The sequence below is a fragment of the Nicotiana tabacum genome, chromosome 18 (assembly GCF_000715075.1).
Source record: "Nicotiana tabacum cultivar K326 chromosome 18, ASM71507v2, whole genome shotgun sequence".
NCBI lineage: Eukaryota > Viridiplantae > Streptophyta > Magnoliopsida > Solanales > Solanaceae > Nicotiana > Nicotiana tabacum.
The window spans coordinates 89,842,935-89,915,023 of NC_134097.1; the positions used below are offsets into that span (position 1 = coordinate 89,842,935).

General features: G+C 38.4%; 1 protein-coding gene across 1 annotated transcript; it reads left to right on the plus strand.

Annotated features, from left to right (window-relative positions):
• Nucleotides 1-22,644: 22,644 nt before the first annotated feature.
• Nucleotides 22,645-24,070, plus strand: LOC107768792 (protein SLOW GREEN 1, chloroplastic-like). The gene has a single exon (XM_016587945.2). The coding sequence runs from the start codon at nucleotides 22,840-22,842 to the stop codon at nucleotides 23,791-23,793; it is 954 nt and encodes a 317-aa protein (XP_016443431.1). The 5' UTR covers nucleotides 22,645-22,839; the 3' UTR covers nucleotides 23,794-24,070.
• The last annotated feature ends 48,019 nt before the right edge of the window (nucleotides 24,071-72,089 follow it).

Sequence of the window (72,089 nt, forward strand, 5' to 3'; positions counted from 1 at the left end):
CAAGAGTGAAGGAAACTGAAACAACTAAAGAAACATGTTGTTGTTGATGCTTGAAGATTAACTAGGACATATTAGTAGAGAAGCAAAATGCAGAAATAAAGAAATAAGCAAGATTCCACAGTCTAGCTTTAGCTTTCAGCCGGCTAGACAAAGCAGCAACACAAGTAGTACTAGAGAAAAGAGAGAAAGTTTTAAGTGTAAATGTGTGTTCTTGAACTCAATTGTTCGTGTCTTTGAAAGAAGATGGGGTGAGTATTTATAGTTTTGAAAAGGAGTGACGAAGAGGTAAAGTCTTAAACACAAACATGGAAACAATCACAAGTCAGAGTCAATTAACACAAGTGATTCCCTTTAATTAAGGAATCAATGTTTAACAGGTAGTAGCAGATTTAATTAAGGAAAGAAATCAGTTTGGAGACAAATTGATTATTGCTATAATGGGGCAGTAAAAGCATGAAGTAAAACAAGATCAATCAAGGCAAAACATCAGAGTAAAGGAAAGGAATCAATTAATTTAAACAAGCGAGTGAAATTAGGGTTCATATAAGAAAAGCATTTGCAATCAGTCGCAAGATCAAGATCAATCAAGAAAGAAACATGATTCTGCACTTCAGTAAATAAATAGAGTGAACAGAAGCATCAGACATGCGAGGCCAAATACATTAGCAAAAGATATAACACAGGCATATAGTAGCAACATGGTAAGCTAGGATTCAGCAGTAAGAAAAATATTCACAGTACAGTAGTCATGTAGGTCAAGTAGTCACATAGAATCAACAGTGAAGAAACATAGCAACAGGTAAAGAGAATTAGAAACAAGTAAAGGTCTCACAGTAGTAATAAGTGAAAAGAAAACCCCTTTGAAGAAATTAGGGTTTCGACGGTAGTCGAGTTTAAGAGATGAAAAGAACTCAAATCAGACAAGTCAAAAAAAGAAAAGAGAGTCATAAACGAAGAACTTAAGATAAGCACACATTTAAACAAATAATTTCAGAACTCGGATAAGACTAAAAAGAACTAGGGTTTTATACATGTTGACTCAAGTAAAAGGAAAACATAAACATGTAACATAGCAAAGTCATGAAACAACACCAAAATCAATGAAGAGATCTTTAAAAGAGAGGTTAAGAGAAACCCTAATCAGAAAATGAAGAGTCATTTTGAAAGAAAAGTTTGAAGAACCTTCGAGAAAGAACTTAAGAAATTCATAGTAAGTACAGATCTAAGGTAGATCTGAAAGAAAATTGAAAGACCTTAAAGATTAGGGTTTCGAAAAACCTAGAAAAGGTGAGAAAGACCTTGAAAGTTACCGATCTAACCAGGAAAGTCAAGGACCTGCCTTGAAAGGCCATGAATGGTCGGAGAAAGGTTATACTAGATCCCTTCGAGGTCTGGCCATGAAACCACAGAAACAAACACCCAAGAGCCATAAGAGGCTGATACACATCTCCAATGGCCACGGGAGGCCATGGATTAGGTAGGTGTTAAGGCGGATTAGGGTGGGATGAGATGGAGGCAGTAGGGTTCATGTGAGGTTTCAGAGAGAATTGAGAGAATAGGGGATTCAGAGGCGGTGTTTAGTGAAGAATAAAGTAGGATAAGGGGTCTTTTGAGTTTAATTATGGAAGGGCGAATGATGGTCGTTGATATGAGTGATCAACGACCTAGATTCAAAACGGTAGGTGGGGAATCCGGGTTGGGTCGTTTAATTGGGTTAGGGGTTGGGTTTGAATGGGATTGGGCCGGGGAAATTGGGTTTAATTTGGGGTCAGATTTAGGCTAAAATTGAAATGTAACTGGGCTGTTATTTAAATAGCCAATTTTCCCTTTTAAAATGATAACAAATAGTAAATTAATTTCTAAAAATAAATTGAGAGAACTAAAATGATTTGTAACATATAATTAACAATTTAAAAATACAAGGCTCAATTTTATGAATAAAAATACAATTAAATCTTAAAATGGCCAATATTGCAATTATATGCAATTTAGCTTAAACATACTAAATAAATTTGTAAAAATATGCAAAAAATTTACCTTAGCTATATCTTAGCATAAATATAAAAGTCCAACAAATGAATTACCAAAATAATAATTTTTGAAATAATTATTGATTTTTTGTGAATAAAAGAGGGAAATAAATTAATTTTAAAACCTTTAAAAATTATGGAAAAGTAATAAAACACTTGGTTATGCTTACATATGTATATATATGCTATTTTGAAGTTATTTTGCATATTGAAAATATATAGGAAAAAATTGGGTATCAACAACTGCCCCTCTTTACCCGGCAAGGATGAAAGAGTTGTCGGGTAAAGATATGATGGCCAATTTTGACCGAGCAAAACAGTTCGAAGAGGTTTAGGCCATGCTCTGGCTTCTGAGCTGCCTACATATCCCTGGTTTTATAGGAATCAGGCCATATGTAGTTTAAAATCTATCGGCGGAGTATGCCGATGGAGGCTTTTCAAGAACGGACGCAATATCTTGGGTCGGGTGAATGAAAGGTTTATGGGAATGGTTAGGTTTGATGTGGCTGCGGGAACTGGAGCAGGGCCGCTCCTGCCGGGATGGCTGTTGCTTGCCGGTTTACCCGCAATTAGAAATAATACAAGCGTATATCGCGCATAAATTTAAACATGATGCAAATTCTTGTCGAACCATGAATGTTGTCTTCGGACAGTTAGGATGACATCCTGAGACCATGACGTCCTGGGCCATGAAGCATATAATAAAGGATTCGCAGGCCATGAAATGATGCTCTCAAGCTATGAGGATGGTGCCTCCGAACCATGATGCCTTTGATTAATGATATGCAAAAGATTAAAAGGGATCCTCAGGCCATGACATGGTGTTCTCGGGCTATAAAGATGATGCTTCCGAACGATGACGCCTTTGGATAATTTGGCGATCTTTCAGCCCATGAGATGCAGTATGAGGCGATCTTTCAGCCCATGAGATGCAGTATGAGGCGATCTTTCAGCCCATGAGATGCAGTATGAGGCGATCTTTCAGCCCATGAGATGTAGTATGAGGCAATCTTTCAGCCCATGAGATGCAGTATGAGGCGATCTTTTCAGCCCCTGAGATGCATTAGCATGATGCGGATAAGACAGAGCTTAGTCTTGTGAATTAAGGGGCAGAGCTTAGCCCGTAAGAGAAACAAAATAAACGATGCTTGAGATAGTGCTTAGTTTCGAAGAAAATTGGAGGCATAGCTTAGCCTCGGAAGGCAGAATGATAGCCTTATGCAAATATGCAAATGCGGAGAGAGGCAGAGCTTAGCCTCGGAAGGCAGGATGGTAGCCTTATGCAGGAGTGCAGATGGAGACAGTCTTTAGTCCCGGAAGGTAGAATGGTAGCCTTATGCAAGTTGGAAGGCAGAATAGTAGCCTTATGCAATTCAAATGCAGATGGAGGTAGAGCTTAACCTCGAAAGGCAGAATGGTAGCCTTATGCAAGAATGCAGATGGAAACAACGTTTAGTCTCGAAAGGCAGAATAGTAGCCTTATGCAAGTTGGAAGGTAGAATAGTAGCCTTATGCAATGAAAATGTAGATGGAGGTAGAGCTTAACCTCGGAAGGCAGAATGGTAGCCTTAGGCAAGAATGCAGATGGAGACAGCGTTTAGTCTCGGAAGGTAGAATAGTAGCCTTATGCAGATGGGAAGACAGAATAGTAGCCTTGTGCAAGAATGAAATAACGAATTATAGTAGAGTTTTCTTAGTTGATAGCAGATTGCGATATTATGATTACTGAGATCATTATGACAGACGGAACGTTATTGGTGTGTGTTGATAGCAGATGTTTGCAAGTGTAACAGGTCGGAGAGTCGTGTTCCTGAATAATGTTTGTCCATGAGTGTATAGTATGTTTAATGATTTTGCAATCCTGGTGTCTGCATCCAAAGAAAAATTGTGAGTTTTGTAGAGGGGGAGATTAGCTTGTATTCCGGCTGGCTTTGCTTGTCCTACTCGGCTTTTATCTGGTGATAATGTACGTATCATTGGGGTAGTGTTGCTGAACAAAGCAATTTCAGTAATAAACATGCATGGTTTTGTAAAGATATGACATGAGTGTATAATTAAGAAATAGCTTTTAGATTAACCGACGACTGTGACATGGCTCGGGACATTGCAACCTCTCTAGCTATGGAATTTTGAAGGTCCCCCTCAAAATTCTGCCCCAGTTTGATGAATTGACATTTTTGACTGCTGTTCGCGGCGATTGGCTGAAATTACTTCGGAATTTTGAGGGTCCTCCTCAAAATTCTGCCCCAGTTTCCAATTGTGGGGGAAATGAAAATTTTTATTGCATTGTGATCGAACCCACAAGGCTGCCTACGTATCCCCTCTTAAACGGGAATTAGGTTATACGTAGTTCAATTTGCATCATATAAGAGAAGCATAAAAATTACACATAGTAATGCTTGACTGCATCTGAGTTAATTGCCTTTGGCCAGGCTTCTCCGTCCATCTCTGCAAGTATGAGGGCTCCTCCTGTTAGAACCCGGTGAACCATGTATGGACCCTTCCAGTTGGGAGAGAATTTCCCCTTGGCTTCATCTTGATGGGAAAAAATTTTCTTTAACACCAGCTGTCGCGGTGTGAACTGTCTTGGCTTGACTCTTTTGTTGAAGGCTCTGGACATTCTATTCTGATAGAGTTGACCATGGCAAACTGCATTCATTCTCTTTCCGTCTATAAGGGCTAGTTGTTCATAACAACTTTTTACCAACTCTGCATCGTCGAGCCCAGCTTCTTGTATGATCCTTAGGGAAGAAATTTCTACCTCAGCGGGAATAACAGCCTCTGTACCGTAAACCAGCATATAGGGGGTTGCTCCGGTTGATGTGCGGACTGTAGTACGATACCCCAATAATGACAAGGTAGCCAACGTATCGACAAACTCATTATGGATTTTGGGAACATGTTGGAACTCCGTCTTCGTGAACCTTTTCCTTAGTTCCTGTACATGATGCAGATACAAGAGTATCTTGGAGTTATTTGTTGCCTATTCTTCTCGCACCTGATGTATAAGTAGGTATGAATCCCCAATCACTAGAAACTCTTGAATGTTTATGTCAATGGCCATTTTAAGCCCTAAGATGCAGGCTTCATACTCGATCATGTTGTTGGTGCATAGGAACATGAGTTTGGCGGACACCAGATAATGCTGACCAATTTCTGATACTAGGAATGCTCCTATGCCAATTCCTTTGAAATTTGTTGCTCCATCCAAAAACATTCTCCAACCGTCATAGGGTTCTGCAATGTCTTCTCCTATGAATGATACCTTTTCATAAGGAAAATACATTTTCAGGGGTTCATATTCTCCATCCATGGGATTCTCAGCAAGGTGGTCTGCCAGTACTTGTCCCTTGGCTGCTTTCTGAGTTACGTAAATAATGTCGAACTCACTTAATAGGATTTTCCATTTGGATAGCTTGCCAGTGGGCATGAGCTTCTAAAAGATGTACTTCAAGGGATCCATTCTCTATATGAGATATGTAGTATAGGCACAGAAGTAATGCCTTAGCTTCTGAGCTACCCAGGTCAAAGCACAACAGGTGCACTCCAATAGAGAATACCGGGCCTCATACGGGGTAAACTTGTTACTGAGGTAATAGATGGTCTGCTCTTTCCTCCCCGTTTCATCATGCTGCCCCAGAACGCAATCGAAAGCTCCATCAAATACTGCAAGGTAGAGTAATAGGGGTCTACCCGGCTCGGCCGGGATCAAGACTAGTGATGTTGACAAGTATTCCTTGATACTGTCGAAGTCTTTTTGGCAGTCATCAGTCCATTTGGTAGTGGCGTCCTTCTTCAACATCTTAAAGATTGTCTCACAAATAACCGTAGACTGCGCTATGAATCAGCTGATGTAGTTAAGCCTTCCCAAGAAACTCATCACATCCTTGTTGTTCTTGGAGGTGGTAGTTCTTGAATGGCTTTGACTTTTGATGGATCCAGTTCTATTCCTCGACGACTCACAATAAACCCAAGCAATTTCCCAGCAGGAACCCTAAATGCGCACTTTGCGAGGTTTAGTTTCAGGTTGTACCTTGTCGCGCCCCCTTTTTCTCACGAAATTAGGTTTATGACATTTGGTATGGGACAACTCATTCCTTTTGAGAACTGGGTTTTGCAATTTGAAGAGTCGCCACCTAATGATTTAGGGTGCATTAGGACACCAATAAGGTTTAATTCTAAGTTCGTCTGAATGACCAGAGATAGGGTAAGAGCCTGAAATTATTCTAAGGGGAAGGTGTTAGGCACCCCTCAGGATCCACTAGTGTGGTTCCCGGCCAGACAGTTAATTGTGAATTTGTGCAATTAACAAGTAAAAAAACAAGACTCACATAAGAGGGGATTTTAAACACACAGGTGTTTAGAAATGATAAAATAAAGCAAAGTTTTGAAAGAGTTATAACTAAGCATGTTGATGAATGTAAAGGGGTCCTAGGTTTGTATTTAATATGGATCACATCACTGCGATACCTGGTATGACACTCTTCAAAAGAGGGAATACACATGGTATTAGCGCACCGGTCATCATATCCATATCTACCCTTCCCACCCCGTTAAGGTATTTAAAGAGCGGATTGGTCTCGATCACTATTGCATGCTATCACCCGTCCCATTTCTATCAGTCCCGGAGGAGCTTAGGACTACTATTCCTAAAAGGGAGGGATATCAGGCTGATTTTGATTTCAAAAGGTAAAAATCTAAGGCGACATACAAAACACATAATACTGCATGTTGGGGGGAAGCATATAAACAGATAAAGGTCCATGTATTCCTACTCAAACAAAAAAACACATAAATAGCATGACTTGCACATACTTTTTAGGTCTGATTAAAATACTAAAGATGAGGGGAGTTTAATTTTTGAGGCAGATCAATTTGTTACATAACTCAGATAAGAAGTCTGAATCAGGACCGCCTGCTGGTTGTAGCAACTAACAAAAGCGGATTCAAATTCTATTGTTGTTATTACCTAATTCTTGCCTAAGTGTTTGGGTGAGCTCTTAGGAACATGGTATCTATTTACTGATTCAAAGTGTGTCAAAGCAGTAACAACTTAAAATGAATAGTTTGGGATCCTATATGCATGCTTGCTAAACCTCATTAAATAAAGAAGGAAAGTTGTTTAAAACTGTTTTGGAATCGAACTGATTTGAAATTGAACTTGTTTCAGATTGTGTAGGTGATGGTATCTAATATTTGCTGATTTTAATCCATATAGGCATGATATCTAACCTTGAATGTTAACAGAAATGAACAGAATTTTCTTGGGAATCCCTATAGGCATGATATCTAACATTGAACGTTAACGGAAACGAACAGGATTTTCTTGGGAATCCCTATAGGCATGATTTCTATATATTATACTGATTTCAACCTTATGAACATGATACTTACTTATAGCCGTTTATAACCTAAAATATGATATCTAAGTGATAACAAATAGGCAGAATTATAAATAAGTCCTATAGGCAGGTTATCTAGATGTGAAATTGACCGTGAAGAAATTAAGATAAACCCTATAGACATTGTGTCTAAAATGTAGAATTAAACACGCAGAATAAAAAGAAAAGGTCTTATAGGCATGCTTTCTATCCTTGAGCATACATGATTACCTAATCCTTTTCACTAGCCAGCCTGAAGTGTTTAATACAAATTATTACAGACCAGAAATAATGAATTACACCAGAAAAGTTCAAAGAAAAGTTACAACCAGAGGAAGCCTGATTCTTAACTTCCTCTTTGAGTTATGGAATAAACCACCTCAAATGCCATTGATTCAAAGTCTTTCTCAGACTTGAGTGTGCCAAAGTTCCCTTAGGGTCTCAATAGGACCCCGGGCAGTGCTCACACCCAAGTTACATAATCAGAATAGAGATGAGTGCAGTGTGGAAGTGCCAGCCCTTATGTGTCCAAGTTTAGAGGGAGCTCATGGGTCCCAAGGCAAGGCTCACACAAGGAGGGTAGAACTTAAGTTTTAAGAGGATAGTAAAAGTGCAGGAACAGAGTTTAAAAACTGAGGGGATAAAAGAGGAGGGGGTAAAGGATGATAGGGAGACAACAATCAATAACACACAGAGTTAATAACTTCATACAAAGAGGGGGTCAAGGGTTGGGAATCCACTGCAAGGAGCCCATGCATTTAGGCATGGATCAGTTTTGGGCATGCACAACAATAGTAGGTGCTGACATGCTTATAAACCAATCAGAACACACAACATCTGGAAGAAACATGGAGGTTATGATCCTAGGGGAATTAGGTTTGGATCATGCATCGCAATGTCCAATGCTGTCATGCCCCAAACCAAACACAAGTATTAAACACATTGGGGGTGGGGATTTAGGATTCACAAGTTATAGTAAGTAGTGGACAAAACATTAATTCAGAACAGGAAAGGGCAGAGTAAAGCATGTTTAATAATGGTACTAGGTTAAATACAAGCATGGGACAAACAAGGATGAAAGAGACAGTAAAGAAACATATTGTTGTTGGTGCAAAAGCTTAATTAGAACATACCAGTAAAATGCAAATGCAGAGAAAAATAAGCAGGTTTCCCACAGCCTAGCCTTGGCTTTCAGCTGGCTAGATAAGGCAACAATACAAGTAGCAACAGAGAAAAGAGAGAGATTTTAGTGGAGTGTGTGTCTGAACTCAAGTATCTTTTGCCTTGTATTCGTGTCTTTGAAAGAAAAGAAGTACAAGATATTTATAGCTTTTTGAAAATGAGTGAAAGAGAAGTAATAAGCCACAAACATGAAAACAATCACTATTCAGAATCAATTACACAAGTGATTGCCTTTAATTAAGGGATCACTTACTTAACGAGCAGTGACAGGTTCAAAATAAGGAAAGAAATCAATTTATAGGCAGACTGATTATTGCCATAAAAGAAGTAGTAAAATAATTGAGTAAGTGATTAAGTCTAAGTACAGGAATATACTTGTTTTGGAAAAGATTCAGGAAGGCAAAACAAGGAAAGAAATCAATTAACCTTAACAGGCGAGTGAAATTAGATTTTCACAAAAGAAAAGTTTGAAATCAGTCACACAATTGAAGGTCAATCAAAGAAGGGAACTCATCATATAAATATAGTGCACAAACACTGGACATGCAAGGCCAAACTATTGGCAAAAGGAAACAACATGCAATAATAGCACAAAGTTAGTAGACATCAAACATTCGAAACATGATAGTCATGTAGGTCAAGTTTCATTGACTTAGTAGTAGAGAAAAGATAGAGTATCAGAAGCATGCAAACGGTCAAGTGAAAAACCCTTCTGAAAAGCATAGTCGAGTTTCAAAGATAGTAAGAACCCAGAACCAAAGGAATCACATAAAGAAAAGAGATGCTAAAACAAAGGAATTTCAAATCAAGTTTAGCAATTTCACACAAATGAATTGCACAAGCAGTTTCAGAAACTCGAATAGACCCCGCAGAAATTAGGGTTTTCGAAACCAATCGAGTTTAAAGATGATGAACAAATAGATTACAAAAATACTTAGCAGACTGATTTAAAGACTCGAATGAACCCAAAAGAAATTAGGGTTTTCAACACCAATCGAGTCTAGAGATGATAAACAAGTAAATCAAACAAATACTAGTAAATAGACTCAGAAACCCCAAAAGAAATCAGGACTTTAATATGCAAACTCAGATAGAAGGACAATACGAGCAAACATAGCAAAACATGTCAAAAATCAGAGAAAAGTTTTGAAATAACTTAATAAGAAAACCCTAATCGGAAAAGGTAAAGAGTTTTGAAAGCAAAGTTTTAAAAGAAACTTCGAGAAAAATGCTTAAAAATTCAAAAAAAACATATATATGAAGCAGATATGAAAGAAATCGAAAGAACCTTAGAGATTAGGGTTTCAGAAGAACCCCAAGTGACGAGAAAGGCCTTGAAAGCCATTGATCTAAGCAGGAGAGTCAAAGGTCTGACTCGAATGGCCATGGCTGGCCGAAGAAAGATCAGAGACGACCGGAGAACAGTCATCGAGAAAAGTCTGGACCAAACCCCATCATGATCTGGTCATGAGACCACAGAAACGAACACGTATAAGCCATGAGAGGCTGATACAGTTCTCCGATGACCTTGGAAGGCCATGGATTAGGGCAGATTAGGGTGGCGGCAGCTAGGGTTTGAGGGTGTTATAGAGAGGATTTGGGAGAGGAGGGGTTTCAGAGGCGGCGTGTTGTGAGGAATGAGTTAGGGTGAAAGGGTCGTTTGGGTTAAAAAAGGAAATGGTGATTATTGGCCGTTGATCTTGAAGGATCAACGGCCTGGATTAAAATGGGTAAGTGGTGCGGTTTAATGGGATAGGGTTTGGGTTGGTTCAGATTGCAATTCGGTCGGGGTAATTGGGTTCAAATCAGGCTATAATTGAAATAAAATGGGGCTAACATTTAAATAGCCAATTTTCCCTATTTGATTTATAAAAAGTAATAAAATAATTTCTGTAAATAAATTAAAGGTTCTAAAATGATTTATAGTACATAATTATCAAATTAAAAATACTGGACTTAATTTTTATAGATATAAACGCAATTAAATCTAAAAGAGGCTAATATTGCCATTATATGCAATTTAGCTTTAAAAATACTAAATCAATTTATAAAAATATGAAAAAATATCTTAGCTATATTTTAGTATAAATATGAGAATCCAATAAACGAATTACCAAAATGATAACTTTGGGAATTATTATTGATTTTTTATAAATAAAATAGGGGAATAAATTGGTTTAAAAATCTTTAAAAATTAAGGAAAAATGATAAAACATTTGAATATACTTACACATACATATATGCTATTTTGAAAGTATTTTGTATATTAAAAATATATAGGAAAAATTGGGTATCAACATACCTTCACAGTCTATTGAAGAAGATCTTCCATGTGGTCAGTGGCCTTCTTGGATCTGATAATAACATCATCTATATATACCTCTATCTCTTTGTGTATCATATCATGGAAAATGGTAGTCATGACCCTCATGTAGGCGGCCCCTGCATTCTTGAGGCCGAACGACATCATCTTGTAACAGTACATTCCCCACAGCATAATGAAAGCCGTTTTCTCAACATCTTTTTCATCCATCCAGATCTGATGATAACCAGCGAAGCAATCTACAAATGACTACAGCTCCTGCTTGGCGTATTTGTCAATCAGAATATGTATATTTGGCAAGGGGAAGTCGTCTTTCGGAATAGCCCGGTTGAGATCCCGGTAGTCGACACAGACTCTGACCTTCCCATCCTTCTTTGGCACTGGCATAATGTTGGCTAACCATGTCGGGTATTCTACTACCCTGAGAACCTTAGCTTTGACCTGCTTGGTGACTTCTTCCTTGATTTTCAGACTCATATCAGGTTTGAACTTTCTGAGCTTTTGCTTTACCGGTGGATACGTTGGATCGGTTGGCAGTTTGTGAGTCTCTACTGACGTACTCAGAACAGTTATGTCATCTTATGACCAAGCGAATATGTCCTCATATTCCTTTAGAAATTCTGTGTATTCTTTCTTTTCTGATGGCGATAGGTGAACGTTGATTCGTATTTCCTTGACGTTTTCTGCATCTCCCAAGTTGACAATTTCGGTCTCGTCCAGGTTGGACTTAGGTCTGTTCTCAAAGTTCTCAACTTCTTTGACAATCTCGTCAGGTATGTCATCTTCCTCTAAATCAATGTCCGTTTGTTGCGTTGTCTCATTGCATGTCACGGTCATTGGTTCATCAAGACAAGTAATAGTAATGCTGTATAAGTAAAGTAATGAGAGAAAACGATAGTAATAAGTGTTGATTCATAAGAAAAGTCAAAATGCTTTTGATAAATTGCATAACTGATTTGAACATTGAAGATCTTATTGCGGGAATGGAAAATGCGAAAAGAAAATCATTTAGTAAAAACAATGGATAATGCTTGTTTTAGCCTTGCTACCCCGAGGTATTTCGGGCTTTGATTGTCCTGATGGTCCAATTCTTGAGATGGGTCCCTCTGCTTACAGCCTGTATGGAAGGGCCTTGTAAAATAAGATGATGATACCGGAATGCACGAATTAACCTTTGGGGAGGGGAATAATAAAAAAAACAAAATAAAAACAAAAAGGTAATCAAGTCAGTGAGGATTATAAAAAGTATTGCTATATTTAAACACATAGTGCGGGAATGTAAAACGTGTCCTAATTTGGGAACCTCTTTGTGCTCGAGGTAGGCCTAATAACAAATAGATTTGGAAAACTTCAAATGCTAAATGCCTCATTTTATTGATAAAGATAGGCGAATCTCAAAATGATACTAAATAAACAAAAAGTCACTAATGGCCATTGGCCTTATTACATTCATAAAGCGAAAACGTAAATTCCTATCTATTTGGTCCAAGAAGGACCTTCCTCAGGTTGAATGCTCTCGTTGATCAGATCCTCCAGTTTGCGTAGGTTCGCCAGTAAAAATGCCTTTGCCAAGTGTTCTCCTTAGTTTCCCTTAGCGTTCTGGCAGTCGGTGACTCTCTTCCTTACTTTTCCTTCCAATTCCAGCAGACTGTATTCCAGATATTCCAACTTTTCGCTAGCTTTGGCGGACCTCTCTTTTCACTCATTGATTTGGTCATTTGATGGAAGACTCCTCCACCAGTCTAGCAAGAGTGGGCGCATGCTAATCATACCGAAACTGGGGACCTCGTGCCTCATGTTTCTGCAAGACAAATAAGGTTAGGCCTTTACCCCCACCAGACTCGACTATTAATATCAACAATTAGCATGAAGCATTTAGTTCTCCAAATAATTACACAGAACATGATTATGTCCGTTTGGGTTTAGGGAAACCCATTGGACTTTGGACAAGGCTATCTTAAAGGATCATTACGTGGACAACATAACTGACTCGGCTAGGTTTGACCATGATACATGCACAATTTAAACAGATTAAGGTTTCTATGGTGTTTTAGACTGGTACCCTTGAGCGGATAACTCAAGGGGGAAGACACGGAACCGTCGACTGCACTGCTGATCGACTGGTTTTACCGCAAATAAGCCTTTCCAAATTTAGGGGTAATGATATAGGAAGGGCGCAACCACTCATCAAGCATTGCTATAGTATTTGTTTGGCATGGGTGGAGTATGATGTTGAGCATGATTATACAATAATTAAAAGCATGTTGGAATGTATTTGCACGTTAAGAAAGTGATAAATACAACAGTTCCATAATTTAAAGCGGCAATAAAGGGAAAAAACAAAGAAGACATGTCAGTTTCGTAACTGAAGAAGGAATTAAAGGCTTAAGGAAAATTAAACAGTTAATTGCACATAAAGGGGGTACAAATTCACAAAATAATTTGAAATGGTAAAAGCCTAAAATCCCAGTAGAGTCGCCATGCTGTCGCGCCCTCCTTTTTCCCTCTTTGCATTGGAAAATTGGGTTTATGACATTTTTGGGGTAGGACAACTCATTCCTTTTGGGAACTGCGTTTGCATTTGGAGAGTCGTCACCTAATGATTTAAGGTGCATTAGGACACCTATAAGGTTCATTTCTAAGTTTGTTTGACAACCAGAGACAGGGTAAGGGCTTGAAATTATCCTAAGGGGAAGGTGTTAGGCACCCTTTAGGATCCACTAGTGTGATTTTCGGCCAGACAGTTTTTGTGAATTTTGTACAATTAGCAAATAGAAAAATATAGGCTCAAATAGTAGGAGATTTAAGTTTGAACACATAAGAGTTTGAAAAATAATTATTAAAAGGAAAATTTTGAAAAGGAGTTATAGCTCTACAAACACTTGAGAATATAAAAGGGAGGAGAGGGTCCTAGGTTTATTTACAATATGGATCACATCAATGCGATACCTGGTATGACACTCCTCAGAAAAGGGGACACACGTGGTATTAGCGCATCGGTCATCATATCCATATCTACCATTCCCACCCCGTTAAGGTATTAAAGCGCGGATTGGTCTCGACCTCTATTGCCTGCTATTACCTGTCCTATTCCTATCAATCCCGGAGGAATTTAGGACTACTATTCCTATAAGAGGGAGGTTTTTAGGCTGACTCTTGGGTTTTAAAGGTAAAAAAGGCTAAGGCGACATACAAAACACGTAGGACTGCATATTAGGGGAAACATATAAACAAATAAGGGGCCCATATATACCTTCGCAGATAATGCACATAAATGGCACGACTTAAACACAGTTAGGGTCAGAATTTAAAGTACCAAGGGAGGATGTTTTAATTGTTGAAGCAGACCATATTTATTACATAACTCAGAAAAGAAGTCCGAATCAGGTCTGCCTACTGGTTGTAGCAGTTACTAATTAAACAAAGGCGAATCCAATTTTATTAAGCAACTACCTAAGACTTGCCTAAATGTGTATTAGTGATGTCCTATAAGCATGATATCTATCACTGATTAAGAATGCAACAGAGTAGTGGTTAATTTAAACAGGTAATTCGGATCATATAGGCATGCTTTCTAGACCGTATTAATAAAAGAAGTAGGTTGCTTAAACTGATTCAAAACAGTACGAGTTAAACTGATTTTAACAATACTGGTTTTAGATCTTATAGGCATGATCTCTATTATAGCTGATTTTAATTCCTATAGGCATGGTATCTAAGTGTTAATGACTGATTTTGATCCTATAAGCATGGAACATGTAGTGAAGTAGGCAGGATTTATTTAATTAAAACGAAATTCCTATAGGCATGATCTCTATCTGCGTGAAAATAAAGCATGCAGAACTTGAATTAAAACAAAACAGATCCTATAGGCATGTTCTCTACCCTTCTAATAGCTAAAACATGCATAATTATCCCATCCCTTTTCACTAGCCAGTCCCAAATATTTGTTACAAATTATTACAGACCAAATACTGAATTACATAGGAAGCCTGATTCTAACTTCCTCTCTAAGTTATGGAATAAACCACCTCAAATGTCACTTGTTTCAAAGCCTTTCTCAGAGCTGGGTGTGTCAAAGTTCCCTAATGGTCTCAAGGGACCCCGGACAGTGCTTACACCTAGGTTTGCATAACCAGATAGAGATGAGTGTAGTGTGGAAGGGCCAGCCCTTATGCGTCCAAGTTTAGAGGGAGCTCAAGGATCCCAAGGCAAGGCCCACACAAGAGAGGAATAACCTAGGTTCTAAGAATATAGTGAAAGTGCAGAGTACAAAGATAATTTAAAACTGCATTGAAAATAGTAAGTGGTAAGGGTGATTTGAAAAAGGTAGTAATAAAACTCAAACTACACAGAATCATCAGTTACACAAAGGGATTAGGGATTTTGGGATTACAATGCATGAAGCATATGACCCCAGAAAGGGTCAGGTTTCGTCATGTACAGTAATAAAGCCGGCATGCCCACAAACCAGCCAGAGAACACAAACACATAGGGGGTTATGTGGATTTGGGATTCATAAGCCAGCAAATCACATAACAAGTGACTGACAGAGTACATACATAAGGGAAAACATTAATTTAGAAGGGGAGGGAGCAGATTACAGCATGCTTAGTAATGTAACTTGATTGCACAAACATAAACAGAAGCAGGCAAGTGTGAAGGAAATTGAAACAGCTAAAGAAACATGTTGTTGTTGATGCTTGAAGATTAACTAGGACATACCAGTAGAGAAGCAAAGTGCCAAAAGAAAGAAATAAGCAAGATTCCACAGTCTAGCTTTGGCTTTCAGCCGGCTAGACAAAGCAGTTACACAAGTAGTAGTAGAGAAAAAAAAAAAGAAAGTTTTGAGTGTAAGTGTGTGTTCTTGAACTCAATTGTTCGTGTCCTTGAAAGAAGAAGGGGTGGGTATTTATAATTTTGAAAACGAGTGAAGAAGAGCTAAAGTCTTAAACACAAACATGAAAACGATCACAAGTCAGAATCAATTAACACAAATGATTCCCTTTAATTAAGGAATCAATATTTAACAGGTAGTAGTAGGTTTAGTTAAGGAAAGAAATCAGTTTAGGGACAGATTGATTATTGCCATATAAGGAAGCAGTAAAAGCATGAAGTAAATAATCAAGTCTAAGTATAAAATAAGCTTATTTTGGGAAAGGGTTCAGCAAGGCAAAACATCAGAGTAAAGGAAAGGAATCAATTAATTTAAACAAGCGAGTGAAATTAGGGTTCATAAAAGAAAAACTTTTGCAATCAATCACAAGATCAAGATCAACCAAGGAAGAAAGATGATTCTGCACTTCAGTATATCAATAGAGTGAATAGAAGCATGAGACATGCGAGGCCAAACACATTAGCAAAAGATATAACACAGGCATACAGTAGCAACAGGGTAAGCTAGGATTTAGCAGTAAGAAAAATATTCGAAGCACAATAGTCGCGTAGGTCAAGTAATCACATAGAATCAACAGTGAAGAAACATAGCAACAGGTAAAGAGAATCAGAAACAAGTAAAGGTCTCACAGTAGTAATAAGTGAAAAGAAAACCCCCTTTAAGAAATTAGGGCTTCGGCGGTAGTCTAGTTAAAGAGATAAAAAGAACTCAAATCAGACAAGTTGAACAAAGAAAAGAGAGTCATAAACGAAGAACTTAAGATAAGCACACATTTAAAAAAATAATTTCAGAACTCGGATAAGACTAAAAGGAACTAGGGTTTTAAACATGCTGAAACAATTAGAAGGAAAGCATAAACAAGTAACATAGCAAAATCATGAAACAACACCAAAATCAGAGAAGAGATCTTTAAAAGAGAGGTTAAGAGAAACCCTAATCGAAAAATGAATAGTCATTTTGAAAGAAAAGTTTGAAGAACCTTCGAGAAAGCACTTAAGAAATTCATAGTAAATACAGATCTAAGGTAGATCTAAAGAAAATTGAAAGACCTTAAAGATTAGAATTTCGAAAAACCCAGAAAAGGTGAGAAGGACCTTGAAAGTTACCGATCTAACCAGGAAAGTCAAAGACCTGCCTTGAAAGGCCATGAATGGCCGGAGAAAGGTCATGGATGGCTGGAGAAAGGCCATGAACAGAAGTCGAGCAAGGACTGGACCAGATCCCTTCGAGGTCTGTCCATAAAACCACAGAAACAAACACCCAGGAGCCATGAGAAGCTGATACACATCTCCAATGGCCACGAGAGGCCATGGATTAGGCAGGGGTTAAGGTGGATTAGGGTGGGATGAGATGGCGGCGGCTAGAGTTCATGTGAGGTTTCAGAGAAAATTGAGAGAAGAGGGGATTCAGAGGTGGCGTTTGGTGAAGAATGAAGTTGGGTAAGGGGTCTTTTGGGTTTAATTATGGAAATCAACTGCCTGGATTCAAAAGGGTAGGTGGGGAATTCGGGTTGGGTCGTTTAATTAGGTTAGGGGTCGGGTTTGAATGGGATTTGGTTCGGGAAATTGAGTTTAATTTGGGGTCAGATTTAGGCTAAAATTGAAGTGTAAGTGGGCTATTATTTAAATAGCCAATTTTTCTCTTTTAAAATTATAAAAAATAGTAAATTAAATTCTGGAAATAAATTGAGATCACTAAAATGATTTGTAACATATAATTAACAATTTAAAAATATAGGGCTCAATTTTATTAATATAAAACACAATTGAATCTTAAAAGGGCCAATATTGTAATTATATGCAATTTAGCTTAAAAATACTAAATAAATTTGTAAAAATATGCAAAAATTACCTTAGCTATATCTTAGCATAAATATAAAAGTCCAACAAACGAATTACCAAAATAATATTTTTGGAAATAATTATTGGTTTTTTTGTGAATAAAAGAGGGAAATAAATTGATTTTAAAATCTTTAAAAATTATGGAAAAATAATAAAATACTTAGATATGCTTACATATGCGTATATATGCTATTTTGAAGTTATTTTGCATATTGAAAATATATAGAAAAAATTTGGGTATCAACAATGTCCTTAAAGGACATACATTTGGATATCTATTTGTAATCACTAAGTTTTTCAGTTATTTCTCTTTTTTTGTGCTTTAAGTGCTTCTAATTCTTCAGAATTATATCATTTAGAATTAGGACTAGAGTCAGATCCTAGATCACTTGTGCTACAATCAGTACCAAAATCATCCATAATTTTATTAGATTCTTCTTCATATTGTACAATATTGGGAATAGAGTAAATAGGGGACTCACATTCATCTACACTAAATAGGTTCACTACATTGAATTCATTGCATATTGACTTTTATAAATGTCTAATATCGTCATCCCCTTTAATCACATAAAACTTACCAGATGGGGCAACAATTGTAAGTTGTTGAACCCCTACAAATCCTAGCTTATTTGTGAATTCATTCACTATGTCTATGTGTGAAAGTAAGTCAGAGTCGTAACCTGTCCAAGTCTTCACCAATTTTCCTCTGTAGACAACTTTAGGCTCAGTAACTCAATCACCATCATAATTGAATATTAAATCGACTAGCACCATCTTGAATAACCTAGAAAACATAACAAAAATATACCACTTTGAAAATATTAAATAAACCATGTAAAAGTCAGAAGTGGGAAAAGGATAATTAAGGCAAAAAAACAAAATTTAATGACAAGAGGTCCCCCGTTAAAGAAGAATCCAAAATACCCGAATACTTTAATCAGATGGCCACACAATTAGGGACCATCGTTGTTAATAAACATTAAAAAAGTGCAGAATCTTCAGACAACACAACTATTTTATTGAAAAGATAAAAAACAAACCCCACATAATCCCACAAAATCCCACAAAATAGAAAAGCTTAGACATCATCATACCTAACAATAAATAAACAACAAAGGCCTAAACCATGCAGGCAAACACTAGAAACATACAAAAAATAAGAATATATAACTGAAATTGCAGAAACATAAGTTGGATGTAGATGAAATCGAAGAGATTGGAACCTTAGAATAAAAATCCTAGAAAGCGAATATAGACTAAAAAGATGAAATACTAATAGAAATAATATAGTATAAACAAACGAATTACTTTAATTAAGGAAGGTATTACCTTTGTAGCATTTGTTGTTCAGATCGACAGTTAACAGAGAAGAGAGAGCTTAGAGAGTTCTAGAGAGTGGAAGACAAAGAAGAGAAGGTGAATGAAATGGGTTTATTTTGACTTATATTTTACGGGTTAATTGCTTTGGTATAATATTTTACACTTCTACTTTTGTAACGATTTTCTCTTGTGTTAACTGTGAAGTGTCCCGTCTTGTTTTTCTTTTTATTATTGCAGTGCTTATACTTTTCTGAACCGATGGTCTATTGGAACTAGTATTTCTATCTCCACAGGTAGGGGTAAGGTCTGCGTACACACAACCCGCCCCAAACCCCACTATGTGGAATTATACTAGGTATGTTGTTGTTATTGTTGTGAGAGATCAAATATTTGTATTTCAGAGTAACCTAGAGGAACACCGAAGATTTGAGCAAATACTTGTTCATTTCTTCTAAAAAGCTTGCATATTATTTTGGACTCAACACTTACCTTGTAATTTGTTTGACAGGCATTCGCCCCAACCCAGTGGCGTACGCAGAATTTTACATAAGCGGTGTCACCATTTAAACAAATAAAAAATTACTGTAAATTTGTACAACATATAAAAATACAACCCAAAAAAACAAAAGGAAGCAGCAGAATCCTTTCACGTTTAAACTAATTTACTGTCGCTACTATCTGCAATTGTGACTTATGCCCCTTCAGTCACGTCTATTTTGTGCATGGGCACAAAAAAAATTTAAAAAATGCTGCTGCAGGTTCGAACACGCGACCTCAAGCACAATAGCTCAGTCTCTGACCGCATGAGCTACAAGGACCACAATAATAAGCTGTGTCACTTATATTATTTAAATTGTTTCATTTCTATATTTGAATCATATATACATAATTAGTAGAATAATTCGACGAAGCTGTGTCACGTGACACCGCTTAGGCTAAGGTAAATCCGCCCCTGCTCCAACCCATGTCAACTCGAAGCACAAAGCATAATTCTTTATATCATGAATCCTCTTTGGAATAAGGTCATCGACAAAAATGGATTTGCTAAGGAAGATATACAAGGTGAAATGAGATTGTCTATCGTTCATGTTTTTTTTTTTTCCAAAAGAGGCAACTTTGGGTCGGGTTATGTGTAGAGGCTAAACAAGGAGGATGAAAAAAAGGAGGTAGGTCATTTTAATCCTATGAGGGCACGTGTCAGTCTGTCCAATGGAGAGGTGTATTTGAATGATAGTATAATGGTAGGGGCTGAGATGACAAAAGAGTATAACAGAGGGTATTTTTAAACCTTTTTCGATAGTACAAAGATATATTTGACCTTTTTCATATTTGAGAAACTTTTTGTAAACAATTCTACTGAATTGCCTGGTTTACAAAACTAATTTTTAATAAATAACGGGAACATTAACAACCTAATTACGAACAACTCTTAGCACTGCTTATTTTATATTCCCGCCTTTTGAATTTTTGTGGTACACTTTCATTTTAGTTTATTTCAAAAAGAATATCATCTTTTTTATAATTCCTATTTTACCTTAATGAAATAAGTTTAAAAACACACAAATTTTCTGTTGACATATTTTAAACTACAATTATTAAAAAAAAAATTAAAATTTTTCGTACCGATCAATGGGACGAAGGAAATAATTTATTATCGGGATGACCTAAGAAGGTGGAGGAGTAAGAAGAAGCAAAGACATTTTTCCCTTCTCTGGCCAAAAATTTAAAAACATGATAAACTAGAAAATAGGGAATTATTAGTATTTAGCCACTTTTTTCACACAGAAAGTTATGGACAAAATACCTCCAAAATAAGACCCAGAATTAAGTGGAGCAATCGGTGCAGGAATTCGAAAAATTTACAAGTGGAACTCTATCCTACTGTATTGGAGTTCCAAATCCAACATTGATTTATGGGGTTCTAACCTTTAAAAAATTTAAAATCCAACAATATTCATGGGGTTCAAACATTTAATGATTCAAAAAATTGTATGTTGGATTTCAAAACATGTAACCCCTAGCACCACATTCGGCGACGAAGAAGTGGACGAAAATATGCCACTTTAAACTCGCAGATTTTAGATGCCAACTACAATGAAGATTAAAACTTTAACATCACCACGCTATTCTCCAAGATTAAAGCCGCTAGTTCTCCGCTTAATTGTATTATTACCGAAACTGGTACTTGGCAAAAGACTAGAAAAAAATTGTGCTTTTTTCATATATCAATTTTACCTTGGATTATGCCGGAGAAAGAGAAGTCACAGTGTGCTCAAACTAAATTAAAATTGAATTGTTGCATTGTCAACTTCCTCGCTAGAACTAAAATTTCATATTGAAAGCTAGAATTCCAGCATAATATGCTAATATTTTCAACTCCAGAACCGTGTTCTATGATTTCACCTATACGGGGATTTATGAACTCTAGAATAGCCCCCTGGAGTTTTACTTGTAAAAGCTTCGATCTACATCATACATGCTAGAGTTTTTCGTGGCTTTAGTAGGTTATTTTTATTCAAAATATTTTTTCCGCATTAAAGTGTAGTTATTTTCTCATTACATTTTAAATACGGGCTAAACTCTAATTGCCGTTTCAAAAACTGGTCACCGTAGTTAATTTTTTACTTAAACAGGCTCCACCTGATGCAAATCGTAGCTTAAGGTTGGATTGGATTAGCATTTTGTAGGCTCTTGAATATGAAGGGTTGCGCTGGGCTGGGCTATTAAATTATCCAATCCGTTAAGGCTGGACTGGATCGGTCCAAATTGACAGCACTATGGACGGATAGGTTGGTTCGGGGATAGCGACACACCTATAATTCATTGAAAAACTACCAGCTATATCCATTTATAAGTAGCTCATTATAAAAAATGATTAATTCATAAAATATTACTAATATTAGCCAATTAACTATTTGTAGCAAAAAAATATCAAATTTTTGCTTTCTTTTGAGTGGGTGTTATTAGAATAGATTAGGTACATCTTAAGGAGCTTGAATCTCAGTTTTGGGATGATTTGGTGAAGTTTTGAGGTGGTTTGAATTAAAAATTCGAAGTAAAAATTGAACATTGAAAAAAAGATATATGTATCACACTGTGTATCATTTGTGTATCACATATGTATCATATTTGTATCAAGTATGTATCACATGTATATCCATGTATTACATGCGTGATACATGTGTCGCAGAAAATTTTTTGAACTCGATTTAATTACGAATTTTGATACAAAACCAGTCCAAATCACCTTCAATCTTCCTCAAATTTTTATATTGATTTATATATATGTTTTCAATCAATTTCAACTATACTCATGGAAAAAGTTTCTTTTTTGCTTAGATTTTTGGAATATTGTATTTTTCTTTTTTTGTATTTCATCACTTTATTTGTTACCTCATCCATGAAATTTCCTTTCCGTCTTACATCTAATGTGCTAATCACGCTTACAAAAATGAAAGATGATTTTTGCATGTGATTATTTGAGAGAAAGAACCTTATTTATTTTATTTTTTAATTTTTACATGTACTTGACTAATTATTCTAAGTTTATAATTAATGACCAGAGGTAGGTAAATTGAAACCACATTTATGTATGTTTACTTAATTCATTTCATCTCTTTATTCCTTATTGCTACAAAGTCGCTCTCTTTTTCTCAAAATTGCAAAAGAGGACAAAATCAGACTCCACATTCCGTCAATTTCCTTCACGAGAATAATACAACAACTCTCACCTGCTCACCTAACCTCTTATCCTTTTCCTAATTTTGAAACTCTAAACCCTACAGCAGCACTAAAACCTACTCCCAACCCCCAAAACTCCGCCGGAGACCTTCCCATCCCCGCCGGAACCACCACCACCACCATGAACTCCACCTTGTCTCTTGGTTCATCCTTCTTCCCCTCCACAGCTAACCCCAATTTACCATCCCGTCCCTCCATTTTCCCTATCCCAACAACTGCTACTAAGACCCACAACAAAGGACTTATCCTAAAGGCATCCACCAATGCTAATTCAAACCCATTAATCTCTACCCTCAAAACCGCCAGCGTCGCCGCTGTTTTTGCCGCAGTGGCCTTGGGGAAATTCCCTGTAGCCACGCCATTGGCAAGAGCTGAAACCCCAACAGCTGTACTAGAAGAGCAACAACAGGAAGAGCAACAACAAGAAGAAGATTCTCCACTGACCCAGTTTTTAGAATCCAGTCCTGAAGCCATTGATACATTGAAAAATCTCCTCCAGGAAAAACTAGAGGCAGGGGAGGACGAGGAGAGCCTGAAAATACTGAAGAAATTATCCTCTGCCCAGCCGGAGAATACCGAATGGAAGTTCCTGACGGCAAGGTTGTTAAACGAAATGGGGAAGGTACAAGAAGCCAGGGAAGTTTTTGAAGAGATCTTATCGAAGAATCCACTCTCGTTCGAGGCATTGTTTGAGAATGCATTGCTGATGGACAGGAGTGGAGAAGGGGTGAAAGTGATTCAGAGGTTAGAGGAAGCATTAAAGATAGCTGAGGAAGAGAACAAAGTTAAGGAAGGTAGGGATGTTAGGTTTATAATGGCACAAGTACAGTTTTTGCAGAAGAATGTTGAGGATGCATTGAGGAGTTATGATGAGCTTGAAAAAGAGGATCCTAAAGATTTCAGGCCTTACTTTTGTAAAGGGATGATTTACAGTTTGCTTGATAGGAATAAAGAGGCTAGAGAGCAGTTCGCAAAGTATCGCGAGCTTTCTCCTAAAAAATTTGAAGTGGAAGGTTATCTGCAGACGCCTTTGTCGAGAATGAAGCTCTTTGGTACTGACGAGAAAGAGAGTTGAATTTAATTGAAATGGAGTTTATGGCGGTTCCAATACAGAGTTTTAAGCAACAAATGACTTTTTCGAGGAAGGTGGAAGCTATTAACTTTGGTATACATTACTTAATTTTGAATTATATGAAGAAAAGATGAAGAAGATAAATTAGGCAATGAAATAAAAGAATAATTGCTTGAGTCTAGTTATATTCTAGACGGATTCATATATGAACATCAGCAGGTGATTTCTGCTTAGACTCTTGACTTAAAGTTACAGTCAATTTACATTACTTTCCTTTGCATGTCCTGTTGTTTTGATTAGCTAGCTGAAGTTTATTTGTGTATCCTAGGTCGAGGTCTCTGTTTATCTGTATGGGCAAGAAAGTTCAGTAGGAAAAGTTATGCTCCATAGATGAATGTTGCTCTAATTGATTATGCTAATGTATATCAATCAAACTTTTAGACCAAGGGTGTGACCCAATAAACACCACGAGAAACAAGAGTTGGAATCACAGAGGTAAAAAGAATTATGCAATTTTTCCCCATATGGACAGAGTTGCTGGTACCTGTGTTAATGCGATGATGCAGGTATTAGATAGAATAGTAGATGTGTGCGCAAGGTGGTTTAGAAACCGTTGTTATCAGAAGAATAAAATGATTCAAACATTTTTAACATGCCATAACGTCATGTCTGATCTTTGTGAATGATGTGTTTTCTCAGTGGAATTTATTTTCTGTGATGGTGAATAGGAGAATAAGAGGGAAAACAGGATAGAGCCTGCACTGAAGGTAGTTGCTCTCGTATTTGGTTTGGGTGCTTTTCATATTCCATATTACGTAGCACCACACATTTGTTTTAGAGGATCAATTGAGTTATAGACTGTTAATGAATATAGCACCGCATAACTTTATAAACAATCTTTGTGTGTTCTACTTGTGGAACGTCTGGTTGCCATTGGTGAATAGAAGAAAGGATTAGCCTTCAACTGAAGTCCATCGCTATTCTTTATTTGTTTTGGAATTTTAGAACCACTGTACAAGTTTTATGAAATATTGTATTTGTTCCATATTTCCATCCTTAGGGTTACCAAAAGTCAGGTATTTTTCCAAAATATCCTGTTTTTATCAGTACGCGAAATATCAGTTGTCAGTTTGTCATTTGAGAAGAAGTTGCTATTCTTTCCGTTCCATATGCGTTATGCATGTTATTTTTATGTTTGCCAAAATACATATCCGAAGCACACACTCTAAATTTTAAGAAAGCATCTTGGATATGATTACTCCTAAATTACTTATCAGTAGAAGGAATGACTTTCTCCTAGACGTCTGTTGCTTGAATAACAGTCTATGGTGCCTGTTCTTGCAAAAAAGAACAAGTTGAGTTGCAGAGAAGCTAGAATTCCCAACTATCTCTCTGTTAACTATTCTGCAGATTGTTGTAAGTTTATTAACTTTGAAAAACTGCATTCTCCCCACATATCTTTTCTAGCTATGTAGTTGTGGTTTAAAAATTTCTGCCAGTGACGAAATATCTCCTCCTTGGTTTTAGATAATTGTCGCCAGTGTAAACTCACCACCTTGTCTCCTCGGTTCTGAGATTGTATGGATGCTTTAAGATTCAAGATTTAACAGAAGCTTGGTTGATTATATGAGAACCATGTACGTACGACCATGCAAGGCACATGCTTGTTTTTAAATGTAATGTATGATGTGTCATGTTTCACATTAAATTACAGCCTTATGGTATACAAAAAGCTCATTCTCTTAATTTCCTCGGTCGTCACTACTTGTGGGTTTGTAGTTTTAGGTATTTGCTAGTCATAAAGGATATCATCATCTTGACTTCCTGGAAATGTGATTCAGGCTCGGGTTGTATGATTTATTCTGTATAGCAAGGCCAAGGGATTATAAAGGAAACATGCTTCTATTTAGTTTTTTTAGTGTAGTAGAGAACACTGATGTGGCTGCACTGTCATGTCCTGTGACCTACATGTGTACTGTACTCCATCGTTTAACATGATTGATTGATGATCTGTTAGCTCTGTTTTTTATTCGCGCACAGTTTAGTGCATAGATAATCTCAACTTTTTTTAACACGCGGGATAGAATTCTCAGGAGAAGATAAAAACAAAAGCAGACTAACAGGAGAAAATTGAGAGCTATTATGGACGGAGAGCGGTAATGAACGAAAATTTCATGTTAAAAAAGAAGTTACAGGTGTTCCAACAATCTCTGTATGTTGCCAATTCATGTACTCAAAATGTGTTGGCTAAGCTAATGTTACTTTGGCTTTGCTTCATCATCCAAAAGAATAAAGCCAGGCCGGTGCACAAAGCATTCCGCGTTCACGCAGGGTCTGGCCTAAAGGGATAAGATGTAGGCCGCCAACCCTAAAGAATCTCTAGGGATATGATGTGATGTAGGCCGCCTACCCTAAAGCATCTCTAGGGATATGAGGGTTACCTTCATTCTTAACTAACATAAGGTCGAACCCTGAGTACATAGTTGCTTTGTTAGGGAGTATTTTATTCGGAACTTTTCAGTAAAAAAAAAAAGAAAAAAAGGGTTGATCTGCAAAACAGCCTGGCTACATTTGGTTGAACTACTAACCATTTAATGGTAGGAGTTGGAAGAGGAATTTTGAAGGTGCATTTCTGGTGAAGTTTTTCAACTCCTCGACTTGTACTCTCTATTTTTAACTTTCAAATGAAGAGTTCAAATACAATTTCAACTTTCACAAACTTTTTTTCAATTTCATCTTCAAATATTTTCTCTTTTAATTTCAACTTAAATATTATCCAAATGCATATTTAATTAGTGTCTGATGAAATGGAGGTTTGAGAAGAGATGAAAACCCTAATTAACGAGGGAGAAGAGAGAAGAGAAGAGGAGCATGAAGATGAATGTAACAGTAGTGAGAAATGAATGCTCTGTATTCATTACTTGTACAAGCTATGTATATATAAGGCTTTACTAACTACTCTAACCACCTCACTAACCAATCACATGTATTAACTAACTAACTAACTAACTAATACACTAATCTGCTAACACATAAATAAACTAAACTACCCCTGCATTCAAGTTACATCTTTTGTCTCAACACTCCCCCTCAGACTATGTGGTAGAAAGACATCAAGTACACCTAGCTTGGACAACAAATACTCGTGTTGCACTCGTGGTAGACCTTTGTTTAGAATTACTGCTAACTGTTCCTTTGTAGCTACATATTCTGTTTGTACCAGACCATTTTGTATCTTCTCCCTTATAAAAAAGGTCTATTTCAATGTGTTTGGTCGTTCGTGAAATACTGGGTTGACAACTATTTGAATTGCTGCTTTACTGTTAGTGTAGATGTTCACGGGGAGGCCAACTTCTATACCAATGTCTTTGAACAGACCAAGTATCCACACCAATTCAGCTACAGTTGATGCAATGCTTCTGTACTCATATTCTGCAGAGCTCCTAGAAATGGTGCTTTGTTTGTTTGACTTCCAGGATATTAGGGAATCACCATACTTGATGAATAAGCCTGTTACTGACTTCCTTGTGATAGGGCAAGTTGCCTAGTCTGCATCACAATATGCAGTGATAGTGTTTCTCTATTTGCTAGACAATGGTATGCCTTGACCTGGTTGGTTCTTCACATATCTAACCACACTTTGAGTAGCTTCCAAATGTGATTTTTTCGGTTTCTGCACAAAACTGGCTTAGTGTCTAAACACTATATGCTATGTCTGGCCTTGTGACAGTTAAGTAAAGTAGTTTCCCCAGTAATCTTTGATACTGGCTGATGCCTATTAACAATCCATCATCAATTGCATTAGAGCTGCTAGTATGTTCATCATACTCCTTAGTGGTCAGTTTGTTGGTGGCTTCAATAGGTGTTGCTGTAGGTTTTAGAGCTCCCAGTCCAAGCTCAGAAATCAGCTCTAGAGTGTACTTCCTTTGGTGTATTAGAATGTCTTTTTGTGATTGATCTCGTCTAAGTCACACCTCTATTCGATGTTATGAAACGATCGATGCAATAGTAATATCCAACAAAGAGTCGGGGTCAAATTCCACAAGGAGCTATATGAATGAGGTTCAGGAGTATATATTGTGGTGAATGAGTTTGAACTATCTTAGATTGCACGTCGACAAATATGATTGTTTCTAGGTCTAAATTAAACTAAGATTGCAATACAATTAATTGAAACTAAGAGATTGTGTTTTTGTTTTTGTTTTCAAATGATGTAAAAGGCCTAGGACTATGGCCTTTACCTAGGTGTTTGCCTAACGAGTTGTAAACTTTAAAGCTTGTTTTGTTGGTCGGGGCATATTATAGCTATCAACACTCAAGTAGCCACTCAATACCTTTCGGTAAGAGAGTGATTTTGCCCAATTTGGCTTTCTCAAGTCCAAATGGGTATTGAACAAAACGGTTGATAAAATACTCAAGTTGGGTTTTACTATCTCTAGGTTCAACCCTTTAATTGGGACTATCAATCTCTTGATTTCATCCCAAATTGTTGTTAGCCAAGTTTTTCTAGACTAAGTCTCTCTTTCTCAAGTAGAGACCAAGTCAAATATGCATGAACTAATGTTTGCAACCATTAATTCTACAAATAAAAGTAAGAACAAGGTTAAATAATAAACACCCAACCATAAACAAGCCATAAAATTAAACACTAGGTTTACACACTAGGGTTGGGTCACAACCCAAGTTAAAAATCTAGCTACTCATAATGGGTATAGAAGAAAACAATGTAGAACAGATGATAAAACTCATATTAAAAGATAAAAATCCAATGTTAAATCACCAAAGTAAGCTAAAGTGGCCTAAACCAGTAAGGAAAAACAACTACGGGAGTTTTAATATTCAAAACTTGACCTAATTTCGTGAAACTAGTCTATTTATACAAAGCTGAAAATTTCGGACAAAAATGCCCTTTCGGAGGTTCTGCGGCCGCACAATTCCATGTGTGGTTCGCACTTTTCTTCAGACATGACATGAGTGGAATTTGCGGCCGCACAATTCTGGAATGCGGACGTATCTCTTATGTTCTGTAGTCTGCAAAAATCCTGGTTCGGCCGCGTGGCTGACTTCTGCGGCCACACAATAAATGTGCGGTCCGCACTTCCTTTGAACTTCATATGCACACTCTCTGAACTTCTGCTCTTAGGGTAGCTTCTGTGGCCGCACAATAATTGTGCGGTCCGCATATTGCACTTGGTCTCTAATGGATTTCTTTCACAATCTGCGTCCGCAGATGGAATTCTATGGTCTACACTTGAGCTTTTGTGCCTATTTTTGTCCTTGAGTTCAGATCACTCCTTCTTGAGTTGGATTTCATCTCTGTGGCTCATTTTACAATACTCATGCAATTAAGCATATTTCATTAGTTTTGGCGAATATAATTAAACACTTTTGGACTAAAACGAAAGTAAAAAAGCGCTAATAAGTAGTCAAAATTCCCACTTATCAACTCCCCCAAACATAAGCTTTTGCTTGTCCTCAAGCAAATAAGGTAATTCTTACCTCCACAAGTTAAGAGCTATTCCAACTAATCTAAGGTGTATCAAACACACATCAATTGGGACCAATAATTACCCACAACACTTATGAATTATCAACAAGGCAATGATTTGAATTTTATGCACCAATAGTTCTAATGTGACACTTGAGCATCAAGAGTTGACTTTATTCATCAAGGAAGCTCGCTCTTTCATGTAGGTCATTGTGGATCCCAAACTCCTCCTCCTCTACTCTCCGCTAGCATATCTCACTTAAGAATGTAGCATCCAATTCAAGGATTTGTGAAAAGTTCGCTCATCGATCTCAAAAGAATGTCACAAGTACGGCTCTAAGTACCATATGCTTGCCCCTCATGTAAATCACCATTAATGTAAGTTCACTCGACTTGAAATCACGTAGGGATTTTTCGGAATGTAATAAAGGCTTTTGGACTAAGGTAGGTTGTTGGAATAGAACGGGTTCATCTTTCCTTAAACACTCTATTTTTTCTTTTTGGCTCATGTTTTGCCGACTGTTTGAGGCATTTTCTTTTTCCTTAGAGGAACTAGAGAGACTTAACATCACTCTTTCTTGGTCATGATATTCATTCTCCTTCTTTGTTTTCTCCATATTTTGCATCATTACTTTTCTTTGAATCTCTTCAACTCCTCAACTTATTCAGTTTTTTTTTTGCATTTTTCTTTTGTTCTTTCTTTCTTTTTCTTGCCTTTCCTTTTCTTCATTTCTTTTCTCTTTTTTTGCCTTGATACCACTTTCAAACTCCTCGTCTCTCCCGCAATCTTATGTTTTAGCCAATTGTTTCTCAAGAGAGTTAAGGAAAGCTCGGGTGCCAAAAGAGAATCACTACAAAACGGGCAACGGCTTGTAACGTGGTTATCAAATAAGAAAGGTCTTAGGCTCAAATGGGTTGCTAGGGATAGCAACATTGGTGGGCCATGGGAAATTTTAAGCGGGTCAAGGAGAGCCTACAATCACTTCTCAAACCAAGTAAAACTTAAAATTTCGCCTAGAAATACATTTGGGGCAAGTTCTAGACCCTTCACAAGGGTACTTGGACTTGCAAAAAAAAATCTCACTTCTCACACAGCTGGATTGTTAAAGAGGATAGAGTCGAGGTCCCACAACAACCATATTCATGATTGAAAATCACTAATGTTTCGACCGAATCACTCGATGATTACTTAAGTCAACACAAGAGTCTAAAGGTCACTAACTAGAGCTATTTCTTTTCAAGAACTTGTTTTTAATCATAAGTACGTAGTTAAGTGTGTTGGTACGCTTGACTCTTCTAGTTTGACTCAATTAGGTCCTCTTATTCATTATTACTATTATTCTTACCTAAATATCAAAAACGGACTCAATCCCTTAAGAGGGTTGTCACACCATCCATCATTGGGAAGAGTCACCCGGTTGGCACAAAAACCACCTTTGGAAAGAACCGTGACATTAAGAAAACCAAAGACTCACTTAAACATGAAAAGAAACTACTAAATTAAAAAGAAGCTATTAAAGCAAATAAGAAGCTATTAGACTAAATATTGACTACTAAGATAGCAAAATAAAGAAGCTATAAAGTAAACTATAGAAAGCATAAATGAATATACAAAATGAGAGAGGAAGAAAGAAAATATATACATCAATAAAGAGAGAAGAATATGCACATAAATAAAAAGGAAAAGAAAATGTTATCAGTTATCACAGGCCAATGTCAAATGTCATCAAATCAAATAAACTCCACCCTCTCTTCCCGAATAAGAATAAGCATTGTCCCCAATGCTTAACAAAATAAAAACAAGGAAGGGAAAGAATAGAGATGACTCCCTATGTGGTCTTCGTGTCCATAGCAGCATCACCTTTCTCAGGCTCCTCCAACTGGATCTCATCATCCTCTGCTCGGGGAGTAGCTGGGTTGGTGAACATCACCGCTCAGCAATGTGGGTAGCAAGGTCTGGCTCCTCAGACTGGCTAGCTGGTTCTTCTGGTGCTACTGGAGCTGTCTCCATCAACAAATCAAATGGAAGGTCACCAGTTGCTGCTATCCTAGTCACCTCTCGTCTCAACCTGTCAAATGACTTCTTTGAGGCCGGGGATTTCCTTATCTTCTTCACCTGCTTCCCAAGCTCCTCAATTGCTGTTCCATGTGCCACCAGGATGTCCATGATGGTCTTCTGGTTCTCCATAATCTTCTTCAAAGTGTCATCCACTATGGGAGAAATCTAGGGTGCTGGGGTAGAAGACTGTGCTGCAACCACACTAAATAGGTCAGACAGCTTTGCAGTAGTTGTCTGCATCTAGTTGTTGAGACTTGCAGTGCAGAAAGTGGATGAGCTGGTGTAGGCACTATCTTTAGAGTAGAAGTGGATGAGACTAATGTTGATGGCCCAGAAGATGGAGGTGGAGGAATGGCATTTGTACTGCTAGAAGGACCGACTGCAGTGGTAGGCATGTCAGTTGAATCTGTAGCTACCACAGAAGGCTCATCAGACTGGCCCACGGTAGTAGTCGGCTGACCCTTGTTCTTTGGGTTCCTCGGGTCCTTTAGGAAGTACCATGTGAAGGGCTTCTTTGCCCAAACTTTTGTGTCAAATTGCTTTGACTCCACTCCTGTATCCGTAAGATACTATGTAATGGTGTTGGGATATGGGTAGGAGCTATCACCCTTCCTGCCAACCAAATACATGTTGACCGACATAATGGCACCCACATTGATTGGGTACTCGATCATGATGGAGGACACAAGAACTACCTTTGGGACTAGTAGATTGTTCTCATTCTGTCTTGGGTCTATTCTATTGCACATAAAGGTCTTCCACCCTTTTGCTTCAAAGTTGAGGGTGTTCCGCTGAATAAGAACCCCTGCTGTGATCCATGGTAGTGGTGGTCCTAGAGTTGCCAAAATCTCCGCTAGCCATGGGCGAGCTGCATCACCCAGTGCAAACTTCTCCAAATATTGCATCGGCTCCACATCCTCGAGCCCCAAATATGTATTCAGGGATGTTTGATCAAATCTGAGTTTCAAGTTCCTCACTTTAGTCACCTTAGTCCCCTTCTTGACATGCGCCACATTGGTGTAGAATTTTTGGACTAAGTGCTCCTTGGAATCCACCACGCTTTGAGTGAACCATGTCCATTTTTTTCTCTCCCAAAGCTGTCTTGCCACATTCAGGTTGTATTTGTCCAAATCTTTCAAAACAAACTGGCACTCAACTGTGAGCGATCTCTGAGGCCACCACTCTCGGAACCTGTTGAAAGCAGTCAGGCTCATGAATCTGTCTTCTCAAACCTCCTTCTTCTTCGAACTCTCAAGTCTGGTAACTCGGGTATCACCCCCTTGATTGTCATCCGGAACATCATCATCATTATCAACTGTAACTGAGGCATTGGAGGCATGTGAGGAAGAGGGCTCTGAACCCTGACTGTCATCTTCTGAACCCTCAGAAGTGCTTGCTGAGGTGGAAGGCTCATCCCGGAGCTAAAACCTCCCCGGAAGTTGCCTTGGCTGAGACTGTGCATCAGGTTGTTCTTGCAGTGAATTGCCCTCTAATGCTTCCCTAGACGGGACATACGAACTAGATTCAGCAGGTTCCGGGGTTCTCCTGGCTGTCGCTTTCTTAGCTATCACTCTTTGCACGGAGAGTGGTAGGTTACTCTTGCCTCGGCCTCATGAGGATTCACCCCTCCCTTTAGATGTATCATATCGTCCCTGTGATCTAACCATTTTCTGCAATACATAGAAACAAAGATCAGTTATAGTTCAAACTCATAGTATCAGACAGTTGTAGATAGTTGCAGACAAAGCCAGATGCAGGGTAAAGAAGTGAGGTCCACACATTTTCAGTGCGACCGTAGATGGGAATGTGCGGACCACACAGTTGAAGTGAGGCCCGCACAATATTCGGTGAGACTGCACAATTACATATCAGAACTTACAACTATCTAAAGAAAGAGAAATGCTTGATCAGCGGCCGCACATAATTTTTTGCGGCTGTAGTTCAATTTCTGCGGACCACACAATTTGGAGTGCGGACCGCACAATCAATTCACGCGAAATTTCCTTAGATTAACAATCTGCTGACCGCACAATTCAAAAACAAATCGGGCAGAACTTAGGGTTTATAACTTTAAGCATAAATTGGACATGGTAATACCAATTAAACATGATAAACAGTTTACCGATCCCCCAAATAGCAAATAGGAAGTTACCTACACAAATTTAAGCTCACATGATGATGAATTTGACATTAGGTCTAAAGATACTAAACTAATTGTGAGCAAAATTAAGAAAATTGAAAAAATTCAAAGATGAATTGAACATACCGGTAATGAAGTGATACTAAGGAAGAATCAAGATAATGAATTGAGTGACAGGTGCGTGAAACAGATGAGTGCACTATTTTTGCCTTTGCTCTAAATTTTAGAGAATGTAAAGTTTCAACAGTAGAGAAGGGTACTATTTATACTAAACACAATTTTCCCAAGGTTCAAGAGACGAGTGCGGCCGCACGATTTTATGTGCGGTCTGCACTCTTTTACCTAAAGAACATGTTCCAACACATTTTCTTGTGTGGCCGCACTTTGGCCATTTCTTTGATAGGCAAACTTCAGAGAGTGAACTTTTTATCATCCAGTTTTTCGGTCCACACAAAAATTGTGCGGCTGCAGATCTCTTTCTACTGTGGCACTCAAATTTATGTGGTTCGCGCAATAAATGTGCAGTCATTACTTTTACCATACTTAGCCAATTTTTCTGAGTATAGTCCCTACAAAGCACACTCATTCCTGCAGCACACTTCAAAACCAGTTAGCACAAAAGAAGACATACAAAGAAGAAAAAAAGAAAAAGATATACGGGTTGCCTTCCAAGAAGCGCCTGATTTAACGTCGCGATACGACGCAGATTTCCATTCTCAGTTGAAGTGAAGAACTGCCACGACGTGGACATCATCAACTTTTCCCAGATAATGCTTCAACCGGTGACCATTGACTCTAAACACCTCATAATTTTTATTTTTCAAGTCCAATGCACCAAAGGGTTTCACACCCACAACCTCAAATGGGCCAATCCATTTAGACTTCAACTTTCCCGAAAACATCCGTAACCCAGAATTGAACAACAACAAAAGATCACCTTCTTTAAACTCCTTGTTCCAAATGTACTTGTCAGGGAGGTACTTCATCTTCTCCTTGTATAAGGATGAACTTGCATATGCATGGTACCAGAACTCATCTAGCTCATTCAATTGTGCCACCCTTAAGTTGGCGGCGACATCCCACTCAAGATTCAACTTCTTCAAAGCCCACATGGCTTTGTGCTCAAGTTCTACCGGAAGATGACAAACTTTCCTGAACACTAACCGTTATAGAGACATTCTAATCGATGTTTTGTAAGACGTCATATAAGCCCACAAAGCATCATCAAGTTTCTTTGACCAATCCGTCCGGTTGGCATTCACTGCTTTAGACAAAATACTCTTGATTTCCGGTTAGAGACATTCACTTGACCACTTGCTTGAGGGTGATATAGGGTCATGACTTTATGAGTGACACCCTACTTGGAGAGTAAGGTATCGAAAGCTTTGTTGCAAAACTGTGATCCCCCATCACTTATGATAGCCCTTGGAGTACCAAATTTTGTAAAGATGTTCTTCTTCAAAAATGCCACCACACTTCTCGCTTCATTGTTGGGCAAAGCAACGGCCTCAACCCATTTGGACACATAATCAATCACGACCAAGATGTAAGTATTTCCACAAGACCTCACGAAAGGATCCATGAAGTCAATACCCCACACATCGAAAAGTCAATCTCTAAGATGGTGATGAGGGGCATTTCATTTTTCTTTGTGATTCCACCGTCCCTTTGACATTCATCACAATACTTGACAAGATCACTAGCATCCTTGTAGAGAGTGGGCTAATTGAAATAGCAACTTAATACTTTGGCCCCTGTTCTTGCTCCACCATGATGACCACCATAAGGCGAATAATGACAAGCCCCAAGAATTTTCATTTGTTCCTCCTCTAGTATACATCTTCTAATCATACCATCTGTACATATTCGGAAAAAGTATGGTTCATCCCAATAGTAGTCTTGAAAATCCCGTTTGGGGAGAAATTCAAAAATAGCCATATTTACAAGTGGTCATTCAAAAATAGCCACAGTTTCAAAAGTAATCGAAATTTAGCCACTTTTCATGTAAAGATAAATCTGAACGAAAATAATGTTCAAAATTCGAAAAAATACTCCAGCATAATATACTGGAGTTCCAGTAAATTATACTAGAACTCCAGTCTAATATACTGGAGTTTAGTATAATATACCGGTCCAATATAATATACTGGAGTTTGGAGCACCGGTGCTACAGTCTCCAGTATATTATACTGGAACCAGCAAAGTATACCGGTCCAACATAATATACTGGAAGTTCATATACAGGTGTACCGAACTCTAGTATATTATGCTAGATCAGTCTCTTTTTCAGCAAAATAGTAGCTATTTTTCATTGACTTGGCAAACATTGGCTATTTTTGAATGACCAGTCCGAAAATTGGCTAGACCGTGCTATTTAGCTTCTTCCTTTGGTTTGAAGAGAACTCAACCGGAATGATACCACTCACAAGATAGTTAGCTAGATCCGTGAACCAAGGTACCTCTTTCATTGAAATAGCCAAGTGTTTCTCATCGGGGAAGGAGTCATTGATTTCAAGGCCATCATGCGGCCTCCACTCCTCCTCCAAACAAGACTAGTGGTCTGCCACTTGGTTTTCTTTTCCTTTTCGATCTTGAACATCAATATCAAACTCTTGCAACAAAAGTACCCATCTCATCAAATGTGCTTTGGAATCTTTCTTTCTCATGAGCTAACGAAGTGCCGCATGATCCGTATGAACAATTACTTTTGCACCCATCAAGTACGGGCAAAACTTCTTAATGGCAAACACAATGGCAAGAAGCTCTTTTCGTAACAGTGTAGTTGACTTGGGCACTATTCATAGTCTTGCTTGCATAATAAACCGGATGAAAGATCTTGTTGATACGTTGCCCCAAAATATCCCCTACCGCTACATCACTTGCATCGCACATAAGCTCAAAAGGAACTCTCCATTTTAGAGTGGTAATGATAGGAGTAGTAGTCATCTTGAGCTTTAGCAACTCAAAGGCTCTCATGCAATCATCATCGAAATGGAACTTGAACTTTGCATCTTTCTCTAAAAGCTTGCACAACGGGTTTACCACTTTAGAGAAATTCTTGTTGATCCTACGGTAAAATCCCGTGTGGCCTAAGAAACTCCGCATGCCTTTGACTGAAGCTGGAGGTGGAATTTTAGAAATCACCTCAATTTTTGCCTTGTCAACTTCAATGCCATTCTTTGAGATCTTGTGGCCAAGGACAATGTCTTCCTCAACCATGAAATGACATTTCTCCCAATTGAGCACCAAGTTTGTTTCTTCACATCTTGCCAACACTTTGTCCAAGTTTGCTAGACAATCATAAAAAGAATCCTCGACCACCAAAAGTCATCCATGAAGACTTCAAGAAAATCCTCCACCATGTCCATGAAGATAGCCATCATACACCTTTGAAAAGTCGCTGGTGCATTGCACAACCCAAATGGCATCTGGGAGAATGCGAAAGTACCATAAGGACATGTGAAAGTAGTTTTCTCTTGATCCTCTGGAGCAATAAGAATTTGATTGTAGCCGGAATACCCATCAAGGAAACAATAGAAAGAACGATTGGCCAATCTATCAAGCATTTGATCTAGGAAGGGAAGTGGGAAATGATCATTTCTTGTGACTTTGTTAAGCTTGTGATTGTCCATATACACTCTTCACCCGGTCACCGTTCTTGTAGGAATCAACTCATTCTTGTCATTGGTAACCACCGTCATGCCCCCTTTCTTTGAGACACATTGAACCGGAGAAGTCCACGAACTATTGAAAATGGGGTACACAACCCCGACATCTAACCACTTGATGACCTCCTTCTTGACAACCTCTTGCATGGCTTCATTGGCTTCATTCCGAATATCTACCAATGTCCATCCAATATCCTTCTTCCTCTTTTGTAGCACCGCCAATGTGGAACCTACCTGCACATTTGTCAAACAAGAGGAAAGAATAACTGATAAAGTAGAAGAAGGGCCAAGAAATTCATACCGAAGATATGGAGGTAATGGCTTCAACTCCAAGATGGGAGGCTCTTCAATTGAAGTCTTTGTTAGATGAGTTGTTCTATTCTCAAGATCCAAGGACAATATGCGGGGCTCATAAGTGTACGACCCCATTCCTTGCAAAGCGTTAACACATTCCACATAACCCTCCATTTCTTCATCATCATAATTGAGCAAGACTGCCTCCAAAATATCATCAACATTCATCATGGCACTTGTTTTTTCAATAATCGCATCGATCACCAAGTCCATGAAAGAGCACTTGCTTTTGGGTTGCCTCATAGACTTACACACATGGAAAACCACTTTCTCATCACCAACCTGGAAAGTAAGCTCTCCGGCTTTAACATCAACTAGAGCCTTCCTCGTAGCAAGTAAAGGTCTTCCAAGAATGATCGGTACCTCATAATCAACCTCACAATCAAGAATAACAAATCCGCCGGGAGAATGAATTTATCAACACGAACCAATACATCATCAATGATACCCAACGGTCTCTTCATAGTAAGATCCGCCATTTGTAATCTCATGGATGTGGGTCTTGGTTTCCCAATTCCCAAAGTCTTGAAAACCAAATAGGGCATCAAATTGATACTTGCCCTAAGATCACAAAGAGCTTTAGCAAAGTCGGCACTCCCAATGGTACAAGGGATTGTGAAAGCACCGGGATCTTCGATTTAGAAGCCATTGAATGCACAATTGCACTCACTTGATGACATCTTTATAGTTTCACAATTCATCGATCTTTTCGTTGTCACCAAGTCCTACATGAATTTTGCATAATCGAGCATTTGCTCCAAAGCCTCAACTAATGGCACGTTGATAGATAGACTTTTCATCATGTTAATAAACTTTTTGAATTGGTTCTCGCCATTTTGCTTGGCAAGCCTTTGAGGGTATGGAGGAGGAGGCCTAGGCATTGGTACCTTAGACTTTGGCACTACCTGTTCCAGTACATCAACAATGTGTTCCCTAGATGGGTTCACTTCCTCATGAGTCTCCTCCACATTGTCATCAATGTCAATCCTCACTTCATTATTTGTTTGCACCTCATTGTTCGAGATCTCATCTTCTTGTACCTCTTGCTCATCATCCATAATTTTCCTTTGACTTGAGGTGGTTGCATCCCCACCTTTTTCGCTCCTTGAAGTAATGACCATGGAATGTCCCATGTTATTCTCATCCTTTGGGTTCACCACCATGTCACTTGGTAGTGCCCCCTTAGGACGAGTGCTTAAAGCTTGCAAATTTCCCCAATTGAATTTCCAAATTGCGAATTAAAGTGTTGTGAGAGGATAGTTGAGCATTGGAGTCTGCATTCTTCTCCATCATTTATTTGAGCATGTTTTCAATTCATACCATCTCATTGTTGGAAGAAATTTGACCATGGGAAGGATAAGGAGGTGAGTTACTCAGTTGTTGATATATTGAGGACCTTTGAAAACCTGACCCCCGATGCCTTGGTTATTGTTCCACCCTCCTTGGTTGTTTCCTCCCCAACATCTTTGATTATTTTCATTCCAACTGCCTTGGTTATTTTGACCATTCCAATTTTCTTGATTGTTTTGATTGTTCCAATTCCCTTGGTTGTTACTTCCATTTCAATTACCTTGGTTGCTAGAATTCCAATTCCCTTGATTTCCTTATGGTCGTCATTATTGTTGATTTAGACCTTGAAAGTTGTTTCTTTGCCCTTGGAAGTTGTTCACATATTGTACTTACTCCTCTTGTTCATTGTAAGATTCATCTTGATCAAACCCACTATCATCTTGCACATAATTTTCCACACGATTTTGCACTTGAGGACCCTTTTGCCTTCTCTTGTTTATCATCATACTATCTCCCTCTATTGCATTGACTTGATTAGGACCTTTCACTTGTTGAAATTGAGCCTTGGATAATTAATTCATTGTGGTGGTCAACTCGAAAATTGCTTGCCCATGATCATCCAATTCTTTATGCAAGTGAATCACATTTGGATCACCTTGAGGAACATTTGCTCTACTTTTCCATGCCGATGAAGTATCCGCTATTTTATATAGAATCTCACAAGCTTCCGCATACGACGTTGTCATGAAATTTCCACCCGCAAGTTGGTTGACCATGCATTGATTGATAGTATTGATCCCCCTATAGAAAGATTATTATATCATAGCCTCCGTCATGCTATTGTTTGGGCACTCTTTCACCATAGTTCGGTACATCTCCCATATCTCATGAGAAGGATCATTGGGTTCTTGTTTGAATGCTAGAATCTCGTCTCTAAGAGTAGCCATATGCCCCTCTCTTAAGAACAAAGCTGCTGCAATCTCAAGGACCTGATCCAAGATCGAAGATATCTTAAGTCCTTAGGTTTGTTAAGTCTTTGTTATTTGTTCTTCATTGTAACTCCTATATTGCTTTCTTAGAATCTGTTTTTAGGAAACCCAAAATCACAAACCCTCTAAGTTTGTGTCTTGGCTAGAGTTAGTCGAGTTGTAAAGTCTTTGTAATTAGAGAGTTACAAAGTGGCTTGTAATAGTGTTATTACAAGTTAGAGTGATTAAAGTCTTTGTCACTAGAGAGTGACAAAGTGGTTTGTGGTGAGAGCATCACAAGTTAGTTAAATTCTTTGTAACTAGGGAGTCACAAAGTGGCTTGTGGTAAGAGTACCACAAGTTAGTTGAATTATTTGTAATAGAGTCATTACAAAATGGCTTGTAATAGGGGTTTACAAGTTAGTGAAGTTGAAAGCCTACAAGTGTAGGTCGTGGTTTTTGTCCCCTTGAGTTGAGATTTTTCCACGTAAAAATCCTCGGTGGTCTTTACTTTCTGTCGAGCTACTGTGGGAACAATTAGAGAATCGGATTCCCTATACTGGCTGGTTTTACAGTCTGTTGCTTACAGTGGGAACTTATAGAGAATCTGATTCTCTATACAGTGAGAACTTATCATGTGTATCATTTACATACTTGTTTAGTAGTTAGCACTGTACCAATCTGATATAGGACCAAATCGCTATACAGTTTGGTTCATTATTTTTTCCAGAGGAAACTCATAGAGAACCCGGTTCTCTATAGAGCCTGGTGGACGCTCAATTTCTAACACTTCCTAATGTTCCTCTAAAACCTATCCATAACACATACCATCAATTGTCTAACTATGGTCATATCTTTGTTGTCTGCAACTAAGGAAAAATCCCCCTCTTAGACTCCTAGTCTCCAAATCATGAGAATACATAAATCACCATATCTAATCTCAACTCCATCACCCGATTGACTAACACCTCCCTCATACACAATCATCTCACGAGAAATACTTCTATCATTTTTCTGTGCCATATAGCAAAATTTGAACATCAACAGCTGATCAACCAGGTGAGTACCGCAATATCAATGAAGCATCCGTAAGTCAAAATAGAAGGCGCATTCTGAAATGCACACTCTTCTCAAGTGATACCAGATAGTTCCAGCATTCTTCTTAACATTAGAAACCGTTCATACTATCTGGAACTCATGACCTTCCCTTTGAAACTAAATCGCAACCTTATATATAAAATTCTCAATTCCACACACCACACCACATCTATCATACCATCATATGAAAATACGAGAATCCCATTATCAACTATAAGTCACAAGCAAAATACACACTCAATAAGTTGGAAACCTTCCACTTGATCCCATCTAGGATAAATCACAATGCGCAACAAACTCCCCATATATGTAGAAATATCCATTTCAAGCCGTGACAGAAATTATCGAGAACTCTTTGAAACCCATTTGCACATAACCAAGCCATCAGAACTGAATCTGTCTAACTCAACCAAATCACGCAGGTCACCAAAACCTAAGAGTATTGACACAAAATATCGATAAATCCTCACCACATCATAAGAACAAAAAGAACTGATCATATCCATTACCATGTTGATTCAACTTACTATCAAGTTGTCCTATATCTCAGATTTCCTTTTGAATTACCTTTTAGTCAACACTTCTCCTTGCTAATAGACTACGATCCTTAACCCAATGCTCACCATAAGAGATCCTAGCATGAAACCACATCGCCCGAAAGCCCATAAGTCGTTGTATTCCCTCTTAAGCAACCTAAAGTACCACAACCGAGATACCCACTCTAAGTAGACCTTCTGTGAATATGAAGTTATTTCCTAACCTCTTTGATACTAAAATGTAAAATTCATGTTGATACAGAAATACCGCGAGTCCCGACACCATCCAATGCAAGTCTCAGATTTTTTCCATTTATAAATTTGGAAATTCCTTAAAGACCACATATGAATCTTGAACCCATTAGAACCACCTCGAAAGTCATCCACCCTACTCTAATCTTGAATGCACCGCCAAATGACCCGTGCTCCATTAGAATCCAAACACCTAAAAAAGTACTCCATATCTCTAAGCCACCAAGTGAATCCCTACACCATGCATATTATCTCCACCACGAATAAAAAACCCGAATCATTTCAAAATTTCCTTATATATGCAAAGTGTAATACATCATGCATCTAGAAATTTTCTTACTCAAGTAATCCTCAAAATCAACCCTCTTCAAGTCATAACTGATCCACAAGTATCGCCTCAGACGAAACTAATATAACACATAATCGTACAATCAAACCGTCGATAGCAGACTCCCCCACTTGGCGCGATGCCATGGAACACGACATCCGATCACCCACAATACCCTTACGCCATTACTACTATAATCACGTCAGTAATTCAACTAAATCCTTTATAAGCTCATGTAACACTAATCATAACGCTCCTTAAATCATCTGTTAAACTCTCATTCATCCTCGTGATGGTCAACCCAACTTTCTCAAGCGATCCAAACTCAAATTGCAACATATGTAACCAATTGGTAGAAAGATACTCTCCACATAATCATCATAAGAATCTCACAACATCAGTACATCGTGTAGGAGATAACCACATGCTTAGCCTCAAATCGGCCTCTCTATATATCCTTTTATGGCCACGACCACTATTCATCGCTTAATCTCCTCGAGTCTAAACTCGTCAACAAAACATAAGGGTCTACTTCACCCCACAAATGAACAACATGAAAAATTCTCAACACACTCATAACGCAAGACTGTACAACATATCAAGAGAGGAATCAAGCACCTAATAGTCCTTTCCACATCCCAAGAAAACTCTCTTGCCACATCTAAGCCATTTGATTACATCCAGCAGTCACATCATATTCATCATACAGATATCCAACCACTCACCGAGCCATAAATCCCATTCCTAGGGACACTACCAGACATATAAGTCCAAAAGCACATACTTACACAACTGAAACTGTCGAGCCTAAGCTACGGTCAAAACCCGACCTCAAGTCCTCCACACTGTCCTATCACTAAAACACAAAAAATACATCTCGCACCCTATCCGTGGAATCACAAGCCATCGATGCACAGCGAATACCGAATGCTCACGTAACATACGAGTGAGTGGAAGGAATTCAAAAGGATACATTTCAAGCTGAAACAATATCGCATGGTAAGGAAAGAAATATGGAAAGGTTATCCTTGATACCATGTAGCCTCTCAAAGATAGGTATGGGCGTCATCATACTGATACGCAAGACTCTACTAGACATTTGCTCATAACTCATAGAATCTTTGAACCTAGAGCTCTAATACCAACTTGTCACAACCCAAACTCCATCTAGCTGTGATGGTACCTAACTCAAACCCACTAGGTAAGCCAAGTAATAGTCAACACAACTCAAATGATAATGATAAAAGTAAATGAGTAAAATAACTAAATTTCTATAATATCTCCCAAGGATTGGTAGTACAAGTCATGAACACCTAAGACTTAGCATTTACAAGGCTGGTACGAAATAAATACATCATCCGCATGAAATATACATAAGCAAATTTACAAATATAAAGCTACCAAGGAAAAATGGCAGCCATAATCAGAATACAGGTACATCTTCAATGCCAACTCCCGTTGTGCTGTGACGACCCGACTAGTTGTGTCATGGGTTACCGCTTTATTTTTCCTATTTTTTCTTTGTTATCCGTGTTTTATGGTATCAGTTTGGCCGGATCGAGTCCGGGATGATTATGGTAGGGTTTGAGACACTTAGTCTCTTTTAAGAAGTTTAAGTTGGAAAAGTCAACCAGATATTGACTTATGAGATAGAGGGAACGGATGTGAGTTCTGATGGTTAAGTTAGCTTCGGGAGGTGATTTATGACTTAGGAATGTGATCAGAATGGGTTTTGGAGGTTTGGAGTAGATTTAGGCTTGAATTGACAAAGTTGATATTTTGGCAATTTCCGGTTGGTAGGCGAGATTTTGATATAGGGGTCGGAATGGAATTCCGACCATTGCAGTAGCTTTGTCATGTCATTTAGGATGTGTGTGTGTCAAATTTCAAGTTATTCGGACGTGGTTTGGTTGTTTTTTTTATCAAAAGTGTATTTCGGAAAATTTTAGAAACTTAGGCTTGAATCCGATGTGTTTTGGGTGATTTAATGTCGTTTGAGGTGTTTTGAAGATTGGTACAAGTTTGAATAAGGTTTTAAGATATGTTGGTTCCATTGTTTGAGGTCCCGAGGGCCTCGGGTGAGTTTCGGGTGGTCATTCGAATCATTTTGAGTTAAGAAAGATTGCAGAAAAATGGTTTCAGCTGTTACAGGTGATTTGGTCTTCGCGTTAGCGAGAGGACCCTCGCGTTCGCGAAGGGCCAGGAAGGGAGACATCAGGTTTGGACTTCGTATTCGCGAAGGGTAGTCCCCTGTTCGCGAAGGGATGGATTGGTAAGCATCGCGTTCGCGTGAGTCATGGTTGCATTCGCGTAGGTTGGTGAAGCTGAGGCTTCGCGTTCGCGAAGAAGAGTTTTGGTCAACGATATTTTTGTGCTTCGCGAACGCGAGTCTTTAACCGCGTTCGCGAAGAAGGATTTTCAGGTCTGGGCAGAATGTTTAAAAGGTCGTCTTGTCCGTGAATGTGGTTCTATTTTACTCCATAGTTGGTTGTTTTTGGAGCTTTTTGAAGGAGATTGAAGAGGGATTCAAGGGGAAATGTTTGGAGGTAAGAATTTTGGACGTAAAACATGATTCTATTGTGAAATCTACCTAATAAATCATGGAATCTAAGCCTAAAATTGAGGAATTAGGGCTTGAGATTAAGAGACTTTAAATGAGGAATTAGGGGTCATTTGGACTCCAATTTTTGTGTTCTTAATATGTATAGACTCGTGGGGGAGATAAGGATTCCGTTGATATAATTTTTATCAAGTTTCGAGACATGGGCCCGGGGGTCGGGTTTGGCCAATTTCGAGATTTTTGGTATTTTTCGATAGTTTTTGCTTGGGCTTCATTCCCTTAGCATATTTTGATGTCGTGATTATGATTTTGAATAGATTCGATGCGTGTGGAGGCCATTTGAGGGGCAAAGGCATCGCGGAGTAGTATTTTCACCGGTTCGAGGTAAGTAACCATTGTAAATCTAGAACTGAGGGTACAAAACCCCGGTATTTGACTTGTTTTGATAAATGCGGTGACTCACATGCTAGGTGACAAGCGTGTGGGCGTGCACCGGTTGGAATTGTGACTTGGTTCGTCCCGTAGCGACTATTAATCCACGTAATTGATTTGAACATCTTACATCATGCTGTATTTCAGTCATTTATACTGTATTATGGGCAGTATGTCATGTTTGGGGCCTTGTACCAACTTGTAGAAATCCTTAGAGGCATTTTGACTATTTTTCTTCACTTTACTTGCTAGAAGAAAATCCTCAGTCATGTTTTACCTGCTTAAATGTTTAAAAACTGTTTTTATTACTCTACTCCCAATGGTGAGGACTGTTTGGGTTGAGTTCCCTAATTTCTATTATTGTGCCCGAGAGGCTGTGAGGTTAATGACCGAGAGTGGTTGAGAACCCAATTGTGAGGATGATTATATATATGTGAGTTATGGATCGGGCTGCACGCCGCAGCAATACTTATATGAATCGGGCTGCACGCCTCAGCGATATACATATATTGGATTGGGCTGCACGCCGCAACGATATGACGCGTGGGATATAGGAGCCTCTCCGGAGTCTGCACACCCCTAGTGAGCGTAGTGGACTATTATGTATGGATCGGGCTACATGCTGCAGCGGTTACTATAATTTCTATTATTATGAGATACTAATGAGTCGAGTGCTGAGAGTGAGTATTGAGTGATGAGAGTTGAGTCACGAGTGACTGAGAGGCTGCCTGGGGGACCATATTCTGAGTGATTCCATTCCCGAGGGACCCTGTTATGATGTTTCCATTGTTTTCACTCTTCTTTTAAATAAGCCTCTATTGGATATATTGCTAAGTAACTGACTTCAATGTTTTAAACTGGAAATGATGATTTTTATGACAGAACTAATTTCAAAGTTATATGTTTTTGAATTGCTTGTCACTGCTTTCAGTCCATTATTTACTTTAGTTACTTACTGAGTTGGCATACTCACATTACTCCCTGCACCTTGTGTGCAGATCCAGGTGCCCGAGCAGCCGAGTGAGCATCTTCAGCTGATTCAGTTTTTGTCGGGAATTTCGAGGTAGCTGCATGGCGTTCCAACCTTGTTCTCTCCCTCCTATCTTATTATTTTTACGTATATTCTAGACTTTTGATGTATTAGGTATTCAGACTTGTATTAGAGGCTCTAGACTTGTGACACTAGATTGTTGGGGCTGTGTAGTTTATTGTTATTTTGACTTTCTGCATAACTTTGTTGTCGTAATGCTTATAATGAATTTTGTATCTAAAACTTGCATCAGAAAAATGGCTTAATGTTATTAGAAAAAGGGTTGTGGTTATTGATTAGTTGGCTTTCCTAGTAATGTGATAGGCGCCAACACGACCGGTATTTGAGGTCGTGACACGTGCGCAGCAACATCAACTCCAAGATCTGCACGCAAGGTGCAAAATGTAGTATGAGTACAACCAACTCCATGTACTCAATAAATAACAAACCTAACCTCAGGTTGAAAGCTGTGATGAGCTCGAAAAGGTCAATGTCCAACATCAATAGCCAATAACACTTCATAACAATATAGTGAAGATAGTAAAGGTATATAACTTAGGAGATGTAATGCTCATATCGTTCACAGATATGAGAGATTAGACATGCATTTCAAGTATAATAGTCCAAGTCTAAAATCTTACAACTGAAATAAATTAAACATGAGTTTATCAAAATTACTGTGTCTTTTTCCAATTTACTAACATCATATAAGACTTTTCATTTAACAGTTAGCATGAGAAAAATGGTTCTCTATGCCTACATGTCAAGTAATCAGATGTCAGGTCATTGTCTAGCATAAGAAAGGTACATCTCTATGCCTACATGTCAGGTATACATGTCAAGTAATCAAATATCATATTACTGTCTAGCATGAGGAAGGTACATCTCTATGACTACATGTCAAGAACTCAGTTTCACAATGAACTCATTAAGTACACACAATCCTAGTACACTCCAGGTGCCTAGCTCAAATGCCACAACAATATTACCACAGATCCATTAAAATAATCACACATAGCACTGTACGGGTGCTTGACATAATTGTCCATCATCAAATCACGTATATGAAATACTATGCCTGCGCCCACTACTGATATGTCACTCCGGAGGTGCGGATCCTACCCAAGGGCTAATCATATTCATTTATCCCAAATAGTGGGGCCTGGTGCATACATAACCTCAAATCAGTACAACTTAGCCCAATGTGGGGCCTGGCATATGCGTCACCTCAATATCAATAAAACCGTTGCAATGTACAACCCGATCCAAATATTAACATAAATACGATTCTATGGCCCACATCAGTCATCAATCCGCTCAAGGCTTAATATGCAAACATCTTACTGAAATGTAATACAATTATATAACACGGAATATCACAATATGCCTTAAATACGCCAATATGAGACAACATATCAAAAGTGCATAGAAACATATATATAACATGCAGATGTAACTATCATGACTGTACGGTATGAGTACGGCTGGGGAAAATAGCTCAACATTACAAAAATAGCCCTATCATGTCTCAAACAATTAAGTAGGTGGATTAGACATGATTTCTAACATGAATAATATCTCACGTAGTGACATAAGTGTGGATCTTGATCACTTATTAGTGTCTTTTTACTTTTGTTTCAACCCAAAAGTGGTGATTTATGTTCCCAAAAGTAATAAAAGTGTGCAAATTGTAGGAGTGTTGGAGATTTGGACTCAAATGAAGAAATCCAACTTAAATAGGAGTGTTCTGGTTCAAAAGGCAAGAAGGGGCACAACAAACCAAAAGTACGATCCGTAGAAGAAAGTGTGGACCGCAGAATTCTCCTTGCGGCTGCAGATCTATTGTTAATACGCACCCCATACAAATTGTGCATCCACAGAATATGGCCACACTGACAAGATATCAAAAAGTTCATAGAGTGAAAAATGACCTAGACTGAAGCCTTGCCTGATGTGCGGACACACATGAATTGTGCGGCTATAGAAGCTGAAGTGCGGACCGCACATGAGTTGTGCGGCTGTAGAAGCTGAAGTGTGGACCACACATGAATTGTGCGGCTGCAAAATCCTTCAACCTACAAGCTCAAGAAAAGTGCGGATGTATGGTCCGTACTACCATTTTATGGCTGCACATAAAAAATGTGTGGATCGCAGAACCCAATTCCAGCAGCCTGATGTTTTGTTGTAACTTCACTGTGTCCACAATGTTCTCCCTTACCCATATAAGTCTTCTATGTGTTAAATGATGACTGGGAACATAAAATCTTCTTTTCTTTGATATAGACAATAGTTTGATCGTATGGCTGCAACAAAACTACAAAAGGAAGAGGTGAATCTTCTATGGGTCGAGGTAATGTTACATTGCCCCTTAGCTAGCCCAAAACTATCCGGAAGAAGTCCACAACTGGTAAACGTAGAGGTGCAGACCTCTCCGAGTCTAGTTCCTATGTCCTGTCTAGGGAAGCTTCTAAGGGCAACTTAGCCTCTATTCAGAAATAGCAGGCAACCACATAGTCTAGGCCATAGGGGCGATTTCAGCTCATATATGAGGCCTCTTCTTCTCACAGCACTTTCGAGGGTCGGAAAGGGCTAGCCAGACCTCTGAGCCAACAACTTCTCTAGACACAGATGTAAGACTACACAGGACATCCCCGATGATGGTAGAGGGGGAGATAGTACATCTACGGGTGTAGAGAGATCGAAGAAAAAGGAGAAATGAGAGGATAGGTTCATTAGCTTGGCTGCCTTCACTGACTTTCGTATGTGGTGACTGGTAAGATCCTTGACACTTGGACGATAGTTTCTCTTGAAGAATTTGGATAGATACAACCCGACAGTATTGAGACAGTTCAAAGCAAGAAAGAGTTGGATGTGGTTTACTGAGAGAGTTGAAGATACTAAAGAGTACCTCATCCAAGATTTCTATGCCAATGTTTCTCACATCAAGAAGGGGACGAAGGTGACTAAAGTACGCAACCTCAGGTGAGGTTTGATCAAAACACACTAAATGCGTACTTGAGGTTTGAAGACTTGGAGCCGAAGGAGTATCTGGAGAAATGTGCTATGAAAGAAGAAGTCCACCCTTGGCTAACAGAGATTTTAGCACTACCAAGGCCACCACCACCATGGATCACTGCTAGGGTTCCCATCCACCGGAGCACATTGAGTTTCGAGGCGAAGGGATGACAGACTTTTGTATACATCAAAATTGATTCTTTCCAGAAAGAGACTCATTTTCCTCTTCCACGTGTTGTTCTTGTGGCTTCTATCATGGACGGGTACCCAAATAATGCGAGTGCTTTGATGTCGGCCAATATTTCATTGGTAGTTTAGCAAACCAACACGGCATACCCTTATCCCAACACCATTATAGAGTACCTTACTGATGCAAAGTAAGAACTGAGGACTTATGACATAAAGATGAGGCCAAAGAAGCTATTTGTATGGTACTCCTTGATGGATGTGACCAATCTAAAGAAGAGAGTTCAACCTTCTACCACCACAGGACAGTATGATAAGACGGTAGTGGTAGTATCTAAGACAAGAGTCCTTGATGAGTAAAGTCAATTCTTGAAGCTCAAATGTCACATTACAACAATATGTGCATGATACTTGACTTGTCACCTTGTTGACAATGCATGAGTAGTGTGGGCAATTGTTGGTCCCAACTGAGTATGAATGGCTTACCATTGCCTCGTTGTAATGACCTTTCACTCTGAGGTATGGGAACTAATATATTTGCTTGAGGACAAGCAAAGAATTAAGTTTAGGGGAGTTGATAAGTGTGGATTTTGACCACTTATTAGTGCCTTTTTCTTTTGTTTCAGTCCGAAAGTGTTCATTTTGGTCCCCAAAACTAGTGAAAGTGTGAAAATTGCAGGAATGTTGGAGATTTGGACTAAAATAAGGAAATCCAACTCAAAAAGAAGTGTTCCGGCTCAAAAGGCAAGAAGGGGACCAACAGACCAAAAGTGCGGTCCGCAAAAGTATTTTTGCGACCACAGAAAAAAGTTGTTGGCCAAGTAAAGGTGATGTTTTGAAGACTGACAAAAGAACTCAGACATGGACCAGGTCCATCATATGAAGCATAGTCATGATCAACCCAAACATGTAAGATGCGCCTGAAGGAGATAAATCTAACTTATCAAAAGTAATATCTCCTGATCTGATCGAAAAAGTTGCATATTGGATAAGGAGAGAAAGACTTCTTACACGAAGAGAACACAGTTTAGGAAGAGGATAGTGTTAGAGTATGAGATCAACTAGAACTCTTCTACGATAGAAAAGTAGCATCTGTATCCCAGTCAATCTCTAATTACTAACCCATTAAATATCAGTGTTGTTATCTTTTACAGATAATGCACATAAGCAAAAGTTAAAACGTAAATTGAGAGCAAAAGAGCAAGCCGATTTTGCAAGCAATTTATATGTGATTCAAGCATGCAATCCTGAAGCTACTTGAACAAGATAGAAGAACCAATTCCAAGTGTCTATCTTTTATTCTAGCTCAATTGTAGTAGGTGATTTTACATTGTACCTTTCAGCTTTTATAGAAGCAATTGTATTAGGTACCTAGAGTGTTCAAGTTAGAGTTAACTTGAAGTTGTCGCAGCAGTTGAGGCTGTGCGCCACAACGGGATTAGAGTTAATCCTAGGATTACAAAAGAGTTTTTGTAAATGCAGTTTTTAGCTCAGTAATTTTAGTGGAAGTTTGGGAAAATCCTACTAAGTAGTAGGTAGTGGTTTTTGCACCTTTTGAGCCAGGTGTTTTCCACGTAAAAATCTCTGTGTTCTTTGTTTTCTTTACATATTATTTCGCAAACAGTAGTAGTTGGAACACATAGAAGAACCAGGTCCTTCTATAATCTAGTTAAGCAAAAATTGGGTACTACATAAATCACCCCCCCTCTTATGTGGTATTGAAGTATAAAACGTCAATTGGTATCAGAGCAGGTTATCCTTGAAGAGGCTAACACCTTTGAAACAGATCAAGATGAGTGCATCACCTGGAAACTGGGAAGGGCAATCCACTGCTCGGCCCCCACTCTTTAATGGTCAGTACTATTCTTGGTGGAAGAACAGGATAAAAGACCACATCATAGGAGAAGACTATCAACTCTGGGACATAGTCACAGATGGTCCCCTGGCTACTACAAAGAAGAATGCTGAAGGAGTGGACTTGACAAAGACAAGAGCTGACTACACTGCTGAAGATTTGAAGAAATGGGAAAAGAATGTCAATGCCAAGAAATTGCTTGTGTGTGGACTAGGTCCAGACGAGTACAACAGGATTCAAAGCAGTACCGCTGCTAAGGAGATATGCGACACTCTACAAGTGGCTCATGAAGGAACTCCTCAAGTAAAGAGATCAAGAGGAACACTGTTATATTCTCAATATGAGAATTTCACCATGAAGGAAGGAGAAACTATCCAGGAGCTGTACACAAGGTTCACAACACTAACAAATGAACTCAAATCTCTTGGGAGAATTAGCCTTGAAGAAGACAAGGTTGAGAAAATCTTGACAAGGGTTTTACCAATAACTTGGGAAAGCAAAATCACTGCTATTCAGGAATCAAAGAACATTGCTACTCTCAAGTTGGATAAACTGATTGGAAATCTCACAGCCTATGAACTGAGAAGGCAAACCATGAAAATGGATGCACCCAAGAAGGAAAGGAGTCTGGCTATTAGAATAGTTGAAGGTGCAGATGTAGAGGATGATGAAATGGCCATGATAACAAGGGATTTCAAAAAGTACTGATGAGAGGAAATGGTTCTTTAAGAGGTACAACCTTCAACAAACCAAAGGCTCCTGAGAAACAAACCAACGAGGGTTGCTACAAATGTGGCAAGACTAATCACATGATCAAGAACTGTCCTCAGTAGGAAATTGAATGGAAGAAAGAAAGGGATGAACAAAGGAACAGAAAGAAGGAATAGGTTTAACCCAAAAGGAACAAAGGATCAACTAAGGCTATGGTTGCTGCTTGGGTAGAAACATCAGATGAGGATTTAGAAGATGAAGCTGGAGATGAACAAGCACTTATGGCCATCGGAGAATCAGATGATGAACAAGAGGTAAGTGTGATTCATCTCAAAGACAAGATTGAATTTCTGTCTAAAGAAAGGCTATCTGAACTATTGCTAGACTTCATCGATGAGTCTGAGGTAATTAACAATAAGAAGGAACAAATATCTAGGGAGTGTGTGATCTTAAAAGCCAAGTGCAAAAATCTAGAATTTAGGGCTAATGAGAATGACAGTAAAAATGCTGAGTTGAAGAACCAGGTTCTTGAACTTGACACCAGTATCTTAGAACTTAGGTTTGAAAATTTAAAACTGAAATTAGGAACAGGCAAGAAGAAAGCTGATCACACACATCTCACCTTAGAAGAAAATCTAGGAAATATGAAGGATGGGTTGTACAAGAAAGATGAGCAGATAAGAGTCTTAAAAGAAGACCTAGGAAAGGTAAAGCATGAATTAGACAGAACTTGCAAATGGAATAAGGCTTCTGATGCATTATCCTGGCTATAAGAACACCATAGTAGCAACAAGAGAGGACTTGGCTATGGGACCCAAGAACCTAAGTGGGACCCCAAAAGCAAGTACATCACTCTTCCTGAAAACAAAATCTGCACACACTGTAGCAAGACTGGTCATTACAAAAATGAATGTAATGCAAAAGAAAAGGCCAGTCAAAAGAACAAAACCTTTGTTCAAGAGAAAAATAAGCTGCTTGAGTGGGCCAAAAGGAATTTAATTTACCCCTTTGCCTATAGAAAGGGACCCAAACTAGTTTGGGTTCCTAAGACTAACCCCTGATTTCTTTTTGCAGGTCCAAGTGAAGGGAAGTAGCCAAATATGGTACATGGATAGTGGCTGCTCAAAACATATGACTGGAAGCAAGAACCAGTTCCTTTCACTTGAGGACTTAAAGGAGGTACTGTCTCCTTTGGAAATGGGAAGAAAAGAGAGATTATTGGGGTTGGAAAGGTAGGTAAGACAGACTCACATTCCATTGAGAATGTCTACTTGATAGATGGCTTGAAATATAGCCTAATCAGTGTATCACAACTGTGTGACAGAGGTAACCTTGTAGCATTTACCTCTACCAAATGCTTTGTGATTAATCTTACCACTGATAAGATCGTTTTGCAGGGAAAAGAGTTAACAATATTTACATTGTAGATTTGTCCACTCTTTTAGAAAATGAACTCACTTGCTTGAGTGTGTTGGACAATTATCCCCTCCTGTGGCACAAAAGACTTGGTCATGCAAGTCTGAGTCAACTCAACAAATTAGTCTCCAAGGACCTAGTGATAGGGTTACCTAACATCAAGTTCAAGGAAGACAAAGTTTGTGAGGCCTGTGCAAGGGGGAAGCAGGTAAGATCATCATTTAAAAGCAAGAAAATGGTAAGCACAACCAGGACGATGGAATTGGTTCATATGGATCTCTGTGGTCCAATGAGAACATTGAGTAGAGGTGCTAAGAAATATGTGATGGTACTTGTTGATGATTATTCTAGGTTTACCTGGGTACTATTTTTAACATCTAAGGATGAAGCATTTGACATGTTTACTGCCTTTGTTAGAAAAACTCAGAAACAACTAGGTAATCAACTTGCATCAATCAGGTCTGATCATGGAACTAAATTTGAAAATGCTAAGTTTGTTGAATTTTGTGATGAGCATGGTATAGATCATAATTTTTCTGCCCCTAGGACTCCTCAACAAAATGGAGTAGTTGAAATAAAGAATAGGACTCATGAAGATATGGCTAGAACTATGTTTCTTTCTAGTAAATTGCCCCATAGCTTCTGGGCAGAGGCTGTAAATACTGCATGTTACATCATTAATAGATGCATGACTAGACCTCTTGTAGAGAAGACTCCCTATGAGTTACTTAAAGGGAGAAAACCAAATATATCCCATCTTAGGGCATTTGGATGAAAGTGCTTTCTGTGTAATAATGGAAAGGACTCCTTAGGTAAGTTTGATCCCAGAAATGATGAGGGAGTATTCTTGGGATATTCTTCACATAGCAAAGCTTATAAAGTATTCAATAAAAGAACTTTGTGTGTAGAAGAAAGTGTACATGTAGTTTTTGATGAAACTAACATTCTTTCTGAGAGACAGGAATATGAAGATGAAGCTATTGGGCTGGTAAAAGATTTGAGTGAAGTCTCGACTCAAGCTAAAGTTGCACCAAAAGAAGGAACAGGTGATTCCATCTAGGGCAACCTGACAGGGGGAACTGAACAAAGAGGAACTGAAACTAATCCCCTAAAGGAACCTGTTCATGACCTTGTTCCTCAGCAACAGAACATGGGAGAAACATCAAGCAGAAATCAGTTGGTTGTGAAACCTCACAAGTATTAAAGTTCTCATCCCATTGAGAACATAATCACTGATCCAACCTCTAGAGTTAAAACTAGATCACAATTAAAGAATTTGTGTGCTTTTGATGCTTTCCTATCTCTTATTGAACCTAAAAATATTGTTGAGGCTTTGTAGAATGCAGATTGGGTAAATGCAATGCAAGATGAAGTCAATCAGTTTGAGAGAAGTCAAGTTTGGCATCTAGTTCCAAGACCCAAGGATAAATCAGTAATTGGCACTAAATGCGTCTTCAGAAACAAGCTTGATAAAGATGGAACATTTACAAGGAACAAGGCAAGACTGGTGGTCCAAGGTTATAGCCAAGAGGAGGGTATAGATTATGATGAGACCTTTGCTCCAGTTGCAAGACTGGAGGCAATAAGACTCCTCATAGTCTTTGCAACACACATGGAATTCACTCTTTATCAGATGGATCCCTAAAAGAAGAAGTGTTTGTCAAAGAACCTTCAGGGTTTGAGAGCAAGGAGTGTCCGGAACATGTGTACAAATTAGACAAGGCTCTCTATGGACTCAAGCAGGCTCCTAGAGCATGGTATGAACGACTGTCCAAGTTCCTGCTTGAACATGGCTACAAAAGAGGTAAAATTGACAGTACTCTATTCCTGAGGAAAAAAAGGTAAGGATATTCTTGTAGTACAGATATATGTTGATGACATAATTTTTTGGGTAACCACTGACAAACTAAGTAAGGATTTTGCCAAATTAATGGGGAGTGAGTTTGAAATGAGTATGATGGGTGAGCTTAACTTTTTCTTAGGCTTACAGATCAAACAAAACCCAAATGGAACGATGATCCATCAGCAGAAATATGCAAAGTAGTTGATTAAAAAGTTTAAAATAGATGAATCAAAGGAAATAGACACACCCATTGCAACATCTACTATGACATAGATGAACCTGGTTCATCTGTTGATCAGAAGTTGTATATGGGTATGATTGGTTCACTTTTTTATCTTACTGCTAGCAGGCCTGACATAGTTTTCAGTGTAGGGCTTTGTGCTCGTTTTCAGGCAAATCCTAAGGAATCTCACTTGACTGCTGTCAAGAGGATACTGAGATATTTGAAAGGCACTACTGATCTATGTCTTTGGTACCCTAAAGGTAGTAATTTCAATATAGTAAGGTATGTTGATGCTGACTATGCAGGTTTCCTTGTGGATAGGAAGAGCACCTCAGGTATGGCTCATTTTCTTGGTTCATGTCTTGTATCATGGGCCATTAAAAAGCAGAATTCAGTGGCCTTATCCACTGCTGAGGCTGAATATGTTGTTTCTGCCTCTTGTTGTGCTCAATTGCTATGGATCAAACAACAGCTGATAGATTTTGGCATTGAAGTTGGTTGCATTCCTATCTTCTGTGATAACACTAGTGCTATAAGTATGACAAAGAACCCTGTTCATCATAAGAGGACTAAGCACATAGATGTTAGACATCAGTTCTTAAGAGATAACTATGAGAAAGGATTGATTACCATAGAATTTTGTGTTACTGATAAACAAATTACTGACATCTTTACTAAAGCACTGAGTATAGAAAACTTTGAAAAGAACATGTTGGAATTAGGGATGATTAAGATCACCTAATAGGACCAGCTCAAAATGCACAATGAAAAAAAATATGAAAAAAAAAATTTGGCTAGGAAATCTGAACTTGTGTAAATATCTAGATTAATTTTTACTCAGCTTCATACTGTAAATAGTATATTCCTGTGACATGTGTTAATATGACTCACTGATCTCTTACAAAATTTTCTCTATTGTGGTAAATTGAGGATTACTCAAGAGAATTCAAAATGAAGAACCTGGTTCATCAGTATTGTTTCATCTGAATGTCAGGGTATGTTTTCTATACTCTGCACAATTAGAAATATAAACATTTAAATCATGAGCAGAGTCCTACAATTGTTCAACTCCTTAGAAAATTCTATCCGTTTGTTTTTGAACCAGTTCCATCCTCATTAGAATTCTAACCACAAAAATTGCATAAAATCTAGGGAAGTCTAACCGTTCGTTCAACCTACAATTTCAGGTTGATTAGACCTCTAATTGACCGCTAAAGCTACCGTTATCCATTAAATGAGTCTTTCCCTTTAAATACTCATTATTACTTCCTGCCACCCTCATAATTCAAAATCGTCAAAAACCTTCTTCACTCTCAACTGCTTTCTTCTCCAAAGGTTTAACTCACCAATTCTCTCAAGAAATCGGCTATAATGACAAACCCACAAGACAATCCTGGAACTCCTCCACAGCCCACTCCCTCTGATTTATCTACCCCTCATCCACCTAGCACGACTCTCCAACCCAGGCTAAGGAGAGTAAAAATGCTTGCTCGCAAAAGGGTGGCATCTGGTGCTCTCTCAAAGAAATTGAATGAGAAATTAAAGGCAAGTCAGGCTCAAGATTCTGATTCTGACTCTGATTCTGAATCGTACAAATCTGCTAATGAGGGGGAAGGACCTGGGTCTTCTGACTCTGAGAAGGCTCAAAAATCCCCTTCTAAGGTAAGTTCTTCTTTGGCTGAAAATTTAGAAAATAGGTTTGTTTTGGTTGGGCCTATCAGGGATGTGGAATTACTTGAGTTACGAAGGAGTTGAGGTAAAAAGAAATTTGAAAAAGAAAATGAGAGAGAGGGCGAATGTGTTGATGTGAAGGGAAAAGGGAAATGAGTGGCTGATTACTCACCCACTGCTGTATTATCTGTACCTGCTATTTGTGGGGCTGCACAGGAAACTATTGAAGAAAGTGGCAAGAAGTCAGGGGGAAGTGGTTCTGGTGAAGTCGCTGAAGGGTTAGTTAATCTAAGTTCACAGGGAGATGAACCTGGTTCATCAACTAAAGATACCCTAGCAGACCTTTTGAAAAAGGTAGGTGCAAGTTACGATCCAAAGAAAAGGAGAACTCCCATACCAAAAGCCCTCAGTGCTCCTAAACCTTCCAAGAAAAGAAAGGCTTTCTCCCCAACAACTACTGAAACTTCCTTGCCAAAGGGAAGAGCCACAAGAAGCAGGGTAAAACAGAGTGCGAGTGATCTACAAAAGGCTCTGGATGAAAGTAAGAAGAAAGGATGGATAAAGGAAAGGGTAAGGTTGCAGAGTCCTCAGAAGCTGTTGATGTTGAGGAGATGGAACAGGTACATCAGGAGAAAGTTACAACAGTTGAGGTTCAGACCCTCAAGCCCAAAAAGACGAAGACTTCTTCCAAAAAATCTTCCTCTGTGTTTGAGGCTCCTGAATCTTCTTTAGCCAAGAGGACCAGGTTTGTAGTAAAAAGCAAACAAGTTAGAGTTTCTAAAGATGAGGAATGGAGTGGTGATGAAGAAAGTGAGTCTGATGGTGAACAAGACAAGCTGGCCATGTTTGGCAAAAGAAAAATTTTGAAGGGAAGATTGGTGAAAGATTTTGTAGAACCAAGGATGGTTCGTTGGTTAACATACTAGATGCTCAGGGCTGGAAGGACATGGTCCTTCAGATGTATGGGAGATTGGCCAGAAATGAAATCATTGAATTCATGGCAAATACTGAAGTTAAGGATAGTAGAGTTACAAGCAAAGTCAAAGGAGTTCAAGTGACATTTGATGCAGAGAAACTGGGAGAGATTCTAGACATCCCTGCTGAGGGATATGATGATTACACCAGACAGAGATAGCCAAGTCTGGATTTCCTTCCATGTGCCCTTACAATCACTAGGAGATTTTGTGATATTGCAGAGGTGAATGAGGCCAAGTTTGTGCACAAGAGTGAAATGAAGCCATAGCACAAAGTCATTTTTGAGTTTGTCAACAAGTGCCTACTGCCCAGGCAGGAGAGAAGGCATATTGCAAATTATATGGACTTAGTTCTGATGGAGTGCCTTGAAAGTGGAAGGCAAATTAATTGGCCTACATTCATCATCAAGCTACTGGACAGGGTTATCAATGGCTCCAAGGCTCATGCTACCCCCTATGGCTTTATTCTGACTACAGTTTTGGATATGTGCAATGTGCCTTTGAAAAAAATGGGAAAATGGCTACAAGCAAGGATTACTTTAGTATTAATACTCTGCTTGCTTGTGACTACTTAGTCAATGCCACCCCAAATGAACCTGGTTCATCCAAGAAGACTCCTATCAACAGTAAAGTCAGGGCTCTTGTTCAGAAAAGTGAAGACAAGGATGTTGAGATAGCTAGGCTAAAGGCTCGTGTGGCGGAGGTGGAATCTAAGAGGGATGCTCTCAGAACTAAGCTCACCAAGTAAAAGGAGAAGAATGATGGAATTCTTCACAATATGTTGAATCTTCTCCAAGCCCAAAACCAACCCTCTAGCTCTCCCAAGCTTTAGGAAATCTAGCCTTTATCTCCTGAACCTGTCTAGTACCTTCAGTAACCCGGATTAGGGATTTTTCTTTCTTTTTGCTCATGTTTTGAATATTTTTGCTTTCTGGTTGTGGATTGTGGTAGCAACATATCTTCTATAAATGATATCTACTGTTTTTGCTCTTGTTAAATGTTAATATTTCCTTGATAGTTTAAATATGTTTGCTCGATTACTGATGATTAATCCATGATTGCACTTGCAGTTGCCCCAGTGACTATGAGTACTTATTAAAATCTGGGACTCACACTTTGTATGCAACTTTTCGATGATGCCAAAAGGGGAAAGAGATATTGTGCTTTACATATTCTAAATAACTGATATTTATAACCTAATTAACCTGGTCCTTGATGATAAGTGAATTTTCTAAACTTTGTATTAATGGTTAAGCTAAGTTCTTAGAGGATCCGAGTAAGTAAAAAGCATAGAGTTTGTCATTATAAAAAAGGGGGAATTTGTTGGCCAAGTAAAGGTGAAGTTTTGAAGACTGACAAAAGAACTCAGACATGGACCAGGTCCATCTTGTGAAGCACAGTCATGATCAACCCAAACATGTAAGATGCACCTGAAGGAGATAAATCTAACTTATAAAAAGTAATATCTCCTGATCTGATCAAAAAGGTTGCATATTGGATAAGGAGAGAAAGACTTCTTACACGAAGAGAACACAGTTTAAGAAGAGGATAGTGTTAGAGTATGAGATCAACTAGAACTCTTCTACGATAGAAGAGTAGCATCTGTATCCTAGTCAAACTCTAATTACTAACCCATTAAATATCAGTGTTGTTCTCTTTTACAGATAATGCACATAAGCAAAAGTTAAAACGTAAATTGAGAGAAAAAGAGCAAGGCGATTTTGCAAGCAATTTATATTTGATTCAAGCGTGCAATCCTGAAGCTACTTGAACAAGATAGAAGAACCAGTTCCAAGTGTCTATCTTTTATTCTAGTTCAATTGTAGTAGGTGATTTTACATTGTACCTTTCAGCTTTTATAGAAGCAATTGTATTAGGTACCTAGAGTGTTCAAGTTAGAGTTAACTTGAAGTTGTCGCAGCAGTTGAGGCTGTATGCCACAACGGGATTAGAGTTAATCCTAGGCTTACAAAAGAGTTTTTGTAAATACAATTTTTGGCTCAGTGATTTTAGTGGAAGTTTGGGAAAATCCTACTAAGTAGTAGGTAGTGGTTTTTGCACCTTTTGAGTCAGGTGTTTTCCACGTAAAAATCTTTGTGTTCTTTGTTTTCTTTACTTATTATTCCGCAAACAGTAGTAGTTAGAACACATAGAAGAACCAGGTCCTTCTATAATCTAGTTAAGCAAAATTGGGTACTACACAAATCACCCTCCCTCTTGTGTGGTATTGAAGTATAAAACGTCAAATGTGTTGACCGCAAAATTCTTCTTGTAGCTGCAGATCTGTTGTTAAAGCTCAGAGATGGAATGAAAAAAATTTCAGATCTCACACAAATTGTGTGTCCGCGGAACATGGTCGCACTGATAAGAATTCAAAAAGTTCAAAGAGTGTGAATAATGATCAAAACTGAAGCCTTGCCTGATTTGCGGTCGCAGAAGCTAAAGTGCGGACCACAAATGAATTTTGTGGCTACAGAATCCCTCAACCTGCAAGCTCAAGAAAAGTACAGACCGCATATGGAATTGTGCGACCGAAGAACCTCCCGAAGGGCATTTTTGTCAGCGAATTTTGGGCTACTATAAATAGTCGAGAATCACATTTTAGGTCAAGTTCTGAAGTTTTCTTAGCTGTAGCCATTATAGTTTACCATTTTGGGAAATTTGTGACTATTTTGGGACAAGAACATCATAGTTTATCATTTTAATTTGATATAATGGCTCTAATTAGTGTTTCTTATTTGTTTTCTTCATTTTTTACTATGAGTAGCTAGACATTTACTAGGGTTATGACCTAACCCTAGTGTGTAAATCTATTGGGTATTTAATGTAATACTTGTTTATGATTGGGTGTTTGTTATCTAGCCTTGTTCATGACTTAATTTTAGAATTAATGGTTGCAAAATTGATTCATGCCTTTTTGACTTGGTCTTTACTTGAGAAAGAGGGACCTAGTCTAGGAAGCTTGACTAATAAGAAATTGGGCTAGTTATGGATTTGACTAGACTAGTTAAAAGGTTTGAACTAGAGATAGAAAAAATCCGACTTGAGCTCATATCAACTACTTAGCATAATACCCATTTGGTCTTGAGAAAGCCAAATTGGGCAAAATTACTCTATGACCGAGAGGTATTGAGTGGGTAACTTAGAGTTGAGAGCTATAATACACCACAATCAATAAAATAAGTGTTAATGTAATTAACCCATAGGCAAAAACCTAGGTAAAGGTTAAATCCCTAGGCTTTTTACATATTTGAAAATAACCAAAAACAATTAGTCACTTTCTAGTTTCATCTCTCTAGTTAATCATTAATAGTGTAGTTCATAGAAGTAATTTTCATACATAAACTTGTTTGGAAGTGTATTTATGCTTTTTCTTCTACATGTATCAAAGGTACACTCTAGAACCCATTCTTAGCCCCATGTAAAAATCGACCCTGACTCATAGTTGGGTACTATTCTTCCAATGACCTCTTCCACTCATTGTTAAGTGTGGATTGGGAGTGGATCAATTTTTAGTGCCGTTTTGGGGATTTTGACCACTTATTAGTGCCTTTTTACTTTTATTTTAGTCTAAAAGTATCGATTTATGTTCCCAAGACTAACAAAGATTTTAGCACTACCAGGGCCACCACCACCATGGATCATTGCTGGGGTTTCCATCCACTAGAGCACATTGAGTTTGGAGGCGAAGAGATGGCAGACTTTTGTATGTAGCAAACTTGATCCATGTTAGAACGAGACTCATTTGCCTCTTCCACGTGCTATTCTTGTGGCTTCTATCATGGACGAGTACCCAAATAATGTGGGTGCTTTGATGTCGGCCAATATTTTATTGGTAGATCAGCAGACCAACACGACCTACCCTTATCCCAACACCATTACAGAGTACCTTACTAATGCAAAGGTAGAACTGAGGACTTATAACACAAAGGTGAAGCCAAAGAAGCCATTTGACTGGTACTCTTTGATGGATGTAACCAATCTAAATAAGAGAGTTCAACCTTCTACCACCATAGGCAAGTCTGATGAGCTGACAGTGGTTGCATCTGAGACAAAAGTCCTTGATGAGTAAAGTCAATTCTTGAAGCTCAAATGTTACATTAGAACTATATGTGCATGATACTTGACTTGTCGCCTTGTTGATAATGCATGAGTAATGTGGGTAATTGTTGGTCCCAACTGAGTATGAATGGCTTACCATTAACTCGTTATAATGACCTTTCACTTTGAGGAGGTGAGAACTAATCTATTTGCTTGAGGAAAAGCAAAGACGAGTTTGGAGGAATTAATAAGTGTGGATTTTGACCACTTATTAGTACCTTTTTACTTATGTTTCAGTCCGAAAGTATTGATTTATGTTCCGAAAGCTAATGAAAGCGTGAAAATTGCAGGAATGTTGGAGATTTGGACCCCAATGAAGAAATACAACACAAAAGGAGTGTTCTGGCTCAAAAGGCAAGAAGGGGCATAGCAGACCAAAAATGCGGTCCGCAGAAGTATTTCTACGGCCGCAAAAGAAAGCGCGGACCGCAAAATTCTCCTTGTGGCTGTAGATCTATTTTTGAAGCTCAGAAATGGAATGAAGAAAAGTGCAGACCTCACACAAATTTTTCACCGCAGAATATGATCGCACTGACAAGAATTCAAAAAGTTTAGAAAGTGAAAAATGATCAAGACTGAAGCCTTGCCTGATGTGCTGACCACACATGAACTATGCGGCCGCAGAAGTTAAAGTGTGGACCGCAAATAAATTGTGCAGCTACAGAATCCCTCAACCTGCAAGCTCAAGAAAAGTGCGGACCACACATGGAATTGTGCGACTGCTAAACTTCCCTAAGGGCATTTTTTGTCAGCTAATTTTGGGCCAATATAAATAGTCGAGAATCACGTTGTTAGGTCAAGTTTTGAAGTTTTCTTAGATATAGCCTTTGTAGTTTACCATTTTGGGAAAGTTGTGACTATTTTGGGACAAAACATCATAATGTATAATTTTAATTTTATATTATGACTCTAATTAGTGTTTTTTATTTGTTTTCTTCATTTTCTACTATGAGTAGCTAGACATTTACTAGGGTTGTGACCAAACCCTAGTGTATAAATCTAATGGCTATTTAATTTAATGTTTATTTATGATTGGGCGTTTGTTATTTGGCATTGCTCATACTTTAATTTTAGAATTAATGGTTACAAATATTGATTCATGCCTTTTTGACTTGGTCTTTACTTGGGAAAGATAGACTGATCACGCCCAACTATGCCTTATAAAAAGGACTAAGCAGCTACTGCAAATATAATCCATTTTACAAGTCCGTTGTCGAATCCCACAGAGAACTAAGGCTTAGCTACAGTTGTTCACTATCACCAAGAAGACAAGCTTGAACAATTCCTAACTTATAAATATTAAGATTCTTGTGTTTAACTAATTAACTAACAAGTTAAAATAGTAAATTAACAACTAAAGATACTATGAGTTAGAGACAAGATTAAGGAGGTCTAGAGTTATGATTTCCCCTATTAGCGAAATCATTTCCGACATTTTCTATACATTTGCCTAAGTCTTCTCTACCGATCATGAGCACTCTGAGTGTCATAATTCTCTCCTGAGTAACTACCACAATTTACTAGACATATTCTCCCTAATTACGCTATCTAGCATTAAGTACGGCTCACTCGGACCGCACCAAGGTTTCTTTATCCCTAATCCCACCTTTAATCCCTCCGTATTGATTCCTCATATACATTAGGAGTGATGTTGTTCAACAACTACCTAAATATGAACTCTCTCCCGAGTAGTATACACTAAATAGGCACAGACGATTGAGAGCTCTTCAACCAACGACAATATAAACGTAGTTGAACAAATAGAGAAAAAGCTACAACAAATCTATATTAATGTAACAGGAAAATCATCCTGCAATAGATTACATCAAAACCCTAGATAACAAATTAGCTATTCATAATAGTATGCATAACTACAATACTAGAATTCATAACCAATAATGAAAATAGGAAGAAGAAAGTGAAAAACTCGTACAAGAATTCTCTGTCTTGCTCCTAGTGTGTTCTTGCCTCCTTAGGTCCAATCCTCGGTCTCCACTGCGGCTCCGTGCTCTCCCTAGGTCTAAAGTATGTCAAAAGTCCCTAAAATACCATTTTTCAGTGTATATATACCAAGTAGAGTCGGGCCCAAACAACTATATCTTCTCCTACCCAAAAAACGACATTTTTCTCAGACAAGATGTGCGCGGCCGTGCACCTGGAAGTGTGCCCGCACACTTGGCCGCGTACTTTTCACACTTTCTGCCCCATATGCGCGGTCAGTGTACGACTCTGTACTTGCCACACACTTTTCACGCTGTTCTATTGGGAATGTGAAAAAATGTAAAACATGAAAGTTGTAGTCATTTGAATTAGCTTTTCAAAAATGTATTGTAGAGCCCAAATGGAGTTTTTAGTGAAAAGGTATGTTTATTTTACTTGGGACAAGTCTGAACCACCTCCTTTAACCTCAAGGGAGAGCCGCCCCCTTTTACCCCCAAAATTGATGGTTTTCAGCCGCCCTTTTACCCCAAAACCTCATGGTTGCTAGCGCCGCCTAACTCTAAACTCTATTTGAAGCTGCTGCCTTTCTCTTTAAACAAAAAGAATCAGGCGTTTTTGTCCTCTTCAAGTCTAAGCTAGCGGGCTCGAGGTCGGAGTTCGATAGTGCACCTAAGATCCCGCCTCAATTCGCTGCCCTGCAAGAGGTCCGTATCTTCTTCTCTTTCGACAATCTTTTGGTTCTGATTAGAGCATGTTCGATACTTGATGCATTTTTGTTTCAATACATGTTAGTTTTGTTAGGCTTCCACGTTGTAATACTATAAAAATGGGTGTTTGCTTTTATTTCTGTCTACCTTTAGTTTGATGAAATGGTTCTATGACTAAAGTTGTTAGAAATAATTTTTTTTAAGGAGGTTATGTTCTGATATGTGTATTGAAACATGTCTGCCTATATTCGATAAAATGCTCATATGAAAATACCCATTTCCTTTTGCATAGTTCTCTGTCAGATTCCATAATTTTAAGAAAGATTTTGTCATGGATTAGGTGTGTTGCAAAAGATTCATTTGTCATGTGATTTATGACCTTTCTTGATTAGGCACCATGTTTAGGATTCGAAATTTTTGTTTAGTTAAAGGTAAACTGTTTGGTTTACTTCATGTCTTTGAAGATTTGGTTTACTTCATGTCTTTGAAGATTTGATTTACTTCACGTCTTTCACACCTCAGACTTGGTTTATTTTAACTCATGTTTAAAAAATTGATCTCCTCTTCATTATGGATTGTAAGGGCGAAGATTGGTTTACTTAGTGTACTTTACAACAACAACAACAACAACGACCCAGTATAATCCCACAAGTGGGGTCTGGGGAGGGTAATATGTACGCAGACCTTACCCTTACCCCGAAGGGTAGAGAGGCTGTTTCCAGGAGACCCTCGGCTCAAAAAAGCAATAAGAGATGATATATTAGTACCATAAAAATGCGTAAGAGGGGAGAATTAGGCTGTTGGAGTATGAATGTACATACTCATGGCTTTAGATTTTCCTTCACAGGAGGTTTAGATACTATAGCTATTGAATATTGAGCTCTCGATTTAAAAATGTTTGAAACTTTCTTCATGCATATCTAAAAACGTGGAGTTAAGAAACTGAAAGTATTAATGTAAGTGTGATTGTTTCTTTCATGGTTCTCTGAAAAATCATATCTTTTTGAGATATTGTAATTAGCCTTTAAATGAAAGATAGAATTTTCGCATTCGACAAGGAATCCGTCTAATTTCTTTATATTTTCTTGCTATTAAATGAGTTTGTCTTTCTCGTGAACTAGAACTTAGTTTCTAGGAATCTGTTTGAATTTTAAAGACCATAAGAGGGGAGAATACTTGCCGCTCTTGTTTTACTAGGTCTCTGTTGAAGTTTGGCAAAATGCCAAAGTCCCACATTGGTTGGGAGTTAAGTTTGGAGGGGATTTTTCCCCTATAAAAGAAGGCCTAATGTTTAGGATTGAGACACACCTCTCATTTGCCTTCTCATCTGTTTAAGGCATTTGTATCTTCTCTCTTTAGTATTATTTCACTTGTATTTTGGAGTGGAATAAAATATTTGGTTGTGTCCGAGGAGTAGGCAGAATTAGCCGAACCTCGTAAATTCTGGTGTTCCCTTTATTATTGCTTTATTGTCTTATTTATTATTTGGTGGCTGTCATAATTTTTGGTATAGTAGTTGTGACTTATTCACACTCTATACATTTGGCTTCCGCAACAATTGGTATCAGAGCCAAGGTACTGTCTAAGTATGCTCTGTGGTTGCAACATAGTCTGATCTTCCACATCAGAAAAGATTTATCTTGGTAACTGAGTCAAGGTTCTGTCTGAGTATGCTCTGTGGTTGCAGCTTAGTCTGATCTTCCACACCAGAAAGAAAATAATCTTGATTTGTGTCGTCAGCTATTAAATAATATTTGTGTCAAAGATGGGAGACAATAAACAAGAAGAATCTACATCAAGTGTCAACAATACGTCATCATTGGCATCTTCGCTTATGACAAGAATTGTGTCAAATGCGAAATTTGCGGTCGAAATATTTGACGGGTCCGGACATTTTGGGATGTGGCAAGGCGAGGTTCTAGATGTCCTTTTTCAACAAGGGCTAGATCTGGCCATTGAAGAAAAGAAACCAGATGTTATTGGAGAAGAAGATTGGAGAATTATCAACCGTGTTGCTTGCGGTACCATTCGATCCTACCTTGCTAGAGAGCAGAAATATCCATACACAAAGGAAACTTCTGCATGTAAATTATGGAAAGCACTGGAGGATAAATTTTTGAAGAAAAACAGTCAAAATAAATTGTACATGAAGAAGAGACTGTTTCACTTCACCTATGTTCCTGGTACCACGATGAATGAACATATCACCAGTTTCAATAAGTTGGTTACAGATTTGCAAAATATGGATACAACTTATGATGATGGTGACTTGGCCTTGATGTTGTTGGCGTCACTTCCTGATGAGTACGAGCACCTTGAAACTACTCTACTCCATGGAAATGACGAAGTTTCTCTCAGAGAAGTTTGTTCGGCTTTGTACAGCTATGAACAAAGAAAGCGAGAAAAACAGAAGGGCGGAGAAGGAGAAGCACTATTTGTGAGGGGTCGTCCTCAAAATCAAACGAGGACAAAGAAGGGAAGATCCAAGTCAAGATCCAGACCCAGCAAAGATGAATGTGCCTTTTGTCGAGAAAAAGGGCACTGGAAGAAAGACTGTCCGAAGTTGAAGAATAAGGCCAAACATAACAATGGAAAGGCCATTATGGATTCAAATGTAGCTGATTGTGATGATTCAGACTTCTTATTAGTTACAACAGAGTCATCAACATCTTCAGACATATGGTTGATGGACTCGGCTTGTAGCTATCATATGTGTCCCAACAGGGACTGGTTCGTGGAATTTCAAGAAGGAGAATATGGAGTCGTCCACACAGCGGATAACAGCCCTCTTACCTCATATGGCATTGGTTCAATACGATTAAGGAACCATGATGGAATGATCAGAACATTGATAGATGTTCGATATGTACCGGATTTGAAGAAGAATCTCATCTCTGTGGGAGCCCTAGAATCAAAAGGGTTCAAAATCATTGCAGAAAATGGAGTGATGAGAGTATGCTCCGGTGCACTAGTGGTAATGAAGGCTAATCGGAAGAATAATAATATGTACCGCTATCGTGGCAGTACAGTTATTGGGACAGCGACAGTGACATCCAGTGACGACAAAGAGGCAGAAGCAACCAAGCTATGGCACATGCGCTTGGGACATGCTGGAGGAAAATCCTTGAAAACTCTATCAGATCAAGGATTGTTAAAAGGAGTAAAGGCTTGCAACTTGGAGTTTTGTGAGCATTGTGTCAAAGGGAAACAGACAAGGGTTAAATTTGGTACAGCGATCCATAATACTAAAGGCATTTTGGATTATGTACACTCTGATGTTTGGGGTCCTTCCAAAACACCTTCATTGGGTGGGAAGCACTATTTTGTAACCTTTGTTGATGATTTTTCTCGAAGAGTGTGGGTGTATACAATGAAAAACAAAGATGAAGTGCTGGGAATTTTTCTCAAATGGAAGACGATGGTGGAGAATCAAACAGGCAGGAGGATCAAGTGTATTCGCACAGACAATGGAGGTGAATACAAAAATGATCATTTCAATAAGGTCTGTGAAAATGATGGCATCGTCCGACACTTCACTGTTAGACATACACCACAACAGAATGGAGTGGCAGAACGTATGAACCGGACCTTGCTGGAGAAGGTACGGTGTATGTTGTCCAATGCTGGCTTGGGCAAAGAATTTTGGGCTGAGGCAATTACATATGCATGCCACCTCATTAATCGTCTACCATCTGCTGCTATTGATGGCAAAACACCATTTGAAAAATGGTACGGAAAACCTGCTGTAGATTATAACTCTTTGCACGTGTTTGGCTCAACTGCATATTATCATGTGACGGAGTCAAAATTGGATCCAAGGGCAAAGAAGGCTATTTTTATGGGAATTACTTCTGGAGTCAAAGGATATCGCTTATGGTGCCCTATGACAAAGAAAGTAATATTCAGCAGAGATGTTACCTTTGATGAATTTGCTATGGTAAATAAGGTAACAGAAGATACCAAACAAAATGAAGGTGCTTCTAAGCAGGTGGAGTTTGAGGGAAAATTTATTTTTCCTACACAAGAAGCAGAGGAGGAAACAAATGAAGATTACCCTCTGGAAGGAGAGCCAGTAGAGGAGATTCCAACTCAGGAATCTCAACAACAACTTGAATCAATAGCAACCAGCAGGCCAAAAAGAACAATAACGAAACCTGTTCGTCTCATAGAGACGGTTGCTTGTGCAACCTCAATTGTAGCTGATGATGTTCCTACTACTTATAAAGACGCTGTTCAAAGTTCAGAAGAAGATAAGTGGAGGATTGCCATGAATGATGAGATACAGTCCCTTCATCAGAATCATACATGGAGATTGGCCAATCTCCCGAAGGGAAAGAAAGCAATTGGGTGCAAATGGGTATTTGCAAAGAAGGAAGGATTTCCTAACCAAGTAGATGTTCGCTACAAAGCAAGATTGGTGGCCAAAGGATATGCTCAAAAGGAGGGAATTGATTACAATGAAGTGTTTTCTCCAGTTGTAAAACATTCCTCCATTAGAATTATGTTGGCTTTGGTAGCACAATTGGATTTGGAACTAGTTCAGATGGATGTAAAAACTGCGTTTTTACATGGAAACTTGGAGGAGGAAATCTACATGACTCAGCCAGAAGGATTCAAAGTTGCTGGAAAAGAAAATATGGTGTGCAAACTTGAAAAATCGTTGTACGGATTGAAACAATCTTCTAGACAATGGTACAAGCGATTTGACGAGTTTATGTTGCAGCAAGGGTACAAGAGAAGCAAATACGATCATTGTGTGTATTTGCACAAGCTTAAAGATGGTTCCTTTGTATATCTTCTCCTATATGTTGATGATATGTTGATAGCTTCCAAGAATTCGGAAGAAATTGATAAGTTGAAGATTCAACTGAAGAAGGAGTTCGAGATGAAGGATTTGGGTGAGGCAAAGAAAATTCTTGGCATGGAGATAATTAGAGATAGACGTTCAAAGAAACTCTGTTTATCTCAAAAGGAATATTTGAAGAGAGTACTTCAACGTTTTGGCATAGATGACAAGACTAAGCCAGTTAGTACTCCACTTGCTTCCCATTTTAAGCTAAGTACTACTATGTCGCCAATGGATGAAGCTGAACGAGAGTATATGTCAAAGGTACCATACGCAAATGTTGTTGGTAGCTTGATGTATGCAATGGTTTGCACAAGGCCTGACATTTCACAAGCTGTTGGAGTTATTAGCAGATATATGCACAATCCAGGGAAGGAGCATTGGCAAGCTGTGAAGTGGATTCTACGGTATATTCATAATACTGTAGATGTCGGGTTAGTTTTTGAGCAGGAAGACAATCAGTCTGTAGTTGGATATTGTGACTCAGATTTTGCGGGTGATATGGACAAACGAAGATCAACTACTGGTTATGTGTTTACTTTTGCAAAGGCACCAGTTAGTTGGAAGTCTACTTTGCAGTCAACAGTTGCTTTGTCTACAACAGAGGCAGAGTACATGGCTATTACAGATGCTGTGAAAGAGGCAATTTGGCTTCAAGGATTGCTAAAGGAGCTTGGTGTTGAACAAAAAGGTATCACAATTTTTTGTGATAGTCAAAGTGCTATTCAATTAGCAAAGAACCAAGTTTATCATGCAAGGACGAAACACATTGATGTTCGGTATCATTTCGTACGAGAAATCATAGAAGAAGGTGGAGTCACGGTGAAGAAAATTCATACTACAGAGAATCCTGCTGATATGCTGACAAAGGTGGTGACTGCGGTCAAGTTTCAACATTGTTTGGATTTGATCAACATTGTTGAACACTGAAGATTGAAGATGAAGACACAACCAAAATTTGTTATTGAGAGAGAATTGAAAATGTGGAATTTTGCCAAGGTGGAGATTTGTTGAAGTTTGGCAAAATGCCAAAGTCCCACATTGGTTGGGAGTTAAGTTTGGAGGGGATTTTTCCCCTATAAAAGAAGGCCTAATGTTTAGGATTGAGACACACCTCTCATTTGCCTTCTCATCTGTTTAAGGCATTTGTATCTTCTCTCTTTAGTATTATTTCACTTGTATTTTGGAGTGGAATAAAATATTTGGTTGTGTCCGAGGAGTAGGCAGAATTAGCCGAACCTCGTAAATTCTGGTGTTCCCTTTATTATTGCTTTATTGTCTTATTTATTATTTGGTGGCTGTCATAATTTTTGGTATAGTAGTTGTGACTTATTCACACTCTATACATTTGGCTTCCGCAACAGTCTCGGCATCATAGTGATCAGTATTTTTGGAATAACCCGATTACTTAGTTGAGTCAAGTTAAATATGCACATGTTAACTAGTGGATCTCATGCCTGTTGCTTTTCTTGTCTTATGTCAGTTTTAGTTGCCATGATATTAGAAAGTTATCTTACTCGATTAAGATCTCTATCTATGAATAATGTTCTGCTTTTCGACAAACGCCTTGAGTTTTGCTTGAGATGTTGCTGTTAGAAAGCATATTGTAGGAGATTATTTTAAAATGCACATTGTTCATAATTCTCATTAGCTTAAATAGCCAGTACCAATATGAAGAGAGGAATTAACGAAATGCTACATTGATGGCTAATCCGTTCTTGTTCTGAAATTAAGAATTGTGAATTGATGAGTTCCTTTAATTTGGTGCATTTTAATTGTCCTTACAATGTATAGCAGTACAAGGCTTCCTTACTGATTTTTATTTTTCCTTTTTCTTCGCATGAACACTTGGAGCGACACGGCTCTCCTTATCCACACGTGGAGTCTTGATGAGAGACTCCCTATACTTGCTCATGGAGTCGATACAACACATTTTCCACCGAATATCAAGAAAACAAGCTAAACACTTGGGGGCGCCTCTGGCGTCTTTCTTACTTCTTTTGCCTTTCATTCCTGTCTAGTCTTTTATGATCCTTAATTTATTTGTGTGTTTTGGTTTTATCTCAAGGTTTGGATTTTATAACATTTGGGAGTCGCCATTTAAGTTAAAATTAATCTGTGGAATTTGTCCAATATCAAGTTAGTATATTACAGCTTTTAGAATCATCTATCTGTTTTTTTTTATTAGTTTGGGAACTGAGACTTCTAGTCGAAACACATTTTGAAGAAGTATGCGTTCAAAAAACGTGAGTTTTCATCAAGTTTCTATATCTATTAATTGGATAAAGTTGCAACTGATTTGCTTATGTCATCCGAACTTTTGTCCATTAAGTTAATTGGCATAGTTAATATTTCTTTCAAAGTAATACTGAGTAAAATCAGTTCCAATTCGCTCCTTTTAAAACAGTTGAGTTTAAGAGTCTCTTTTAGTCCTAGTTTTCGATGGAAACCTTGTCTCGTTTCTTAAAGTTATTAATCCATTTCTTAAGAAAATTTAAAGAGATCATGTTATTTTACAAATTTGAAATCCAAAATATTAGCATTTTTTTAGAAGTTATTTTAGTCAAGCTAATCCAATCATAAATGTTTTGGACTTGTGCTCAATTT

Excerpts from the sequence above, each read along its gene's own strand:
- LOC107768792 (XM_016587945.2), top strand. The coding sequence starts at position 22,840 with ATGAACTCCACCTTGTCTCTTGGTTCATCCTTCTTCCCCTCCACAGCT.